This window comes from Coregonus clupeaformis, unplaced genomic scaffold, assembly GCF_020615455.1.
Source record: "Coregonus clupeaformis isolate EN_2021a unplaced genomic scaffold, ASM2061545v1 scaf2127, whole genome shotgun sequence".
Classification (NCBI taxonomy): Eukaryota; Metazoa; Chordata; class Actinopteri; order Salmoniformes; family Salmonidae; genus Coregonus; species Coregonus clupeaformis.
Genome location: NW_025535581.1, coordinates 24,611 through 91,468, shown reverse-complemented (window position 1 = coordinate 91,468; position 66,858 = coordinate 24,611). Strand labels below are relative to the sequence as shown.

Genomic DNA, 66,858 nt, shown 5'->3' with positions numbered 1-66,858 from the left:
GAGAGTCTATTCTAATCAAAAAAATATTATCCCTCAGAACACACACAGAGAAATTGCACAACACTCCATTCTTCACACACCCTCCCAGTGTCTCTCCCTCCTCCCCTGTAATATCATCTATAGTCTACAGAAGCAGGAAAAAAACGAGAGGAACAGCACAAACATCCAACATTTATAACCCATCAGAGAGAGAACAGTGAGAGAGTCGGAGAGAGAAGAGACATGAGCAATGGAAGGGTGGGAGAGAGTGTGAGAAGGAAACAGAAGGGGCGGGGCAGCAAGAAAAGAAAAGAGGGGGGGGGGGAGAGTGAAGGGCCCGAGAGAAAAAGAGAACAAGAGAGAGAGAGAAAAGAGCTACAGAGAAAAAAAAGCGAGAGAAAGAGAGAGAGAGGACAGAGGAACACACCAGAGAGGAAAAGAAGCGAGAGCACAGAGAGAGAAAGAGGCGAGAGAGAGAAAGAAGCGAAAGACCGAACAGAGCCAGCAGAGAGGAGAGAGAGAAAGAGAGAGAGAGAAAGAGAGAGACAGAGAGAGACACACACAGAGAGAGAGAGAGAGAAAGAGAGAAAGAGAGCGAGAGAGAAAGAGAGACAGAGAGCAAGTGAGAGGAGAAGGCGAGAGACACAGAAAAAATCAAACAATAACAACCCGAAAAGACGGGTGGGGGTGAGAGGATGGTAGAAGGAGAGACAGAGAGAGCGAGACAGAGAGCAGAGAGAAAGAGGGGGGAAAAGAGAGAGAGAGAGAGACAAAAGAGAGAGAGACACAGAGGGACAAGAAGAGCACACAGAGACAGGGGAAGAGAGAGAGAAGAGAGGGACCAGAGAGAGACACAGAGAGAGCAAGAGAGAAAGATGAGGGGTAGAGAGAGAATGGGGAGGTAGAGAGAGAGAGAGAGCGGACGAGGGAGAAAAAGCGAACAAAGAGCGACAAAGAGCGACCCGAGGGAGACAGAAAACACGAGAGAGAGACAGAAAAGAGAGACGAGAGAGAGATACAGAGAGATACAGAGAGATACAAAGAGACCGGAGACGGACGAAGAGGGAGAAGAACGCAAGAGAGAAAGGGGAGACAGCCAGCAAGTGAGAAAAAGAGAGAAACAAAGGACGGAGAGTCGAAGACACGAGAGAAGAGCGAGAGCTCAGAAAGAGAGAACGAGGAAAAACGAAAGAGCACAAGAGAGGAAGACAGAGGGGGAGAGGATGGGTGGGTGGGGGGGGTGAGAGAGAGAGAAATCAGACAGAGAGAGGAAGAAAGCAGAGAGAAAGAGAGAGGGGGGGGGGGGGAAAGAGGGGGGGGGGACAAAGAGAGAACCCAGAGAGAGACGGGGGGGACCCGAGACGAGGGGAGAAAGGGGGGGGGAAGAGGGACCCGGGGGGGCCAAGAGAAAGATCGGGGGGGGTAGATGGTGAGGGAGTAGAGAGAAGCAAGGGGACAGAGAGAAAAAAAACGAACGAGAGAGAAAGACAACAGAAAAAGAGCCGGGACAAACAGGAGAGGAAGAAAGAGGACAGAGAGAGTCTACAGAGATACAGAACCGGGGCAGAAAAAGAAAGGGAGAGAGAGGAAAAAGAAGGAGGAAGAAAAGACAGCAAGTAGAAAGGCGAGAAGAAGACAAAGAGAGACCACAGAGTAAAAAGGAGGGAGTCTAAGACCCGAGAGAGAGGGGAGACAGAGGAGGGAAGAGAGCGAAAGAGCGCGAGACAGAGAAAGGAAGAAGAAAAAAGAAAGAACGAGAGAAGAGCAGAGAGCAACTGAGAAAGAAGGCGAGAGACACAGAAAGAGGGCAAGAGACAGATAGACAGAAAGAAAAGATGGAGGTAGGGAGGGACACCGAGAGGAATAGAAGCAATCACAAGAGAAACGCAGAGAGAGACGGCAAAATGACTGTTGACAAGAGAAACAAAGAGAAAAAGAGAGAAAAAGAAAGAACGAAATGAAACGGAAGACACAGGGATACTAGACAACACAGAAACACACAGAAGAGACACGACCCAGAGAGATACAGAGGAACCACACAGAGAGACAGTGAAGAGAGAGAAGGGAGAAAGAGCGAGAGAAAAAAGAGATGGAGGGGGAGACAGAGACGAGGACAAGACAGAGACAGAGAGACAGGGAGGCGAGAAAGAAGAGAGACAAGCCGAGAACACAAGAAAAAGGGAGGGGGATATAACACAGACAAGACAGAGAGAGAGAGAACAGATCAGTACAACACAAAAGAAGAGAGAGAGAACCAACACAGAGAGAAGAAAAAACAGAAAAAGACAGAGGAAACAACAAGAGAGAAGACAGACAAGGGAGGAAAGCGAGGGAGAAGGCCGGAGAACAGGAGACAGAGACAGAGAGGAGGCAGAGAACCCAGTGAGAGAGGACACCGAAGAAACAAAAAACGACCCGAGAGAGAGACACACAGAAAGACAGAAGACGAGAGACAGGAAAAAACAGACCCCAGGACACACACCAGAAAGACACACCAGACACACAGGAGAAAAAAGACGATGCCCCAGAGAGAACACCACACAGAGAGAACACAGACACCCACAGAGAGGAGAGAGAGAGCGAGAGAGAGAGAGACATGGAGGGACAGAGAGAAGACACAGAGAGAGAGACAGAAAGACAGAGAAGAGAAAGACAGACATAGAGAGAGACAGACAAGAACCACCCGAGAAAGAGGCGACCCGAGACGGGCCCCCGGGGAGGAGCCCCGGAGAACCTGGAGAGAGAGACCAGGACAGCATTAGAGAGAAGTTAGAGGGAGAGAGACGATCTAGAGAGAGGACTTGAAGAGGAGAGACAGAGAGAGAGAGAGAACGGGGGGGGAGAGAGAGAGAGGGGGGGGGGGGGACGCCAGGACTGAACACAGACAGAACGGACGGGGGAGGGAGACGCGGGACAAACACAGAGAGGAGCCACAGGGGAGCCCAGAGAAACAGAGAGAGAACAGAGGAGAGAGAAAGACAGGACACCCAGAGAGAAAAGGGGGACAGGGGTAGAGGCAGACACACAGGGGACACACACAGAGAGACACCGACACACACAGAGAGAGAGAGGCAGAGAGAGACACAGAGAGAGAGACAGAAAAGACAGAGAGGAAACGGAGAACAGACAAGAGAGGCGGTCGAAGAGAACCACAGCAGACGGGGGCGCGAAAGAAAGCGAGAGAGACAGGACGAGGCAGGGGAGCGAGGCGAAGAGGGACAGTGAGAGAGAGACACAGAAGAGACAACACTGAGAGAGAGACAGGCACAGAGAAGAGACACAGAGAGAGAGAGGCAGAAAGACAGAGGAGAAAGACAGACACAGAGAGAGCGAGAGAGACACACCGAGACACAGAGAGGGAAGACACAGACAGACACAGAGGGACAGACAGAGAGAGACACCAGAGAGAAGAGAGAGACAGAGATGAGCCAACACACAGAGAGAGAACACACAGGGAGGCACAGACACACACAGAGAGCGAGGAGGGCCAGACAGAGAAGGGGGACGGAGGGCGAAAGACGAGAGAGAAAAGACAGACCTCGAGAGGGACAGACAGAGAGCCACACAGAGAGAAAAGAGGGGGACAGAGATAGAGGCAGACCCAGAGAGAGAGGACACACACAGAGAGAGACACACTGCGAGAGAGACAGTAGAGAGACCTACAGAAGGGAGGGGGGAGACGGGGGGCTGGGCGGGGGGAGCCCGAGAAGACAAACACGGAGAAGAAAACAGCACGGGAGGAGACCGAGCAGGGACCCAGACAGACCCAGAGAGGACAGACAGAGAGAGACCCACAGAGAAAGAGGGGGGGCAGAGATAAGCAGACACACCGAGAGAAGACACACACACAGAGAGACACAACACACACCGAGAGAGGAACCAGACACAACAAACGAGACAGACACAGAGAGAAACAGACCCAGAGAGAGGACAACACAGAGAGGAAGACAACACAGGAGGACGACCCAGGGGGCAGACACACGAGGAGGCACAGAGAGAGAGAGGAGAGAGGGAGAAAGAACAGGCGAGAAGGGCGGAGACAGAGGGAGGAGGCGGGAGGCGAAAGAGCGCCGGAGACTGAATGAGAGGAGGGAGAAGGCACAAACAGGAAGACATCGAGAGAGAAGTACATAGAGAGTGAACACTGGAGGGAGAGCACAGGAGAGAGAGGAGAGAGAGAGATCAAGCGATAAGAAACCTATAGAGCGAGTGAGAAGCAACCCAGAAGCGAGAGCGAGCGAGAGCGAAAAAACGAGAGAGACGAGACAGAGACAAGACGAGGGGGGCGGCGAGAGAGGGCCCAGAGAGGGAGACAACACAAGAGAGAGACAGACACAGGGGGGGAGACACAGGGGAGAGGGGCAGAAACGAGAGAGGGGGGGGGAGAAGACAGACCCAGAGAGGAGGCGAGAGAGACACACAGAGACACAGAGAGACACAGACAACACAAGAGAGCGACCCAAAAACAACAGACACACACAAAGAGAACGAGATGAGGCAGACCCCAGAGAGAGAGACCACACACAGAGACCCCGAGGGGGGGGGCGAGGGGGAGAGGAGGGACATCCGAGGGAGGAGAACACAGAGGGGGAGACGAGAGAGGGACAGAAAGACAGAGAGAGGGAAGACAGACACAGAGAGAGGTGAGAGAGCACACGGACACGAGGGACACAGACAGACCCAGAGAGACAGACACAAGACACCCAGAGAGAAAGAGAGGACGATAGGCAACAGAGAGAGAGGCCACACACAGAGGGCGACAGCAGACACAGAGAGGAGGGGAGACCTACGAGAGAAGGGGGGACAGATATCTCTCTCTTATAGAGAAGGAGGAGAGAGGAGGAGCGGGGGACTCAGAGGAGACCTGAGAGAGGAGCGAGGAGAGGGACCGGGGAGTCTGAGAGCACAGGGAGAGGAGAGGAACAAGGGAGGGGAACACAAGCCAGACCGACCAGACCCGGCGAGAGAGACACACAGCGAGAGCCGAAAGACGACCAGAGAGACAGACACAGGGGCAGACACAGAGAGAGACAACACAACCAACCAAAGGACAGACCCAGAGAGAGAGCACACAGAAACCACAGAGAGAACAGACACAGAGGGGGGAGACAGACACAGAGAGAAGAGACACAGGGAGAGGGAGAAAAAAAACCGACACAGGAGGCGGACAGAGAGGGACAGAGACAGAGACAGAGGGGGGGCAAGCGAGCGAAGGAGAGAGAGCAGGAAGCAGAGACCTCGAGAGAGGGGGACATAGAGAGAGAGAGGAGAGAGAGAGAGAGAGAGAGAGGGCGAGACAGACAGGGAGACGGGGACATCCAGGTGAAAGTACATAAACCCAAGAGGGAACGGGAGGGAGGCAGATAGAGAAACACAGAGAACACAGAGAGAAAGAGACACAGAGAGACACCGAGAGAGAGAGAACACCGAGAGGGAGAGCAAGAACACAGAAGAGACGGGACACAGAGGGGGGGAGACAGCGGGAACAGCCCTGAAGAGACAACACAAAAGAACAGACCCAGAGGAGAACGACCCGAGAGCCCCAGAAGAGACACCCGAGGAGAAAGAGCCACAAGGAAGACCGGAGAGAAAAAACCGGGAGCAGAACAGAGCAAAGCGAGGAAGCGAGACAGGCGAAGAGAGCGAGAAGGAGAGACGAGACGAGAACACGAGAGGGAGGAGGGAGAGGGGCAGAGAGTCGGAGAGCACAGAGGGACACAGACCCTGAGAGAGAGAGACACACACACAGTGAGAGACACACAGAGAGAGAGACAGAGAGAGGGACAGACAGAGAGGAGAAGCAGGAGAGACAGAGGACAGACCCAGACCCCAGAGCAGACACCCAAGAGAGAGCACCCAGAGAGAAACACACAGACCCAGAGAGACCCAACACAAGAAGGACAGACCCGAGAAGACAACCGGGACACACAAAGACAGACACAGAGCGAACAAGAGGCGGACGGGCGGCCACAAACCGGCGAGGGGCAGGGGCCCAGGGAGGGGGAGAGAGACGGAGACCGAGGCCGCACCGGGGGAGAGAACAGACGCGAGAGCCAGACCGGGGGACAGAGAGAGAGAGCCCGAGAAAAGAAAAAAAGACACAGAGAGGACACACAGAGAGAGAGGAGGACCGGGGGAGGGGGGCACACGGGGGGGGACAAGGGGGGAGACGCAGAGAGAGGGAGGGGGGGGGAGAGGGGGCGGCGACAAAAAAACAAGAGAGAGACCCACAGAGAGAAACACACAGAGGAGCCCGGGGAGGGCAGGGGGGGACACAGAGAGAGAAAAGACCGAAAGAAGACCAGGAGACCGAAGACCGGGGAGGGCCACCGAGGGGACACAGAGGGGCGAGAGAGGGCGAGACGGATCAACCCTCTGCTTCCAAGCCACGCCAGCAGATCCAAGAGGGTTGGATAGCAATATGTTACACTTCCACATATACTGTAACTATTTATGCCTCTAGAGTCCTAGTAGGGCGCCCGCAGCAGGAATAAGATAGAAGAGCAGACAGGAAGACAAAAAACGAGACATGCTGTAAGGTGGGGATGCGTAAGGTGGGTCAAATGTTTAAAAAAATCTATCTTTTTTCATATCTTTCCTGTAGTTTGTTGTACATCTCCAATACTGACAGACAGAGGAGACAGACAGGAGGTCAATTATTAGTTCCTGTAGTTTGTTGTACATCTCCAATACTGACAGACAGGAGGTCAATTATTAGCTCCATATCCGTGATAGCTCTGCAAATGACTACCAGCCACCAGCTATTTACCTTCTATGTGATGCTATGTAATGTAATGTGTTATAGTTATCTTATTAATTAATTGTTATATTTCCCTGCTATGTATTGTTTTTATCTGCTACTTGATGTGTTATGTTATCTGCTATTAATTAATTTTATAGTTCTCTGCTATGTATTTTATTTATCTCTATGTAATGTAATGTGTTATAGTTATCTGCTATGTAATGTAATGTGTTATAGTTATCTGCTATGTAATGTGTTATAGTTATCTGCTATGTGATGTGTTATAGTTATCTGCTATGTAATGTAATGTGTTATAGTTATCTGCTATGTAATGTAATGTGTTATAGTTATCTGCTATGTAATGTAATGTGTTATAGTTATCTGCTATGTAATGTAATGTGTTATAGTTATCTGCTATGTGATGTGTTATAGTTTCTGCTATTATTAATGTATTACAGTTATCTTATGTATTTTATTTATCTGCTATATAATATAATGTATTATATTATCTGCTATATAATTAATTATTATAATTATCTACTATGTAATGTAATTGTTATAGTTTACTATTATTTGTTTATATTATCTGCTATGTGATTTTATATTATCTGCTATTAATGTAATTTTATTTTCTTATTAATGTAATTGTTATATTATCTTATATAATGTAATTTTTTTTCTGTTTATTTTGTTATGTTATCTGCATTTTTTATATTATCTACTATATAATTAATATGTTATATTTCTACTATTATTAATTATTATATTATCTTCTATTAATGTAATATGTTATATTATCTGCTATTAATTGTTATTTATCTGCTATTAATGTAATTATTATTTTCTTATTGATTTTGTTTATTTCTGCTATTATTTGTGTTATAATTATCCTATTATTTTTTTATCTCTATATATGTTTTTTATCTTATTAATTATTGTTATAGTTTCTTTTAATGTAATGTGTTATATTATCTGTATTGATTGTTATTTATCTGCTATTAATTAATGTTTTAGTTATCTGCTATTATTAATTTTATAGATTTCTGTATGTAATATATTTTTGTTATCTACTAATGTAATGCAATTGTTATAGTTATCTGCTATGTAAATATGATATTTATAATTTATCTGCTATTAATTAATATGTTATAGTTATCTGCTATATAATGTAATTGTTATATTATCTGTATGTAATGTAATATTTTATGTTATCTCTATTAATATAATTTTATTTATCTCTATATGTCTGTGTTTTTATCTCTATATATTTTTTATTTATCCTATATATGTAATGTATTATAGTTATCTCTATTATTAATTGTTATAGTTATCTGTATGTAATTATATTTTATTATCTTTTATAATTATCTACTATTAATGTAATTGTTATAATTATCTGCTATTAATATAATTATTATATTATCTGCTATGTATTTTTTTATCTCTATTATTTTTTATATTTCTTATTATGTGTTTTTTATCTTATTAATTAATTTTATTTATTCTATTAATGTAATTTTATAGTTATCTGCTATTAATATAATTGTTATAATTCTCTACTATTAATTTTATATTACTCTACTATTAATGTAATTTTATATTATCTGTATATAATATTTATTTATCTATATATAATTTGTTTATATTATCTATATTAATGTAATGTTTATATTATCTATATAATTAATATATTTATTATCTGCTATGTAATTTTTTATGATTATCTACTTTATTTTATTTATCTACTATTATTTTTTATTTATCTGCTATGTGATGTGTTATAGTTATCTGCTATGTAATGTAATGTGTTATAGTTATCTGCTATTAATTATTATTATTTTCTGTATTAATTTTATAATTATCTACTATTAATTAATTGTTATAGATTATCTACTATGTAATTTTTTATGTTATCTGCTATGTAATATTTATTTATCTGTATTAATTAATATGTTATATTTATCTGTATTAATTATGTGTTATATTATCAGATCCTTGTCCATTGTGTGTGTGTGTTCCGTGTTGTGTGCGTGCGTGTGCGTGTGTGTGCGTGTGCGTGTGTGTGTGTGTGTGTGTGTGTGTGTGTGTGCGTGTGTGTGCGTGTGTGTGTGTACCTGGTAGACAGTGTGTGAACTTGTCGATGGATGTGGCGATGTTTCTCTGTTGCAGGCGACACAGTCTCAACTCATCCATACAGGTCAGATGGGGGGAGGGGGTGAGGAGGAGGAGGAGGAGGGGGGGGGGGGGGGGGGAGGGGGGGGGGGGGGGGGGGGGGGGGGGGGGGGGGGGGGGGGGGGGGGGGGGGGGGGGGGGGGGGGGGGAGGGGGGGGGGAGGGTGAGGGGGGGGGGGGGGGAGGGGGGGAGGGGGAGGGGGAAGGGAGAGGGGGGGGTGGGGGATGGGCGAGGGGGCGGGTGAGGGGGGGAAGGGGTGAGGGGGGGGGGAGGAGAAGGAGGGGGGGGAGAGATAGAAAGGAGAGGGAGAGGAGAGGGGAGGCGGGGGGGGAGAGGAGATAGGGGGGGGTGAGGGGGGGGAGGGGATGGGGTGGGGGGGGGAGGGGGAGGAGAGGGTGAGGGAGGGGGGAAAGGAGGCGGGAGGGGGGAGATAGGGGGGGGGGTGGGGGGGGGGGAGGGGGGGGGGGGGCGGGAGGAGGGTGGAGGGGTGAGGGGAGGGGGAGGGGTGGGGGTGGGGGGGAGAAGGAGAGCGGGAGGAGAGGGCGATGGAGGGGAGAGGGTGAGGGGAGGAGAGGCGAAGGAGAGCGGGAAGAGGGGGAGATGGAGGAAGAGGAGAGGAGAGGAGAAGGGAGAAGCGGGAGGAGGAGAGTGAGAGGGAGGGTGAGGGGAGGAGAGGAGAAGGAGAGCGGGAGGAGAGGGAGATGGAGAGGAGAGGGTGAGGGGAGGAGAGGAGAAGGAGAGCGGGAGGAGAGAGAGATAGAGAGGAGAGGGTGAGGGGAGGAGAGGAGAAGGAGAGCAGGAGGACAGAGAGATAGAGAGGAGAGGGTGAGGGGAGGAGAGGAGAAGGAGAGCGGGAAGAGGGGGAGATGGAGGAAGAGGGGAGGAGAGGAGAAGGAGAGCGGGAGGAGGGGGAGATGGAGGAAGAGGATGAGGATTGGAGAAGCGAGGTGGAGAAAGAAGAGAGTTCTCATTTAATTCATCTTGAAATTATATTAATCAAGTGTCAAATGATCTGTTTTGACAAGGATGTTGGTTATGATGTCATAGGATGATGTCATACCCCTTTCCCGTCGTCCTGGAGACGTTGATTGGTCTCGGTCACCTGACTCTGAAACAGAGGAAAACAACCAATTAGAGAGAATCCCACTCCCGTTCTCTCCTCTCCTCTCCTCTCCTCTCCTCTCTGCAACTTGCTCCTTTCTCCCGGTCTTCCTCCTCTCCTCCTATCCTCCTGGAGTCAACAAAGTCTCGGAAGTATCGCACTCCTCCTCTTCCCTCATCCCCCTCTCCTCTCCTCCTCTTCCCTCATCCTCCTCTTCCCTCATCCCCCTCTTCCCTCATCCTCCTCTTCCCTCATCCCCTCTCTCCTCTCCTCCTCTTCCCTCATCCCCCTCTCCTCTCCTCCTCTTCCCTCATCCCCTCTCCTCTCTCCTCCTCTTCCCTCATCCCCCTCTCCTCTCCTCCTCTTCCCTCATCCCCCCTCTCCTCCTCTTCCCTCATCCCCCCTCTCCTCTCCTCCTCTTCCCTCATCCCCCCTCTCCTCTCCTCCTCTTCCCTCATCCTCCTCTTCCCTCATCCCCCTCTCTCTCCTCATCCCCCTCTCCTCTCCCCCTCTCCCCTCCCCATCCTCCTCTCTCCCCTCATCCCCTCTCCTCTCCTCTTCCCCTCCATCCCCCTCTCCTCTCCTCCTCTTCCCTCATCCCCCTCTCCTCTCCTCCTCTTCCCTCATCCCCCCTCTCCCCTCTCCTCCTCTTCCCTCATCCCCTCTCTCTCTCCTCCTCTTCCCTCATCCCCCTCTTCCCCTCACTCCTCCTCTTCCCTCATCCTCCTCTTCCCTCATCCCCCTCTTCCCCTCATCCCTCTCCTCTCCCTCCTCTTCCCTCATCCCCCTCTCCTCTCCTCCTTCCCTCATCCCCCTCATCCCCCCTCTCCTCCTCTTCCCTCATCCTCCTCTTCCCTCATCCCCCTCTCCTCTCCTCCTCTTCCCTCATCCCCCTCTCCTCTCCTCCTCTTCCCTCATCCCCCCTCTCCTCTCCTCCTCTTCCCTCATCCTCCTCTTCCCTCATCCCTCTTCCCTCATCCTCCTCTTCCCTCATCCCCCTCCTCTCCTCCTCTTCCTCATCCCCCTCTCCTTCTCCTCCTTCCCTCATCCCCCTCTCCTCTCCTCCTCTTCCCTCATCCCCCTCTCCTCTCCTCCTCTTCCCTCATCCCCCTCTCCTCTCCTCCTCTTCCCTCATCCCCCTCTCCTCTCCTCCTCTTCCCTCATCCCCCTCTCCTCTCCTCCTCTTCCCTCATCCCCCTCTTCCCTCATCCTCCTCTTCCCTCATCCTCCTCTTCCCTCATCCCCTCTCTTCCCTCATCCCCTCTCCCTCTCCTCCTCTTCCCTCATCCCCCCTCTCCTCTCCTCCTCTTCCCTCATCCCCCTCTCCTCTCCTCCTCTTCCCTCATCCCCCTCTTCCCTCTCCCTCTCCTCTCCTCCTCTTCCCTCATCCTCCTCTTCCCTCATCCCCCTCTCCTCTCCTCCTCTTCCCTCATCCCCCTCTCCTCCTCTTCCCTCATCCCCCTCTCCCTCTCCTCCTCTTCCCTCATCCCCCTCTCCTCTCCTCTTCCCTCATCCCCCTCTCCTCTCCTCCTCTTCCCTCATCCCCTCTCTCCTCTCCTCCTCATCCCCTCTCTCCTCTCCTCCTCTTCCCTCATCCCCCTCTCCTCTCCTCCTCTTCCCTCATCCCCCCTCTCCTCTCCTCCTCTTCCCTCATCCCCCTCTCCTCTCCTCCTCTTCCCTCATCCTCCTCTTCCCTCATCCCCCTCTCCTCTCCTCCTCTTCCCTCATCCCCCTCTCCTCTCCTCCTCTTCCCTCATCCCCCTCTCCTCTCCTCCTCTTCCCTCATCCCCCTCTCCTCTCCCTCCTCTTCCCTCATCCCCCTCTCCCTCTCCTCCTCTTCCCTCATCCCCCTCTCCTCTCCTCCTCTTCCCTCATCCTCCTCTTCCCTCATCCCCCTTCTCTCCTCCTCTTCCCTCATCCCCCTCTCCTCTCCTCCTCTTCCCTCATCCCCCTCTCCTCTCCTCCTCTTCCCTCATCCCCCTCTCCTCTCCTCCTCTTCCCTCATCCCCCTCTCCTCTCCTCCTCTTCCCTCATCCCCCTCTCCTCTCCTCCTCTTCCCTCATCCTCCTCTTCCCTCATCCCCCTCTCCTCTCCTCCTCTTCCCTCATCCCCCTCTCCTCTCCTCCTCTTCCCTCATCCCCTCTCCTCTCCTCTTCCCTCATCCCCCCTCTCCTCTCCTCCTCTTCCCTCTTCCCTCATCCCCTCTCCTCTCCTCCTCTTCCCTCATCCTCCTCTTCCCTCATCCCCCTCTCCTCTCCTCCTCTTCCCTCATCCCCCTCTCCTCTCCTCCTCTTCCCTCATCCCCTCTCCTCTCCTCCTCTTCCCTCATCCCTCTCCTCTCCTCCTCTTCCCTCATCCCCCTTCTTCCTCATCCCCCTCTCCTCTCCTCCTCTTCCCTCATCCCCTCTCCTCTCCTCCTCTTCCCTCATCCCCCTCTCCTCTCCTCCTCTTCCCTCATCTCCTCTTCCCTCATCCCCTCTCTCTCCTCCTCTTCCCTCATCCCCTCTCCTCTCCTCCTCTTCCCTCATCCCCCTCTCCTCTCCTCCTTTTCCTCATCCCCCCTCCTCTCTCCTCCTCTTCCCTCATCCCCCTCTCCTCCTCCTCTTTCCCTCATCCCCCTCTCCCTCTCCTCTTCTCCTCCCCCTCTCTCTCCTCCTCTTCCCTCATCCCCCTCTCCTCTCCTCCTCTTCCCTCATCCCCCTCTCCTCTCCTCCTCTTCCCTCATCCCCTCTCCTCTCCTCCTCTTCCCTCATCCTCCTCTTCCCCTCATCCCCCTCTCTCTCCTCCTCTTCCCTCATCCCCCTCTCCTCTCCTCCTCTTCCCTCATCCCCCTCTACTCTCCTCCTCTTCCCTCATCCCCCTCTCTCTCCTCCTCTTCCCTCATCCCCTCTCCCTCTCCTCCTCTTCCCTCATCCCCCTCTCCTCTCCTCCTCTTCCCTCATCCCCCTCTCCTCTCCTCCTCTTCCCTCATCCCCTCTCCTCATCCCCCTCTCCTCTCCTCCTCTTCCCTCATCCCCTCTCCTCTCCTCCTCTTCCCCTCATCCCCCTCTTCCCTCATCCCCTTCTCCTCTCTCCTCTTCCTCATCCCCCTCTCCTCTCCTCCTCTTCCCTCATCCCCTCTCCCTCTCCTCCTCTTCCCTCTCCTCTCCTCTTCCCTCATCCCCCTCTCCTCTCCTCCTCTTCCCTCATCCCCCCTCTCCTCCTCCTCTTCCTCATCCCCTCTCTCTCTCCTCCTCTTCCCTCATCCCCCTCTCTCTCCTCCTCTTCCCTCATCCCCCTCTCCTCTCCTCCTCTTCCCTCATCCTCCTCTTCCCTCATCCCCTCTCCCTCTCCTCCTCTTCCCTCATCCCCTCTCCTCTCCTCCTCTTCCCTCATCCCCCTCTCCTCTCCTCCTCTTCCCTCATCCCCCTCTCCTCTCCTCCTCTTCCCTCATCCCCCTCTCCTCTCCTCCTCTTCCCTCATCCCCTCTCCTCCTCCTCTTCCCTCATCCCCCCTCTCCTCTCCTCCTCTTCCCTCATCCCCCTCTCCTCTTCCCTCATCCCCTCTCTCTCTCCTCCTCTTCCCTCATCCCCTCTCTCCTCTCCTCCTCTTCCCTCATCCCCCTCTCCTCTCCTCCTCTTCCCTCATCCTCCTCTTCCCTCATCCCCCCTCTCCTCTCCTCCTCTTCCCTCATCCCCCTCTCCTCTCCTCCTCTTCCCTCCTCCTCCTCTTCCCTCATCCCCCTCTCCTCTCCTCCTCTTCCCTCATCCCCTCTCCTCTCCTCCTCTTCCCTCATCCCCCCTCTCCTCTCCTCTTCCCTCATCCCCCTCTCCTCTCCTCCTCTTCCCTCATCCCCCTCTCCTCTCCTCCTCTTCCCTCATCCCCCTCTCCTCTCCTCCTCTTCCCTCATCCTCCTCTTCCTCATCCCCCCTCTCCTCTCCTCCTCTTCCCTCATCCCCCCTCTCCTCTCCTCCTCTTCCCTCATCCCCCTCTCCTCTCCTCCTCTTCCCTCATCCCCCTCTCCTCTCCTCCTCTTCCCTCATCCCCTCTCTCCTCCCTCTTCCCTCATCCCCCTCTCCTCCTCCTCCCCCTCTCCTCTCCTCCTCTTCCCTCATCCCCCTCTCCTCTCCCCCTCTCCTCTCCTCCTCTTCCCTCATCCCCCTCTCCTCTCTCCCTCTCCTCTCCCTCCTCCTCCTCTTCCCTCATCCCCTCTCCTCCTCCCCCTCTCCTCCTCCTCTTCCCTCATCCCCTCTCCTCCTCTTCCCTCATCCCCCTCTCCTCTCCTCCTCTTCCCTCATCCCCCTCTCCTCTCCTCCTCTTCCCTCATCCCCCTCTCCTCTCCTCCTCTTCCCTCATCCCCCTCTCCTCTCCTCCTCTTCCCTCATCCCCCTCCCTCTCCTCCTCTTCCCTCATCCTCCTCTCCCCCATCCCCCTCTCCTCTCCCTCCTCTTCCCTCATCCCCCTCTCCTCTCCTCCTCTTCCCTCATCCCCTCTCCTCTCCTCCTCTTCTCATCCCCTCTCCTCTCCTCCTCTTCCCTCATCCCCCTCTCCTCTCCTCCCCTCATCCCCCTCTCCTCTCCTCCTCTTCCCTCATCCCCCTCTCCTCTCCTCCTCTTCCCTCATCCCCCTCTCCTCTCCTCCTCTTCCCTCATCCCCCTCTCTCTCCTCCTCTTCCCTCATCCTCCTCTCTCTCTCCTCCTCTTCCCTCATCCTCCTCTTCCCTCATCCCCCTCTCCTCTCCCCCCTCTTCCCTCATCCCCCTCTCCTCTCCTCCTCTTCCCTCATCCCCTCTCCTCTCCTCCTCTTCCCTCATCCCCTCTCCTCTCCTCCTCTTCCCTCATCCCCCTCTCCTCTCCTCCTCTTCCCTCATCCCCCTCTCCTCTCCTCCTCTTCCTCATCCCCCTCTCCTCTCCTCCTCTTCCCTCATCCCCTCTCTCCTCTCCTCCTCTTCCCTCATCCCCCTCTCCTCTCCTCTTCCCTCATCCCCCTCTCCTCTCCTCCTCTTCCCTCATCCCCCTCTCCTCTCCTCCTCTTCCCTCATCCCCCTCTCCTCTCCTCCTTACCTTGAGTTTCTGTGCCTCTCCCCTGACTTTGAGTAGTTCAGTGATGGAGTCAACGAAACCTTGGAAGTGGTGGTTACACATCTTCTCAATGTCTCTGTCATGGTTACGGATCCTCCCGTCCAGCTTGGCCATAAACAACCCCTGTTCCTGGCCGTCATACACAGACCTGGAGAGAGGTCAAACAAGAAAACAAGAAAAACACAATTTAGCAGACGCTTTTATCCAAAGAGATGTACAGTCTCAGGGAGACATTTTTTGTACCGGGTGTCCCCAAAGGGAATCAAAACACAAAACACCTGGCATTGCACCGGACTCTACAAACTGAGGCACGGAGGGAGGGAACACTTTTAGCAATGATGAAAAATATATCTTGATGAAAAACATACAGTATCTTGACCCACTCCCATGGCTTCTAATATGCACCATCTTTCCATCAGGTGGCACCATTACAACATCTATCCAGTAGACAGCACCAATACAACATCTATCCAGTAGATGGCACCATTACACCATCTACCATCTATCCAACAGGTGGCACCATTACACCATCTACCATCTATCCAGAAGATAGCACCATTACAACATCTACCATCTATCCAGAAGACAGCACCATCTACCATCTATCCAGAAGACAGCACCATCTACCATCTATCCAGGAGACAGCACCATTACACCATCTATCCAGTAGATAGCACCATTACACCATCTACCATCTATCCAGTAGATAGCACCATTACAACATCTACCATCTATCCAGTAGATGGCACCATTACAACATCTACCATCTATCCAGTAGATGGCACCATTACACCATCTACCATCTATCCAGTAGATAGCACCATTACAACATCTACCATCTATCCAGAAGACAGCACCATCTACCATGTATGCAGAAGACAGCACCATCTACCATCTATCCAGGAGACAGCACCATTACACCATCTATCCAGTAGATAGCACCATTACACCATCTACCATCTATCCAGTAGACAGCACCATTACACCATCTATCCAGTAGATAGCACCATTACACCATCTACCATCTATCCAGTAGATAGCACCATTACACCATCTACCATCTATCCAGTAGATAGCACCATTACACCATCTACCATCTATCCAGTAGATAGCACCATTACAACATCTACCATCTATCCAGTAGATGGCACCATTACACCATCTACCATCTATCCAGGAGACAGCACCATTACACCATCTACCATCTATCCAGGAGACAGCACCATTACACCATCTATCCAGTAGATAGCACCATTACACCATCTACCATATATCCAGTAGATAGCACCATTACAACATCTACCATCTATCCAGTAGATAGCACCATTACACCATCTACCATCTATCCAGAAGACAGCACCATTACAACATCTATCCAGGAGACAGCACCATTACACCATCTATCCAGAAGACAGCACCATTACACCATCTATCCAGGAGACAGCACCATTACACCATCTATCCAGGAGACAGCACCATTACACCATCTATCCAGTAGATAGCACCATTACACCATCTACCATCTATCCAGTAGATAGCACCATTACAACATCTACCATCTATCCAGTAGATAGCACCATTACACCATCTACCATCTATCCAGTAGACAGCACCATTACACCATCTATCCAGGAGACAGCACCATTACACCATCTATCCAGGAGACAGCACCATCTACCATCTATCCAGAAGACAGCACCATTACACCATCTATCCAGAAGACAGCACCATTACACCATCTATCCAGGAGACAGCACCATTACACCATCTATCCAGGAGACAGCACCATTACACCATCTACCATCTATCCAGTAGACAGCACCATTACACCATCTATCCAGGAGACAGCACCATTACACCATCTACCATCTATCCAGTAGACAGCACCATTACACCATCTATCCAGGAGACAGCACCATTACACCATCTATCCATCAGGTGGCACCATTACACCATCTATCCAGAAGACAGCACCATTACACCATCTATCCAGGAGACAGCACCATCTACCATCTATCCAGTAGACAGCACCATTACACCATCTATCCAGTAGACAGCACCATTACACCATCTACCATCTATCCAGTAGACAGCACCATTACAACATCTATCCAGTAGACAGCACCATTACACCATCTACCATCTATCCAGTAGACAGCACCATTACACCATCTATCCAGGAGACAGCACCATTACACCATCTATCCAGTAGACAGCACCATTACACCATCTACCATCTATCCAGTAGACAGCACCATTACACCATCTATCCAGGAGACAGCACCATTACACCATCTATCCAGTAGACAGCACCATTACACCATCTATCCAGAAGACAGCACCATTACACCATCTATCCAGTAGACAGCACCATTACACCATCTATCCAGTAGACAGCACCATTACACCATCTATCCAGTAGACAGCACCATTACACCATCTACCATCTATCCAGTAGACAGCACCATTACACCATCTATCCAGGAGACAGCACCATTACACCATCTATCCAGTAGACAGCACCATTACACCATCTACCATCTATCCAGTAGACAGCACCATTACACCATCTACCATCTATCCAGTAGATAGCACCATTACACCATCTACCATCTATCCAGTAGACAGCACCATTACACCATCTATCCAGGAGACAGCACCATTACACCATCTATCCAGTAGACAGCACCATTACACCATCTATCCAGTAGACAGCACCATTACACCATCTACCATCTATCCAGTAGATAGCACCATTACACCATCTACCATCTATCCAGGAGACAGCACCATTACACCATCTATCCAGGAGACAGCACCATTACACCATCTATCCAGTAGACAGCACCATTACACCATCTATCCAGTAGACAGCACCATTACACCATCTATCCATCAGGTGGCACCATAACACTACAGCGGGTCCCAAAACACTCTCTATATCCCGGTCTTCGTCCTAAGCCCTTGATGTTTGCAGTGGTGGATCTGTAGGGTCTGGATGGGTATAAACAGTGTAGTGGTGGATCTGTAGGGTCTGGATAGGTATAATCAGTGTAGTGGTGGATCTGTAGGGTCTGGATAGGTATAATCAGTGTAGTGGTGGATCTGTAGGGTCTGGATAGGTATAATCAGTGTAGTGGTGGATCTGTAGGGTCTGGATAGGTATAATCAGTGTAGTGGTGGATCTGTATGGTCTGGATGGGTATAATCAGTGTAGTGGTGGATCTGTAGGGTCTGGATAGGTATAATCAGTGTAGTGGTGGATCTGTAGGGTCTGGATAGGTATAATCAGTGTAGTGGTGGATCTGTAGGGTCTGGATAGGTATAAACAGTGTAGTGGTGGATCTGTAGGGTCTGGATAGGTATAATCAGTGTAGTGGTGGATCTGTAGGGTCTGGATAGGTATAATCAGTGTAGTGGTGGATCTGTAGGGTCTGGATAGGTATAAACAGTGTAGTGGTGGATCTGTAGGGTCTGGATAGGTATAATCAGTGTAGTGGTGGATCTGTAAGGTCTGGATAGGTATAATCAGTGTAGTGGTGGATCTGTAGGGTCTGGATAGGTATAATCAGTGTAGTGGTGGATCTGTAGGGTCTGGATAGGTATAATCAGTGTAGTGGTGGATCTGTAGGGTCTGGATAGGTATAATCAGTGTAGTGGTGGATCTGTAGGGTCTGGATAGGTATAATCAGTGTAGTGGTGGATCTGTAGGGTCTGGATAGGTATAATCAGTGTAGTGGTGGAGCTTCCACTATATAGATTCCACCTTACAGAGCTGCAAACATTGAAGTGTTAAGGCCAAGGGAAGGTATCATATTGGGACACTGAGGGGGGAATCACTTCACAAAAACACACGTGTATACAAATCAATCACACGTGTTCACACACACACACACACACACACACACACCAGTGGCGGTCGGTGCCGTTTAAGATGAGGGAGGACAATTACATTATTCTATGAGCATGGCCTTACTTCTATTACAGCGTATTGGATGACTGTCATTCATATTCCATTCACCCAGTTCAATGTAACATCGATAGGTTTAGGCTACTACATGATAGTGGCGCAGTGGTCTAAGGCACTGCATCGCAGTGCTAACTGTGCCACTAGAGATCCTGGTTCGAATCCAGGCTCTGTCGCAGCCGGCCGGACCGGGAGACTCATGGGCGGCGCACAATTGGCCCAGCGTCGTCCAGGGCAGGGGAGGGAATGGCCGGCAGGGATGTAGCTCAGTTGATAGAGCATGGCGTTTGCAACGCCAGGGTTGTGGGTTCGATTCCCACGGGGGGCCAGTATAAAAAAAAATATATATATATATAATAAATAAATAAATAAATAAATAAACCTATGTATTCACTAACTGTAAGTCGCTCTGGATAAGAGCGTCAGCTAAATGACTAAAATGTAAATGTAAATGATACTCAAATTTGCCCCTATACCCATCATGAGGTTGCTACAACCTAGTCTACAAATTAAAGTTTACAACGCAGGTGCACAGGCCGAGAGAGAAATTGGAGTAATCCGTTTGACAGACAGTGACCCCGTTTAGTTCCGTTTAGCAACAGAATTGGCGGAATAAATACACCCCAAATCACCTGCACACACAGTTTACTGTCATAGCAGCCAAAACAAAAGGCATCATCACGTCTACAGAGCCGTCTATGACCAGGCGAAAACGTCATACCATAACCGCTACACACAGCCAACGTCGTTGTCACCATATTAGTTAACGTCACAGTCAACATAGCCACAAGAACTAACGCATTAGTAAACCCACAATCCAATCCCATGTGTACAATCACGCAGTAGTGTACAGCAAGCAGTTTAGTAGTTACACAGGCGGGAACCAGAGGCAATACATTTATAAAACCGAAAGCTTACCTTGAGTTGGGAGTGTTGGATATCCTTAGCCGGCTAGCTAACATAAACATAATTTCTACTCTGAGTCAGGTTGTCGAGTAGGCTAAATTAGCTGCATTAGCTAGCGTGAAACTGAAGGGAAAAAAATGAAAACTCTTCCGCTTTAAAACAGCAAAATGATCTGTGGCCAAGAGGGCCTCTAATATTTTCCGCTAAATGTTTTATTCATTTTGGAGTAGAATTTTTCCTTTAAAAAAAAAAGACACCATAAGTAACATTTTCACAGTCGTTGTACAACAACAACAACAACAAAAAAATCACGGGGGTGCATGCCCCCGGAACCCCATGGCAAAAGTAAACACTGGTTGTAACACACCACCTTCCTGTGGTTGAGGAAATGCCCGGCGAGTACAATGGAGAGGGTCTGACGCAATTACAACTTCCTCCTACACACACACACAAAGGCAGTTCTAAATGCAGTACCTTTTGTATAATATCAGAAGGTGTGTATGTGTACAGTGAGGGAAAAAAAGTATTTGATCCCCTGCTGATTTTGTACGTTTGCCCACTGACAAAGACATTAATCAGTCTATAATTTTTATGGTAGGTTTATTTGAACAGTGAGAGACAGAATAACAACAACAAAATCCAGAAATACTAATGTCAAAAATGTTATAAATTGATTTGCATTTTAAATGAGGGAAATAAGTATTTGACCCCTCTGCAAAAGATGACTTAGTACTTGGTGGCAAAACCCTTGTTGGCAATCACAGAGGTCAGACGTTTCTTGTAGTTGGCCACCAGGTTTGCACACATCTCAGGAGGGATTTTGTCCCACTCCTCTTTGCAGATCTTCTCCAAGTCATTAAGGTTTCAAGCCTGACGTTTGGCAACTCGAACCTTCAGCTCCCTCCACAGATTTTCTATGGGATTAAGGTCTGGAGACTGGCTAGGCCACTCCAGGACCTTAATGTGCTTTTTCTTGAGCCACTCCTTTGTTGCCTTGGCTGTGTGTTTTGGGTCATTGTCATGCTGGAATACCCATCCACAACCCTTTTTCAATGTCCTGGCTGAGGGAAGGAGGTTCTCACCCAAGATTTGACGGTACATGGCCCCGTCCATTGTCCCTTTGATGTGGTGAAGTTGTCCTGACCCCTTAGCAGAAAAACACCCCCAAAGCATAATGTTTCCACCTCCATGTTTGACGGTGGGGATGGTGTTCTTGGGGTCATAGGCAGCATTCCTCCTCCTCCAAACACAGCGAGTTGAGTTGATGCCAAAGAGCTTGATTTTGGTCTCATCTGACCACAACACGTTCTCCTCTGAATCATTCAGATGTTCATTGGCAAACTTCAGACGGGCATGTATATGTGCTTTCTTGAGCAGGGGGACCTTGCGGGAGCTGCAGGATTTCAGTCCTTCACGGCGTAGTGCGTTACCAATTATTTTCTTGGTGACTATGGTCCCAGCTGCCTTGAGATCATTGACAAGATCCTCCCGTGTAGTTCTGGACTGATTCCTCACCGTTCTCATGATCATTGCAACTCCACGAGGTGAGATCTTGCATGGAGCCCAAGGCCGAGGGAGATTGACAGTTCTTTTGTGTTTCTTCCATTTGCAAATAATCGCACCAACTGTTGTCACCTTCTCACCAAGCTGCTTGACGATGGTCTTGTAGCCCATTCCAGCCTTGTGTAGGTCTACAATCTTGTCCCTGACATCCTTGGAGAGCTCTTTGGTCTTGGCCATGGTGGAGAGTTTGGAATCTGATTGATTGATTGCTTCTGTGGACAGGTGTATTTTATACAGGTAACAAACTGATATTAGGAGCACTCCATTTAAGAGTGTGCTCCTAATCTCAGCTCGTTACCTGTATAAAAGACACCTGGGAGCCAGAAATCTTTCTGATTGAAAGGGGGTAAAATACTTATTTCCCTCATTAAAATGCAAATCAATTTGTAACATTTTTGACATGCCTTTTTCTGGATTTTGTTGTTGTTATTCTGTCTCTCACTGTTCAAATAAACCTACCATTAAAATTATAGACTGATCATTTCTTTGTCAGTGGGCAAACGTACAAAATGAGCAGGGGGTCAAATACTTTTTCCCCCTCACTGTATATGTGTTCCCCACTAGCGTTCAGAATCAAATAGCACCTGAGCAAGGCAAAGGAGAAAACCTGGCCTACTCTAAGTGCTAGGGAAAACACAGCACTCTAGTTAAACTACTACTACTACTGTTACTACTACTACTACTGTTACTACTGTTACTACTACTACTGTTACTACTACTACTGTTACTACTACTACTGTTACTACTACTAGGTCTCCTGCTGCAGACCTAGCCTAAATGAGTTAATTATCCCTGTAGAAAAGACAAGAGAGGCAGAGATGAGACGGACCACAGTCAGCATTCCATTCATCTCCTACTAGACCCACACCATGACATCATCACCGCTCCACTCCAGTCCGGACTTTACATTGAACTTAGGTCGAGACCTAAGGCAAGGCACTGTGCGGATTAGCTCATCTTGACCACAGAGTAGGAGTGCTGGCCTAGGATCAAGTTGCCCTCCTGTCCAAGTAATCTTACCTATTGTGATCTGTAAAGCAAAACTGAACCTAGACCAGCACTCCTACTCAGACGAGATACATATTGCCCCTGTTCTCCACAGCTCCTTCTAGCTGTTCTCTGAATCCTACTGAGATACATATTGCCCCTGTTCTCCACAGCTCCTTCTAGCTGTTCTCTGAATCCTACTGAGATACATATTGCCCCTGTTCTCCACAGCTCCTTCTAGCTGTTCTCTGAATCCTACTGAGATACATATTGCCCCTGTTCTCCACAGCTCCTTCTAGCTGTTCTCTGAATCCTACTGAGATACATATTGCCCCTGTTCTCCACAGCTCCTTCTAGCTGTTCTCTGAATCCTACTGAGATACATATTGCCCCTGTTCTCCACAGCTCCTTCTAGCTGTTCTCTGAATCCTACTGAGATACATATTGCCCCTGTTCTCCACAGCTCCTTCTAGCTGTTCTCTGAATCCTACTGAGATACATATTGCCCCTGTTCTCCACAGCTCCTTCTAGCTGTTCTCTGAATCCTACTGAGATACATATTGCCCCTGTTCTCCACAGCTCCTTCTAGCTGTTCTCTGAATCCTACTGAGATACATATTGCCCCTGTTCTCCACAGCTCCTTCTAGCTGTTCTCTGAATCCTACTGAGATACATATTGCCCCTGTTCTCCACAGCTCCTTCTAGCTGTTCTCTGAATCCTACTGAGATACATATTGCCCCTGTTCTCCACAGCTCCTTCTAGCTGTTCTCTGAATCCTACTGAGATACATATTGCCCCTGTTCTCCACAGCTCCTTCTAGCTGTTCTCTGAATCCTACTGAGATACATATTGCCCCTGTTCTCCACAGCTCCTTCTAGCTGTTCTCTGAATCCTACTGAGATACATATTGCCCCTGTTCTCCACAGCTCCTTCTAGCTGTTCTCTGAATCCTACTGAGATACATATTGCCCCTGTTCTCCACAGCTCCTTCTAGCTGTTCTCTGAATCCTACTGAGATACATATTGCCCCTGTTCTCCACAGCTCCTTCTAGCTGTTCTCTGAATCCTACTGAGATACATATTGCCCTGTTCTCCACAGCTCCTTCTAGCTGTTCTCTGAATCCTACTGAGATACATATTGCCCCTGTTCTCCACAGCTCCTTCTAGCTGTTCTCTGAATCCTACTGAGATACATATTGCCCCTGTTCTCCACAGCTCCTTCTAGCTGTTCTCTGAATCCTACTGAGATACATATTGCCCCTGTTCTCCACAGCTCCTTCTAGCTGTTCTCTGAATCCTACTGAGATACATATTGCCCCTGTTCTCCACAGCTCCTTCTAGCTGTTCTCTGAATCCTACTGAGATACATATTGCCCCTGTTCTCCACAGCTCCTTCTAGCTGTTCTCTGAATCCTACTGAGATACATATTGCCCCTGTTCTCCACAGCTCCTTCTAGCTGTTCTCTGAATCCTACTGAGATACATATTGCCCCTGTTCTCCACAGCTCCTTCTAGCTGTTCTCTGAATCCTACTGAGATACATATTGCCCCTGTTCTCCACAGCTCCTTCTAGCTGTTCTCTGAATCCTACTGAGATACATATTGCCCCTGTTCTCCACAGCTCCTTCTAGCTGTTCTCTGAATCCTACTGAGATACATGTTGCCCCTGTTCTCCACAGCTCCTTCTAGCTGTTCTCTGAATCCTACTGAGATACATATTGCCCCTGTTCTCCACAGCTCCTTCTAGCTGTTCTCTGAATCCTACTGAGATACATATTGCCCCTGTTCTCCACAGCTCCTTCTAGCTGTTCTCTGAATCCTACTGAGATACATATTGCCCCTGTTCTCCACAGCTCCTTCTAGCTGTTCTCTGAATCCTACTGAGATACATATTGCCCCTGTTCTCCACAGCTCCTTCTAGCTGTTCTCTGAATCCTACTGAGATACATATTGCCCCTGTTCTCCACAGCTCCTTCTAGCTGTTCTCTGAATCCTACTGAGATACATATTGCCCCTGTTCTCCACAGCTCCTTCTAGCTGTTCTCTGAATCCTACTGAGATACATATTGCCCCTGTTCTCCACAGCTCCTTCTAGCTGTTCTCTGAATCCTACTGAGATACATATTGCCCCTGTTCTCCACAGCTCCTTCTAGCTGTTCTCTGAATCCTACTGAGATACATATTGCCCCTGTTCTCCACAGCTCCTTCTAGCTGTTCTCTGAATCCTACTGAGATACATATTGCCCCTGTTCTCCACAGCTCCTTCTAGCTGTTCTCTGAATCCTACTGAGATACATATTGCCCCTGTTCTCCACAGCTCCTTCTAGCTGTTCTCTGAATCCTACTGAGATACATATTGCCCCTGTTCTCCACAGCTCCTTCTAGCTGTTCTCTGAATCCTACTGAGATACATATTGCCCCTGTTCTCCACAGCTCCTTCTAGCTGTTCTCTGAATCCTACTGAGATACATATTGCCCCTGTTCTCCACAGCTCCTTCTAGCTGTTCTCTGAATCCTACTGAGATACATATTGCCCCTGTTCTCCACAGCTCCTTCTAGCTGTTCTCTGAATCCTACTGAGATACATATTGCCCCTGTTCTCCACAGCTCCTTCTAGCTGTTCTCTGAATCCTACTGAGATACATATTGCCCCTGTTCTCCACAGCTCCTTCTAGCTGTTCTCTGAATCCTACTGAGATACATATTGCCCCTGTTCTCCACAGCTCCTTCTAGCTGTTCTCTGAATCCTACTGAGATACATATTGCCCCTGTTCTCCACAGCTCCTTCTAGCTGTTCTCTGAATCCTACTGAGATACATATTGCCCCTGTTCTCCACAGCTCCTTCTAGCTGTTCTCTGAATCCTACTGAGATACATATTGCCCCTGTTCTCCACAGCTCCTTCTAGCTGTTCTCTGAATCCTACTGAGATACATATTGCCCCTGTTCTCCACAGCTCCTTCTAGCTGTTCTCTGAATCCTACTGAGATACATATTGCCCCTGTTCTCCACAGCTCCTTCTAGCTGTTCTCTGAATCCTACTGAGATACATATTGCCCTGTTCTCCACAGCTCCTTCTAGCTGTTCTCTGAATCCTACTGAGATACATATTGCCCCTGTTCTCCACAGCTCCTTCTAGCTGTTCTCTGAATCCTACTGAGATACATATTGCCCCTGTTCTCCACAGCTCCTTCTAGCTGTTCTCTGAATCCTACTGAGATACATATTGCCCCTGTTCTCCACAGCTCCTTCTAGCTGTTCTCTGAATCCTACTGAGATACATATTGCCCCTGTTCTCCACAGCTCCTTCTAGCTGTTCTCTGAATCCTACTGAGATACATATTGCCCCTGTTCTCCACAGCTCCTTCTAGCTGTTCTCTGAATCCTACTGAGATACATATTGCCCCTGTTCTCCACAGCTCCTTCTAGCTGTTCTCTGAATCCTACTGAGATACATATTGCCCCTGTTCTCCACAGCTCCTTCTAGCTGTTCTCTGAATCCTACTGAGATACATATTGCCCCTGTTCTCCACAGCTCCTTCTAGCTGTTCTCTGAATCCTACTGAGATACATATTGCCCCTGTTCTCCACAGCTCCTTCTAGCTGTTCTCTGAATCCTACTGAGATACATATTGCCCCTGTTCTCCACAGCTCCTTCTAGCTGTTCTCTGAATCCTACTGAGATACATATTGCCCCTGTTCTCCACAGCTCCTTCTAGCTGTTCTCTGAATCCTACTGAGATACATATTGCCCCTGTTCTCCACAGCTCCTTCTAGCTGTTCTCTGAATCCTACTGAGATACATATTGCCCCTGTTCTCCACAGCTCCTTCTAGCTGTTCTCTGAATCCTACTGAGATACATATTGCCCCTGTTCTCCACAGCTCCTTCTAGCTGTTCTCTGAATCCTACTGAGATACATATTGCCCTGTTCTCCACAGCTCCTTCTAGCTGTTCTCTGAATCCTACTGAGATACATATTGCCCCTGTTCTCCACAGCTCCTTCTAGCTGTTCTCTGAATCCTACTGAGATACATATTGCCCCTGTTCTCCACAGCTCCTTCTAGCTGTTCTCTGAATCCTACTGAGATACATATTGCCCCTGTTCTCCACAGCTCCTTCTAGCTGTTCTCTGAATCCTACTGAGATACATATTGCCCCCTGTTCTCCACAGCTCCTTCTAGCTGTTCTCTGAATCCTACTGAGATACATATTGCCCCTGTTCTCCACAGCTCCTTCTAGCTGTTCTCTGAATCCTACTGAGATACATATTGCCCCTGTTCTCCACAGCTCCTTCTAGCTGTTCTCTGAATCCTACTGAGATACATATTGCCCCTGTTCTCCACAGCTCCTTCTAGCTGTTCTCTGAATCCTACTGAGATACATATTGCCCCTGTTCTCCACAGCTCCTTCTAGCTGTTCTCTGAATCCTACTGAGATACATATTGCCCCTGTTCTCCACAGCTCCTTCTAGCTGTTCTCTGAATCCTACTGAGATACATATTGCCCCCTGTTCTCCACAGCTCCTTCTAGCTGTTCTCTGAATCCTACTGAGATACATATTGCCCCTGTTCTCCACAGCTCCTTCTAGCTGTTCTCTGAATCCTACTGAGATACATATTGCCCCTGTTCTCCACAGCTCCTTCTAGCTGTTCTCTGAATCCTACTGAGATACATATTGCCCCTGTTCTCCACAGCTCCTTCTAGCTGTTCTCTGAATCCTACTGAGATACATATTGCCCCTGTTCTCCACAGCTCCTTCTAGCTGTTCTCTGAATCCTACTGAGATACATATTGCCCCTGTTCTCCACAGCTCCTTCTAGCTGTTCTCTGAATCCTACTGAGATACATATTGCCCCTGTTCTCCACAGCTCCTTCTAGCTGTTCTCTGAATCCTACTGAGATACATATTGCCCCTGTTCTCCACAGCTCCTTCTAGCTGTTCTCTGAATCCTACTGAGATACATATTGCCCCTGTTCTCCACAGCTCCTTCTAGCTGTTCTCTGAATCCTACTGAGATACATATTGCCCTCTGTTCTCCACAGCTCCTTCTAGCTGTTCTCTGAATCCTACTGAGATACATATTGCCCCTGTTCTCCACAGCTCCTTCTAGCTGTTCTCTGAATCCTACTGAGATACATATTGCCCCTGTTCTCCACAGCTCCTTCTAGCTGTTCTCTGAATCCTACTGAGATACATATTGCCCCTGTTCTCCACAGCTCCTTCTAGCTGTTCTCTGAATCCTACTGAGATACATATTGCCCCTGTTCTCCACAGCTCCTTCTAGCTGTTCTCTGAATCCTACTGAGATACATATTGCCCTGTTCTCCACAGCTCCTTCTAGCTGTTCTCTGAATCCTACTGAGATACATATTGCCCCTGTTCTCCACAGCTCCTTCTAGCTGTTCTCTGAATCCTACTGAGATACATATTGCCCCTGTTCTCCACAGCTCCTTCTAGCTGTTCTCTGAATCCTACTGAGATACATATTGCCCCTGTTCTCCACAGCTCCTTCTAGCTGTTCTCTGAATCCTACTGAGATACATATTGCCCCTGTTCTCCACAGCTCCTTCTAGCTGTTCTCTGAATCCTACTGAGATACATATTGCCCCTGTTCTCCACAGCTCCTTCTAGCTGTTCTCTGAATCCTACTGAGATACATATTGCCCCCTGTTCTCCACAGCTCCTTCTAGCTGTTCTCTGAATCCTACTGAGATACATATTGCCCCCTGTTCTCCACAGCTCCTTCTAGCTGTTCTCTGAATCCTACTGAGATACATATTGCCCCTGTTCTCCACAGCTCCTTCTAGCTGTTCTCTGAATCCTACTGAGATACATATTGCCCCTGTTCTCCACAGCTCCTTCTAGCTGTTCTCTGAATCCTACTGAGATACATATTGCCCCTGTTCTCCACAGCTCCTTCTAGCTGTTCTCTGAATCCTACTGAGATACATATTGCCCCTGTTCTCCACAGCTCCTTCTAGCTGTTCTCTGAATCCTACTGAGATACATATTGCCCCTGTTCTCCACAGCTCCTTCTAGCTGTTCTCTGAATCCTACTGAGATACATATTGCCCCTGTTCTCCACAGCTCCTTCTAGCTGTTCTCTGAATCCTACTGAGATACATATTGCCCCTGTTCTCCACAGCTCCTTCTAGCTGTTCTCTGAATCCTACTGAGATACATATTGCCCCTGTTCTCCACAGCTCCTTCTAGCTGTTCTCTGAATCCTACTGAGATACATATTGCCCCTGTTCTCCACAGCTCCTTCTAGCTGTTCTCTGAATCCTACTGAGATACATATTGCCCCTGTTCTCCACAGCTCCTTCTAGCTGTTCTCTGAATCCTACTGAGATACATATTGCCCCTGTTCTCCACAGCTCCTTCTAGCTGTTCTCTGAATCCTACTGAGATACATATTGCCCCTGTTCTCCACAGCTCCTTCTAGCTGTTCTCTGAATCCTACTGAGATACATATTGCCCCTGTTCTCCACAGCTCCTTCTAGCTGTTCTCTGAATCCTACTGAGATACATATTGCCCCTGTTCTCCACAGCTCCTTCTAGCTGTTCTCTGAATCCTACTGAGATACATATTGCCCCTGTTCTCCACAGCTCCTTCTAGCTGTTCTCTGAATCCTACTGAGATACATATTGCCCCTGTTCTCCACAGCTCCTTCTAGCTGTTCTCTGAATCCTACTGAGATACATATTGCCCCTGTTCTCCACAGCTCCTTCTAGCTGTTCTCTGAATCCTACTGAGATACATATTGCCCCTGTTCTCCACAGCTCCTTCTAGCTGTTCTCTGAATCCTACTGAGATACATATTGCCCCTGTTCTCCACAGCTCCTTCTAGCTGTTCTCTGAATCCTACTGAGATACATATTGCCCCTGTTCTCCACAGCTCCTTCTAGCTGTTCTCTGAATCCTACTGAGATACATATTGCCCCTGTTCTCCACAGCTCCTTCTAGCTGTTCTCTGAATCCTACTGAGATACATATTGCCCCTGTTCTCCACAGCTCCTTCTAGCTGTTCTCTGAATCCTACTGAGATACATATTGCCCCTGTTCTCCACAGCTCCTTCTAGCTGTTCTCTGAATCCTACTGAGCTGCTTTTAGCAACCTGGGTGTATTTACATACGCTACCGTTGCTTTCTATTGTATTGGGTTGCACAAAAACAGTCAGTGGGAAGCCAGAAGTTAAATACAATTCCATTTCAACTTATTGTAACGGTGGGTAGGACGGTTGGTCATTACGACAGGGGGAATTTGAGACAAAATATCTAAAGGATCGTATTATTAAACAGTCTATTGCAGATCCACTTCCTCTCTGCTAACCTCGTCAAACTAAAAGTCCCCCACAAATTATTCCTATCATGTCCACATATGGCGCACGTGCAATACTTTTATTTCTCCATTCAACACATACACACACGTTGTATCTCATATTTCATGACACTTCCCATGCTAGTGAAACACACACACACACAGAGCGAGAGAGAGCGAGAGAGCACGTACACACACAAACATAAGCATGCATTCGCTCATAGATAGCTTGGTGCCTGGCACAGCATAGTACAGTGTTAGATGGGAGTAGCTATGTTGACATGAACTAGAAGGCAGAAACAAGCAGGCGCTCACAATGACAAGAACATGTATCCCTTCGTCACCTTACCACTGCGGCTGTGAGAAACATGCGGCGCTAAATGACAATAATAACAATCATGTGGTTTAAATGGAGTACATCGGAGAACAGCCCCACAGCTGGGTCCAACCTATACTGAACAAAAATATAAACGCAATGTAATTGTGTTAGTTGTCCTTAGCTTACACCTGCCCATACCATAACCCCACAGCCACCATGGGACACTCTGTCCACAACGTTGACATCAGCAAACCGCTCGCCCCCACACGACGCCATACACACGTGGTCTGCGGTTGTGAGTCCAGGTTGGACGTACTGCCAAATTCTCTAAAATGATGTTCAGGCGGCTTATGGTAGAGAAATTAACATTCAATTCTCCGGCAATAGCTCTGGTGGACATTGCTGCAGTCAGCATGCCAATTGCACGCTCCCTTAAAAACTTAAGACATCTGTGGCATTGTGTTGTGTGACAAAACTGCACATTTTAGAGCACCTGTGTAATGATCATGCTGTTTAATCAGCTTCTTGATATGCCACACCTGTCAGGTGGATGGATTATCTTGGCAAAGGAGAAATGCTCACTAACAGGGATGTAAACAAATTAGTGCACAACATTTTGAGAGAAATAAGCTTTTTTGTGCGTATGGAACATTTCTGGGATCTTTTATTTCAGCTCATGAAACATAGGGACCAACACTTTACAGTTTATATTGTTGTTCAGTAATAATACACCAGCTGGACAAACAAGCTATCAGTACGGAGAGAGGAGGGAGAGACAACACACTCCGTAGCTGTAGAACCTGTTGGTCCCTTGAGCCGCATCGAGTCGGAGTTCCAATTCAACTGAGTGATGGGTAGTACCCTTTTCAGCCCTCTAAGTTGGCCCTCCAAACGAAGTGAATCGACGTGCAGACTTCCTATCACAACTCCCATAATGCACTGCGACCCCAGGCTCTAAAAGCTGCTCCAGGCAGATGGCTGACAGAAATACTAGAACGGAAACAGATGTAAGTAATTATAACTTCACAACGATACATGCAAAACAACATACAGTTAAAAGAGGAATATGTCAGTTAATGTAGAGACAAATGATTATGCATTTTTTGGAGTTGTACAGTTAATTTACAAAAATCGCTATTTAGCAAGCTAGCTGACTAGACAACATTGGTCAACTAGCTGTACAGAAAACCAGGCTGTCATCTTGTGAAACGTTAGCTAGCTAAAGCATGTATTGCAAATTGAATGTACAATTTTGTAACATTATAAACTATTTTCTTGCTTATTGTGTAGTGGAGGATATAGTGATATAAACATTTAAATCAGTTGTCATTGTTCTTTATGGGGTGGGATCCTTAAAGTTAAGAAAAATCTAACCGAAAAAGTGTATTTGTTTTAGATTCTCCCCCCCTCCCCTCCACAAAATTTAAAATCCCCCCCCCCCCCCATAAAAATAATAATACTACTACTAGGCAGCTAGCCCAGATTGGGAACCTACCTTCCATCCTCATAACGAGCTACCAAGAAGCCATTACAGTGCAGTTATCACAAAACATATTATTTTCCTTGTTATGACTAGACTATAGGTGTTTTAACTAGATTATAACTAGACTATAGGTGTTATAACTAGACTATAGGCGTTATAACTAGACTATAGGTGTTATAACTAGACTATAACTAGACTATAGGTGTTTTAACTAGACTATAACTAGACTATAGGCGTTATAACTAGACTATAGGTGTTTTAACTAGATTATAACTAGACTATAGGCATTATAACTAGACTATTGGCGTTATAACTAGACTATAGGCGTTATAACTAGACTATAGGTGTTTTAACTAGACTATAACTAGACTATAGGCGTTATAACTAGACTATAGGTGTTTTAACTAGATTATAACTAGACTATAGGCGTTATAACTAGACTATTGGCGTTATAACTAGACTATAGGCGTTATAACTAGACTATAACTAGACTATAGGTGTTATAACTAGACTATAGGTGTTATAACTAGACTATAGGTGTTATAACTAGACTATAGGTGTTATAACTAGACTATAGGCGTTATAACTAGACTATAGGCATTATAACTAGACTATAGGCGTTATAACTAGACTATAGGTGTTATAACTAGACTATAACTAGACTATAGGCGTTATAACTAGACTATGTGTTATAACTAAACTATAGGTGTTAAAACTAGACTATAGGTGTTATAACTAGACTATAACTAGACTATAGGCGTTATAACTAGACTATAGGCGTTATAACTAGACTATAGGTGTTATAACTAGACTATAGGTGTTATAACTAGACTATAGGTGTTATAACTAGACTATAACTAGACTATAGGTGTTATAACTAGATTATAGGTGTTATAACTAGACTATAGGTGTTATAACTAGACTATAGGTGTTATAACTAGACTATAGGTGTTATAACTAGACTATAACTAGACTATAGGTGTTATAACTAGACTATAACTAGAATATAGGTGTTATAACTAGACTATAGGTGTTATAACTAGACTATAGGTGTTATAACTAGACTATAACTAGACTATAGGTGTTATAACTAGACTATAGGTGTTATAACTAGACTATAGGCGTTATAACTAGACTATAGGCATTATAACTAGACTATAGGCGTTATAACTAGACTATAGGTGTTATAACTAGACTATAGGCGTTATAACTAGACTATAGGCGTTATAACTAGACTATAGGTGTTATAACTAGACTACAGGTGTTATAACTAGACTATAACTAGACTATAGGCGTTATAACTAGACTATGTGTTATAACTAAACTATAGGTGTTAAAACTAGACTATAGGTGTTATAACTAGACTATAACTAGACTATAGGCGTTATAACTAGACTATAGGCGTTATAACTAGACTATGTGTTATAACTAGACTATAGGTGTTATAACTAGACTATAGGCGTTATAACTAGACTATAACTAGACTATAGGCGTTATAACTAGACTATAGGCGTTATAACTAGACTATAGGCGTTATAACTAGACTATAGGCGTTATAACTAGACTATAGGCGTTATAACTAGACTATAGGCGTTATAACTAGACTATAGGTGTTATAACTAGACTATAGGCGTTATAACTAGACTATAGGTGTTATAACTAGACTATAGGTGTTATAACTAGACTATAGGTGTTATAACTAGACTATAGGTGTTATAACTAGACTATAACTAGACTATAGGTGTTATAACTAGACTATAGGTGTTATAACTAGACTATAACTAGACTATAGGTGTTATAACTAGACTATAGGTGTTATAACTAGACTATAGGTGTTATAACTAGACTATAGGTGTTATAACTAGACTATAGGTGTTATAACTAGACTATAGGCTATAAAAGGCCTCAATCAGCGATATGAAACAGACGCAGAACGTAAACAGCATAGAGTCTATTTCTGTCTATTTCTGCAGCTGCTAAGTGCTTTGAAGAGCGAGGCTCAACTTCTCTGCTGCTTTTTGTTGCCCCCGTCTACCATGGCTGTGAACAGCGTGATGCGTGACCAGATACTGTGTGTTACTGTGTGAGAGCGAAGTGTTGCATCTCGCTCATCTCAATATCCTGGCCTATTCATTGATGATAACCCTGTTTTACTGAAGTTGTAAGACATTCCAAGCCAAGAAATTGCACGGTTCTGACTGTCTGTCTGGTGGCTGACCTGCCTATACTGATAGATAGGCCTAGTGCACGGTTTTGACTGTCTGGTGACCGACCTGCCTATACTGATCGATAGACCTAGTGCACGGTTCTGACTGTCTGGTGATCGACCTGCCTATACTGATAGATAGGCCTAGTGCACGGTTCTGACTGTCTGGTGGCTGACCTGCCTATACTGATAGATAGGCCTAGTGCACGGTTCTGACTGTCTGGTGACTGACCTGCCTATACTGATAGATAGACCTAGTGCACGGTTCTGACTGTCTGGTGGCTGACCTGCCTATACTGATAGATAGGCCTAGTGCACGGTTCTGACTGTCTGGTGGCTGACCTGCCTATACTGATAGATAGGCCTAGTGCACGGTTCTGACTGTCTGGTGACTGACCTGCCTATACTGATAGATAGGCCTAGTGCACGGTTCTGACTGTCTGGTGGCTGACCTGCCTATACTGATAGATGGGCCTAGTGCAGGGTTCTGACTGTCTGGTGGCTGACCTGCCTATACTGATAGATAGACCTAGTGCACGGTTCTGACTGTCTGTCTGGTGGCTGACCTGCCTATACTGATAGATAGGCCTAGTGCACGGTTCTGACTGTCTGGTGGCTGACCTGCCTATACTGATAGATAGACCTAGTGCACGGTTCTGACTGTCTGGTGGCTGACCTGCCTATACTGATAGATAGGCCTAGTGCACGGTTCTGACTGTCTGGTGGCTGACCTGCCTATACTGATAGATAGACCTAGTGCACGGTTCTGACTGTCTGTCTGGTGGCTGACCTGCCTATACTGATAGATAGGCCTAGTGCACGGTTCTGACTGTCTGGTGGCTGACCTGCCTATACTGATAGATAGGCCTAGTGCACGGTTCTGACTGTCTGGTGGCTGACCTGCCTATACTGATAGATAGACCTAGTGCAGGGTTCTGACTGTCTGGTGGCTGACCTGCCTATACTGATAGATAGACCTAGTGCAGGGTTCTGTCTGTCTGGTGGCTGACCTGCCTATACTGATAGATAGACCTAGTGCAGGGTTCTGTCTGTCTGGTGGCTGACCTGCCTATACTGATAGATAGACCTAGTGCAGGGTTCTGACTGTCTGGTGGCTGACCTGCCTATACTGATAGATAGGCCTAGTGCACGGTTCTGACTGTCTGGTGACCGACCTGCCTATACTGATAGATAGACCTAGTGCAGGGTTCTGTCTGTCTGGTGGCTGACCTGCCTATACTGATAGATAGGCCTAGTGCACGGTTCTGACTGTCTGTCTGGTGGCTGACCTGCCTATACTGATAGATAGGCCTAGTGCACGGTTCTGACTGTCTGGTGACCGACCTGCCTATACTGATAGATAGGCCTAGTGCACGGTTCTGACTGTGGCTGACCTGCCTATACTGATAGATAGGCCTAGTGCACGGTTCTGACTGTGGCTGACCTGACCGTCTGTCTGGTTGCTGACCTGCCCCCTAAGGGGGCTATTGGGATTGAGCCTTAGCGTTTAGAGTGGGTTAAAACAAAATAGCTAGCAGACTAAGTGTTTGTTTATATACATAATGATGCACCCAAAACACATTCCTGCAGATAGAGATAACAGACAAACAGAGAGGGAGGGAGGGAGTGATAGGAGCCGGCGGAGGAGGCCGAGTCCAGGAGACACGGATCAGAGAGCATCTTGGGACACCCCATGGTGCCGTGCCCTAGAATCTAGAGGATTCACTGTCTAGGAACAACTATTTGTAAAAGTACTAGAGGCCACAACACAATATCATATCCATCGTGGGACTGTCACTGTACCATCGTGACACAGTAGGGGATATTGGTCAAGAGTTTACATTTTTAGTCATTTTAGCAGACGCTCTTATCCAGAGGGGGCCTCTACTGTCTCTTCTTAGGCCCTAGAGCAAGGCACTTGCAATGCCAAGGGTCGAGGGTTTGATTGCCGCTCAGGCACCCCACAGGAAGCTGCTGAGGGGGGAGGACGGCTCATAATAATGACCGGAACGGAGCAAATGGAATGGAATGGAATGGAACACCTGGAAACCATGGAAACCAATGTCTTTGGTACATTTTAGTCATTTAGCAGACGCTCTTATCCAGAGTGACTTACAGTTAGTGAGTGCAAACATTTTCATACTGGCCCCCCGTGGGAATGGAACCCACAATCCTGGCGTTGCGAACGCCATGCTCTACCAACTGAGCTACATCCCTGCCGGCCATTCCTTCCCCTACCCTGGACGACGTTTAACTATAGATTAATCTATAAGGATAATGAATATTTGTTATAAAGAAAATCGGGGGCACCAGTCCATTACTGGACAATGATACGGTATTGTACGAAGGCCTGACATATGCGTTATCTTAACAATAACACAAAAATAGTAATAATTGATTCATCTGAAGATATATCTGATGAGCCTAATATCAGATTTGTGAATTGGTAGCGTTTTCTAGAGCTTGTCTTGTATCAGAGAAACACAACAGGTCAAATACAAAAGCTGAATAATTTTTTAAAAATAGTCAAATGAATCAATGGTTGCAGGATGAATGATAATTGCATATGACCAATACAGGAGAAAAATATGATTTCAATAGGTTGTTTACCAGCAAATTGTTAGAGGGCGATATTCTTAATTTGGATGGAGCAACATTTACACACTCAATACTATTCCTTAACAGGTCACACAGGGGCACACCACGAAAGAATGGAGGAAACATTGTGAATGTGAAAAGCGTTGTGGAAATCTGTTGCAGCTCAAGTTGACAACAAAACCCACAATGCAATGCTCTCTATGGGCTTGCTGCCTAGCTAGCTAGCTAGTAGGTAGCTTTGACAATAATGTCAAAGTCAATATCAGCATGTGAAGCAGCTACAGCAGTTAGCTGTAAAAATCGCCTAAACAAACTGCACTATCAATGTAGGAGTCTACACTCTCACCATGTTCAACCTGCAGATCCATGTGCCTCGCAGAGTGGAGTCTGACATTCACAACGGCACCATGCAACGCACCCTGGACTGAAGAGGCAGACAAACAGGAGGAATGTGTTGGACCCTCTGTTAAAATTACACATTTCTCAAGGTAGGAATAACGCTAAAAATATGATCAATGGCTCATTCGAGAGAAAACAACCACCTGCGTTATGACAATCGGCCAGTATTGAAATCTGACATGTATGATAGACGTTTTCACGATCTAAAAGTCGTATTCCTATTAACTTCCAGTGTAGTGGGAGCAGCGTTATCGCAGTGCCTACTTGAACGGCAATAGCTCAGGAGATACACATGAAAACATGTAATGACCCCGGAAACCGATAGATTTGATGCACAAAAACAATATAAAACATTCAAAATGGGTGAATCTTTACTTTAAGTTTCGTTTTTTTTTGCATCTTTTGCTTTCAGTTTTGTACACCAGCTTCAAAAACAGCTGAAAACACAATATTATTTGGTCATGGAAAATATATTTCACAGCGGTTTAGATGGTACAACGATTCTCTACACTGCACTTGCTTGTTTTGTCACAAATTGAAATGAGGCGAACTATTAAGAATTTTTAGCAACCACAAAATGGCGGAGCGATTTCTGCATAGTGCATCTTCAGTGTTAAAGTTATGCAGTTCCTTAACCTAAAAGAGCGACAACATTACACATCATGCCAGTGCAAGAGAGAAAAGGCAATTAGCTGTATAGTTACAGAAGTCAATAGATGGAATGGGGGTCTCTGGTCAGATGACAGCACTATCTGACGGTGAGTCGGCTTCACGCAAGGAGACTCAGAAAGGCGCGCCGACGCCGGGTAGTCCAAGGCTGCGCAAGGCGGAACAGGGTCCAACGTCGGTTTGGCGAGGAATGATAGCGATCTAGACGGGATCAGTCGGATGCGAGCTGATGATCCGGATTCCTTAGCTCGGCTTCAAATGGAAAAACTCGCAAGAGTAAGTCTTTGGGTGGTTTGTCCAGAAGTCGTTTCGACAGTCACGTCTGTCAGACAGAACATTCACTGGAACTGAGGTGCGAAACATTCCATTTGAGGGAGGTGCTCAAAATGTCCCGCCAAACCATCTAACCCTGCTGATTGGTTCAAGCGCCAAAAGGGGAAGAGAGTCATCCAAGCTGACCTCTGACCTCTTCTAGCACTGGCATGTTTGTGCCAATTGGAGAAATTAGGGATTTGTCAATAAGTGTCCATAGCATGTTCTTCATGTACCATACACATATTAAATGTAAATACACTCACAGAAACAGTCCAATAGTGATTGTAGGCCTTGGTTAGGTTACACATTGCATGGTTACTTGTAATAAGTATATTTTACCTTGTAATAACATAGGAAAAACTCAATATCACACAGCATACTTTACACATTTGATGAGTCCTTCAGGTTTGATATGCTGTGTTTTAGACGACATATTGGTCCATTGTTGAATGAGTAGGCCTATTTTCTTAGAAAAAGGCTTGCCACCATCTGTGGTCAAGAGGTGGTATGTGGATCTGGACTTTTATGGTCCTGTCATATACTGGGGCAAAAAGCATTCCAGCTTGGGCTCTTCCGGTCTGTATAGAATACGTGATATAGCCCTGGATTAGGATAGCAGGCTGATTGGTGCTATATCCTGGCCCTGCTGGTCTTCAAAAGGGGACTTCTTCTGGCCAACGGAGACAACCTGGGTTCCTGGTCTGAACGGGGATTGATAGGCCCCTGTCAAGAAGAACGTCACAAACTTCTAAACACTAGTCTACAACCCAATGATGTCCAAAACAGGTGACCTGTAATTGTGACATCATTAACATCTATCATGGTGACATCACGAACTGCCGAGCCATCTTTGTGACAAACTGCCAAGCCAAACTGCAGAGCCATCTTCGTGACATCAGAAACTGCAGAGCCATCTTTCTGACATCAAACTGCCAAGGCAAACTGCAGAGCCATCTTTGTGACATCACAAACTGAAGAGCCATCTTTGTGATCATCAAACTGCCGAGCTATCATTATGACATCATCACAAACTGCTGAGTGATGATTGTGACATCACTAACAACAGCAGGGTTGAGTGTGTCAGTGTGACTTCATTAGAAAAAGGTTTAACGGTGGGATTTGGACATCAGGACAGCTATCTAACTGGGGTCTATAAGGCTTTACCCCCACTACGCACCTCTCAACAGCTGTGTGTGTGTGTGTATGTGTGTCTCTCAACAGGGTTGTGCTAGTGGGAGCGGATCATCACAGCGGTGCTACACTCTCCTGAGTCATCCCTCTGTACTTAGACAAACACCATTTATAGCCTTTATTCACGCTCACAACTTGGAAGCTCAGCGCTATAAAAAAAAAGTGCTGAGGGCTTTAACAGTGTTAGAGCAGTCCGCACGTGTGTGTATGGGAGGCAGTGGTTAGGCGGCTCGGAGGGAGACACTAGCGTAGCTAGACAACATAATGATAATGTATCCTCACTGCTCTGTAATCACTATGCATATTACAGACTACCGTTCAACCACATACAGGCCAATACACCCATACTGATGCACGCGTGTTGGGTGGGGAAAACAAATGGTTGGGGACGTAGTGGGAAACAAGTATTTCCTCAACAGTATTGTATGCAGGTTAATTGCTGTTGACTGTGAAGAGCTAAGAATTTCCTCTACGACCATGAGAGAGAGAGGGTCGAGAGAGAGAGCGAGAGAGAGAGGGGGTCGAGAGAGAGAGAGACCCAGGGGCCCCCGGAAAGCAACACAATTAGACCCAACCAAATCATGAGAAAACAAAACGATAATTACTTGACACATTGGAAAGAATCAACAACAAAAAAACAGAGCAAACTAGAATGCTATTTGGCCCTCAACAGACCGTACACAGTGGCAGAATACCTGACCGCTGTGACTGACCCAAAATTAAGGACATATTTGACTATGTACAGACTCAGTGATCATAGCCTTGCTATTGAGAAAGGCCGCCGTAGGCAGACCTGGCTCTCAAGAGAAGACAGGCTATGTGCACACTGCCCACAAAATGAGGTGGAAACTGAGCTGCACTTCCTAACCTCCTGCCAAATCTATGACCAAATGTATGAGACATTAACTTCCCTCAGATTACACATACCCACAAAGAATTTGAAAACAACTCCCTTTTCTATTGGGTGAAATACCACAGTGTGCCATCACAGCAGCAAGATTTGTGACCTGTTGCCACAAGAAAAGGACAACCAGTGAAGAACAAACACCATTGTAAATACAACCCATATTTATGTTTATTTATTTTCCTTTTTGTAACTACTTGCACATCATTATAACACTGGTTGAGAGTGTGGAAAGCGGTCATCAAGGCCAAGGGTGGCTATTTGAAGAATCTCAAATATATTTTGATTTGTTTAACACTTTCTTTGGTTACTACATGATTCCATATGTGTTATTTCATAGTTTTGATGTCTTCACTATTATTCCACAATGTAAAAAATTGTAAAAATAAACTTTTGACTGGTAGTGTATGTATATATATATATATATATATATATATATATATATACACACACACACCCACACAGTATCTCACAAAAGTGAGTACACCCCTCACATTTTTGTAAATATTTGAGTATATCTTTTCATGTGACAACACTGAAGAAATGACACTTTGCTACAATGTAATGTAGTGAGTGTACAGCTTGTATAACAGTGTACATTTGCTGTCCCCTCAAAATAACTCAACACACAGCCATTCATGTCTAAACCGCTGGCAACCGCTGTCCAAATTGGGCCCAATTAGCCATTTTCCCTCCCCGGTGTCATGTGACTCATTAGTGTTACAAGGTCTCAGGTGTGAATGGGGAGCAGGTGTGTTCAATTTGGTGTCATCGCTCTCACACTCCCTCATACTGGTCACTGGAAGTTCAACATGGCACCTCATGGCAAAGAACTCTGAGGATCTGAAAAAAAATTGTTGCTCTACATAAAGATGGCCTGGGCTAAAAGAAGATTGCCAAGAACCATGAACGCCAACATGTACGGTGACATACTGAAGCACAGCATGATCCCCTCCCTTCGGAGACTGGGCCGCAGGGCAGTATTCCAACATGATAACGACCCCAAACACACCTCCAAGACGACCACTGCCTTGCTAAAGAAGCTGAGGGTAAAGGTGATGGACTGGCCAAGCATGTCTCCAGACCTAAACCCTATTGAGTATCTGTGGGGCATCCTCAAACGGAAGGTGGAGGAGTGCAAGGTTTCTAACATCCACCAGCTCCGTGATGTCGTCATGGCGAGTGGAAGAGGACTCCAGTGGCAACCTGTGAAGCTCTGGTGAACTCCATGCCCAAGAGGGTTAAGGCAGTGCTGGGAAATGATGGTGGCCACACAAAATAGTCTATTTGGGCCCAATTTGGACAGCGGTTGCCAGCGGTTTAGACATGAATGGCTGTGTGTTGTGTTATTTTGAGGGGACAGCAAATGTACACTGTTATACAAGCTGTACACTCACTACTTTACATTGTAGCAAAGTGTCATTTCTTCAGTGTTGTCACATGAAAAGATATACTCAAATATTTACAAAAATGTGAGGGGTGTACTCACTTTTGTGAGATACTGTATATATATATAAATGCTCGACTAAAACAATCTCGACCAACAGCCTAACGACCATACAATCGACCAGTCTACTAATTGGGGTCAGCCCTAGACCAGACACACACACACACAGACCAGACACACACACACACCAAGATCACCATGAGCAATGCCAAGCGTCGGCTGTAGTGGTGTAAAGCTTGCGGCATATTGGACTCTGGAGCAGTGGAAACGCGTTCTCTGGAGTGATGAATCAAGCTTCACCATTTGGCAGTCTGACAGACAAATCTGGGTTTGGCGGATGCCAAGAGAACGCTACCTGCCCCAATGCATAGTGCCAACTGTAAAGTTTGGTGGAGGAGGAAAAATGGTCTGGGGCTGTTTTTCATGGTTCTGGCTAGGCCCCTTAGTTCCAGTGAAGGGAAATCTTAACGCTACAGCATACAATGACATTCTATACGATTCTGGGCTTCCAACTTCGTACCAACATTTTGGGGAAGGCCCTTTCCTGTTTCAGCATGACAATGCCCCCACGCACAAAGCGAGATCCATACAGAAATGGTTTGTCGAGATCGGTGTGGAAGAACTTGACTGGCCTGCACAGAGCCCTGACTTCAACTCCATCGAACACCTTTGGGATGAATTGGAACGCCGACTGGGAGCCAGGCCAAATCGCCCAACATCAGTACTCAACCTCACTAATGCTTTTGTGGCTGAATGGAAGCAAGTCCCCGCAGCAATGTTCCAACATCTAATAGAAAGCATTCCCAGAAGAGTGGAGGCTGTTATAGCAGCAAAGAAGGGGGGGGGACCAACTCCATATGAATGCCCATGATTTTCTGAATGAGGTGTTCGACGAGCAGGTGTCCACATACTTTTGGTAATGTAGTGTATGAGCATTAGCTCAGCTATGGACACACACACACACCTCCTTCAAAATGACATGATATGATCCTGATAAAGGAATGTACGACGACCAAAGCCTTCAGGAAACGACCAATTGCCAAGACGACTATACTTCCCCTGGAGAAAAAACAAGGAAGTGCAATGACTGAGGATCATATGTAACAACAACCTTAGGCTGCATCTAAAATGGCCTCAGCCCAGGCCCTATGTAACCTCATTCACAAAACATGGGGATGTGAAACTGGCATTACAGATCCATTCCCACCACTCCCTGTTGGATCGAGGATCCAAAATGACCTCACAGTTTCCCCAGAGCAAGCACATAGTCAATACAGCATTGTGCAACTGTAGCTATGTAGCCAGGTGACTCACACAGGGAGTGGCACTCCTAGTTTATTATATGTAAAGGAATTATAGCTTTGAGTAGAGTTAGTAAACACTGGATTGTAGTTCAGTGGTACATGACACTGCCTGAAAGCTGTGTTTTTGGATAGTTGTGTTCTGTTGTTGTTGCTGTTGTGTTTTGAGTGTAGCTAGCTAGGGAGCTTGGTCCGTGGATCAACTGGGATTCATACCAAGACCTGGGGAAATGGATTGGAAAGCAAAGTGTGCACATACAGCCCTTTACAGAGCTCAAGATTCTCTCGACATCATAGCTATGATGAGCCAGCAATTACAATACAATGACACACAAGTTGACTAGTAGGGATGTAACGATTCACATCGCTCCCCAATTCAAATGTTCAAAAGCTCAGACACACCGGTAGGATTGTCAAACGTTTGCCTGCAGACAATACTCAGCACCTCTGAACAGGGTCGACAGTCAATCTCCTTTGTGTTCACACAGCAAAGACCTTGAAAGTCGTCAGCCACTCATCCTTGTTAAAAATACTCCGAACCAGAAGGTGGCAGTAGCGTTGTTTGGCAATGCATGGTTGTGCGTATTGCTTATGATCTAGATTCCAAGCTATCTGCGTTAATGTTGCCATTTTCTAGAAAGGCCTTGTTGATACTAGCCAGATGGCCACAGCTAGATAACTACCTAGCTTAGAAAGTTCAATTCTGTGGGACATCCTTTTTTATGAAACCCGCAAATTCGGTTTGTTCATACATAGCAGGTTACAAAGTAGAGCTTCGTAGCTACATTTTGGTGTATGGGTTGTCAGGGACTGGTCTAAATTCACGTGTCGCCACCCATTTTTCACGACGAGATGCTAGCTAGCTGTGTGAGGGAGTGTTTGTTGGCAGCGCTCCGGGAGAGAGGCAGCGCTCCGGGAGAGAGGCAGCGCTCCGGGAGAGAGGCAGCGCTCCGGGAGAGAGGCAGCGCTCCGGGAGAGAGGCAGCGCCGCTCTGAAGTGGCTGTAATGGTGCTGCAGCGAATTTCGTGAACGATCGTTTTTATTATTTGAAGTGTAAAACTACCAGAATTCAGCGGCTACAGTCCTATAAAAATAGAGCTAAATAGCAGTGAATTGAAAATGTGTCCCATCCATCTTGCTGTGCAGCTGGCAGCTTACCACTACCTTAGAAGTAAGCTATGTTATTAGACTAGTAGTGTAGCCTTCTGTGTTACAGTTTAGATTTAGTGAGAAGTGTGTGTGTGTGTGTCTGTGTTAGGCTATGTGATGTGGGTGTATGCTGTGTGATGTGTGTATGCAGGTGGCACGGGCACAGGTTTGGGCAGGTTATTTGGCACTCTAGGCCTAATCAGTTAGGCTACTGAATACAACATAACTGTGATATATAGCCTAACTGTTACTAACATGTAAATAGTTAACCTGCTTTATGTTACGTAATCCCAATTATATATATATATATATATATATATATATATATACACACGCTGTTATAACCCCTGGTGTGTGTGCATGGATGGCACCTTACTCCGTAGTGTAAACATTCTTCATTGTTAAAGCATACAGCACTTTACACTTTATCTATTCTATTTTCTTATTTACTTATGTATATAACATGTTACCAATTCTGCTACTGCTCCTCATGTTTAATGTACACTTATGACCATATATGTCGCTCTTGCTGCACTGAGTACAATATTAATGCACCTACATATGAGAGAGAGAGAGAGAGAGAGAGAGAGAGACATGTTGCTGTGTGTATGGGGAAGGGGCTCTATTTTTTAGACATATAGTGTGTATGTGTGCCATTCAGAGGGTGAATGGGCAAGACAGAAGATTTAAGTGCCTTTGAACAGGGTATGGTAGTAGGTGACAGGCGCACCTGTTTGTGTCAAGAACTGCAACGCTGCTGGGTTTTTCACACTGAACAGTTTCCCGAAGTGATTGGAACGTTGCAATTCACTAACTAATTTGCGTAAAGTAGTTTCATTCTAATTTAATAAATGGTTTCAAACGCTCAGTATTGCATAAACCATAAATATGTGTTAATAATATGGCCACCCTACCTTCAGATATTGGACAAAACGTGCTGAATTGAAGAATCCAGACAGGTGATTTGGTGTCATTATTGACTAGGGATTAAGGTTGACCTGTCCGCGACCTTTTTTGATCACTTGAAAATAAAATACTGTATCTCAGCAATGGTAAATCCTCCTATCCTCGTGAAATAAAGTGTTCTGTGTTCCTCAGAAGCTTTTCCATAACATGAATACAAAATATAACACCAGAACCACATTTTCATTTTGACCCCAAACACCCTAATAATAAATTGTGACGTGTTAGAAGTTGTTTTGGCAGTTCGTCAGTTTTGTCGTCACTTTGGCTAACTAACGTTAGCTAGCTGCTAACTAGTTAACACAGCTAATCGGATGTCAATGTTACTCCCTATTTTGAAAATATTAACTGAAAACATATGTTCATTATCCCTGTAATTTAGGCTTTGGCCAGAATAACAATTGTGTTTGTGATTAAGCTAGTCAACACAACTAGCTAACGTTAGCTAGCTACAGTGCTAGCTTCTTCAACAAGTTTGAACCGGCTAGCAACACTGGTCCCGAAGGAGTTGCTAGCTAACTTCACCAACTGCAATGCTAACTTCACGTTAGCTAGCCGAAGAGAGGGAGAGATCGACTCTAGTCGCTGTCAACTGTTCCCCAGTAACGGGAAAATACCTTTACACAAAGCGGCGGAAATGTAATAATACGTCCCGATTACCGGACTCTTTCTTACCGGAGTGTCGGCCCGATACAGTTCGTGTCTGTGCTCTCTATCTCCCGTAGGATGCGTTCGTGTTCCGCTGCTATTTCAACGCTCGCCATGTTTCCATATCCCACCGTAGAACACACACACTACAGGGGCGTATTCATTACGGAAACCGTTCACCGAAGCCAACAGCAAAACGAGATTTTCTATTGGACAAATTCAGGTAGGTCCCCTCCCCGTTTCGTTCCGTTTTCTTCTGTTTAAGAAACGTTTTGCGGCGGAATGAATATACGCACCCCAGGACAGAGAAGAAACGCCGTTCCTTGTGTCACCTAAAAAAATAAAATAAACACAGATAGATACTCCTTTGATATATCTCTGTATACACCCCAATATGTTTTAATCATTATTTTGTTCCACCTTGGTCTGATAAGGTGTTTGTTAAATTGAGGGAGAAAGGGCTGGACACAATTGAAGACTCATACATAGACAAGCAATTTGCATACTTTAACCAGTTAAAGAGCACATTTGAACTGTCTAATAATTATTATTTTTTTATCCATGTTTTACAAGTCGGACACTATATATATACGCACCCCAGTTCAGAGAAGAAACGCCGTTCCTTGTGTCACCTAAAAAAATTTATAAACGCAGATAGTTACTCCTTTGATACTCCCAATTTCCCTTGATAAAGCTAGTTGCCTTCTCCTTCTTACAAGAGAGCAAAATATACAATTTATAATAACGGATTTAGGCAAAAATATTATTTGCTATACATTTATATGATAATCACAATGGTAAAGGGACTTCACATTTCCATATTCTGACCATAAACTTGTCTTTGGTGGCAGTAGCACTCCTCCTATCGTCCATTATGCATGGTGTATTGGATTTAAGTGAGGTAACGGCAATGTTCCGTTCCCTACCCTTTGCAAATTCATTGATAATGAATGCTGCCAATCAATAAAGTTGGAGTTTGGAAAGTGACACTTCCACTTCGCGTTTTTTAAACCACGGCCGGTGGCAGGTGGGCGTGCGTGAGAGGAAGAAGCGAAGCGAGAGGGATAACTGGGCCCAAAACCTGTCTTCTCCAGCAGGTGTCATTTTTTTCGCTCACTAAACGAGGAGTTTATGTAGGAGGTGAATGTCTGATTTGGTAAACACAAAATGTAATGGCTTATTTGCTACTTGTGGCTTATTTGATCAAATATACGTTTTGTAACGATTTGGTTGTTATGAGTGTACTGATATAGATCCCTTTCTGGGTATACAAACAAATAAATAAAAAATACAAACATTGCAGCAAGTTGGTGGCAGAACTAGAGTTCTTATAGAATGCCAGCAAAAAAAAGCCTCTTTTGACATGTTGCTTATGAGTGCATTTCACACTACTTTTGGATTATAATAGGATTTTAAGGCTCGTATGAATGTCCTGCTTAATATAATGTTTGTGTCATCATCGCAAATTAACTGCATTATACTTTAGAAACACTTAAACTTCAACCAGTAAAATGGCTCATTGGCTAGCTTTTGCTACAGCCGATATCAATGTGCGTTAGCATTCTAGCTAACAACTGCTGCATCCAAAATAGTTATTTTGCAAAGATCACAACCAAATACAATACCGGTCAAAAGTTTTAGAACACCTACTCATTCAAGGATTTTTCTTTATTTTTACTATTTTCTACATTGTATAATAATAGTGAAGACATCAAAACTATGAAATAACACATATGGAATCATGTAGTAACCAAAAAGGTGTTAAACAAATTGAGATTCTTCAAATAGCCACCCTTTGCCTTGATGACAGCTTTGCACACTCTTGCCTCAACATACGACACCTTCTGCACTAATCTGACTCTGGCCACCCCAACCTGCCTCTCTCGCACCGGACACTTCCGATCCCCAGCAACATGGGCACCCCTAGAGTTGACACACACAACTTTATCCACCGAAACTAAACAATCCTCTGTCCCATGGCCTCCTGCACACTTCCCACATCTTGGAATCTCCCTCCTACACACTGCTGCAACATGACCGTAAGCGTGGCACCCAGGGGCGGCCTGTTCAATAGGGCGATATGGGCGACGCACTGCCAAACGGGAAAAGGAAGGGATTTTTTTTCTAATCAATTATATCACAGCAACAGTAGTTATCAGTGTTGTAATCTATACGTCTGATCTGCCACAGTGCCACACTGCCACTAAATGTCGAATCCGGCTAAAGTCGTGCTTCAAATGGCTCCCCCCCCTTTTGGGGCGATTTCAGTCAGGTTGAAAATCGCCCAGAAGTCTGTCATAGACTCCCATGTAAAATCTATTTTTTTCAAATTTCAGAGCCTTCAATACAATCTCAATGGGTGTCTGTGGGCTTGCACTTACGCGCTTCGTCATGCGTTACGTAACCATGAACGTAACTGAGAAAAGAGCGGATTGTTTGAAAGAAGTTCCTTTTTGTCGGCGAACAAATGAAGATAAATTGGCAACGAAACAATTAGGACCTCCCAGACCAAATTTAATAATTCAACAGGTTTCTACTAAAGGCGGAAAGTCCTACACCCGAGGATTTTCCAAAAATTGGTACGAACGAAAAAGACATTGCCACTCACTCAACTGGATGAGGGATACAGGCTAGCTGTCCGCCGCCACAACGATGAGGTTAGTGTTGATAATCACAAGTTTACTGGAGAACTGAGACCAAGTAGAGACTTTGGACAGGGTGGATATGGTATAATAAAGGCAGTTTATTCAGAGGTAAAGATATCTGGAATCGCGTTCACGGACCCGTTCAGTCAAACTCTTAGGGAGCTATAAATTAAGCCCCATTACTTACCATATCAGATAAGAGAAATTGCTGCAGCTACATATATTTTACATCCTGGCCCTACATAGTTCACTATTTGCATCACTTACCAAAATATTACATGTGGTCATATATGCTTGGAAAGTGGAGATGCCATAGAACGTCAAAAAAGTAAACATTGCTGGAGACACATTGCCGTTTTGGAGAAGACATCGCGTTTGCTAGCGAAGAGATTTGTTGTGGCAAATGAACTTGGGCTGGGAATTGCCAGGAACCTCACGATAAGATATATGCATCAGCATTGCGAGTCTCATGATTCTATACGTATTGCGATTCGATACTGTGATTTTATTGCGCACCATATGTCTGTTGCAGAGGGATCAGAAAGCCATGAGAACGAGTTTTGATCAGTCATGGAAATAAAAGTGCTGAAAACAAATTGGCTCCCAATGTGAAAAGATTGAGAACAAGCTATGAAGGAACAATAATGGTGTTTTGGTGCAGGTACAGCCAACTAGCGCTAAAATATTGCGATATTGTCAATACAGTATATCGTAAAGTATCACTATGTAACTCGATTTCTTTCACCCCAATCCCTCAAATTAACGGTAAATAACTGAATTGTTTGCCCCACATTTAGCTAAGATGATTAGCTAGCCAGCTAAAATGTTTTATTTAGTTAGCAGTCGCATCTACAATAGTTTACTGTCAATAACATGTCTCCAAAAATGACGTGGTGTCTCCAATTGTGTTGACATTTTACAATTGCGATGCGCATCCATGAGTATCCACTTTCTGTAGCTCAGCTGGTAGAGCATGGTGCTTGTTTTACATTACATTTACATTTTAGTCATTTAGCAGACGCTCTTATCCAGAGCGACTTACAGGAGCAATTAGGGTTAAGTGCCTTGCTCAAGGGCACATCGACAGATTTTTTCACCTAGTCGGCTCGGGGATTAGAACCAGCAACCTTTCGGTTACTGGCACAACGCTTTTACCCACTAAGCTACCTGCCACCTGTAACGCCAAGGTAGTGGGTTCGATCCCCGGGACCACCCATACACAAAAATGTATGCACGCATGACTGTAAGTCGCTTTGGATAAAAGCGTCTGCTAAATGGCATATTATTATTATTATTATTATTATCTGAAGAGAGCCCCGAAACATTGTGTGCAGACATTTTATGCAATAAATGAAGTAGGTTGAATCTAGTAGTTCTGATCTTCTGATTGGTCCTGATGAGTTGGGCGAGGTCCCCTCCAGGCTACTGTCACTGTTGCATTGGCTCTGAGTCGGGTTCTCTGTCTTCAAATGTTCAGCCTAAGAGAGGGGATTTTTGTGTGTGTGTGTGTGTTTAACAGTGATGATGTGTGTGTGTGTGTGTGTGTTTAACAGTGATGATGTGTGTGTGTGTGTTTTGTGTGTGTGTGTGTCCTCAGAGCAAGAACTCGTGAGTTGGAAGAACTGAGAGGCCTATGGCGTGGGTGTTGTCCTTGGCCACCTGCTGACAAGGCTGACAAGATAGGACCCTTTTGTCCATTGTTATTGGATAGGAACAGAACTTATAACCAGCTCCTGACCTAAATAGATCTTAGCACAACATTTTACTCAACATATCATATTCCATATTCACTATAACAAATATATTTACTACGACATTAGCAAGAACCGCCACATCCTCAGCCGGCTAATCCAGTGTGTGAAGTTTTGCGGAGTGTTTGAGTTAGCTTTGCGAGGCAAAGATGAAACTGAGGGCTCCACCAACCCTGGTAAGCCAACACTTTTGAGATCAGTCAATAAATGCTTCTGGTATTGACTTATATGCTGCCCCTGTCTTCATGTTGTTGCTGGACATATCTTTTTTAAAATGTGTGTAGGTCACCTAAATCATCAGAAAAATTGCCCCTCCTGAGAATTTTTTCAGGAGCCGCCACTGGTGGCACCTGAAACACCGCAGTGGATTCGGCACAAAAGCTCTGACAGGATAACTGATATATCCTAACATGACTTTGTCAGGTAAAGACTCTGATTCAAAACTATAAAAAAAGGACAGACTGTGACACCTCTGTTTCACCACGCTCCCCACCGGGTCTGAATCGCGCCAAATCGACAGGCGTTACTTCCCCTTCAATGGCTCCACCTCTACACTTAACGCTACCCCAGAAATCACCTCCTTCCAATGGTGCCCTGTTCCTAAGAGTAAATCAAGAAAAAGATCTTGACCCGAGTTGCGTGGCACAGAGCGCCCTCTCCCTCTGGGCGGAAGAAACACAAACAAGTCCACTTCGGGTTACGTTCACCCATTTAACGGTACCCAACACATTTTCCACCCAACCTGATATCACATATGGACCAGCCAAAAGGCCTGGATCCACTTTCTCCAAGAATCTCACTCCCACCGGGCCAAACTCATCTTTATCATAACCATGTCCATCGATGCAAGGCTCGGGTTCCACGCTTCTCACTACACCGTCCACCTCAATTAAATCTTCCTCATTCCCTTCTTGTTGAACTTGTTCTGGCGGACATCTCACTCTGTTTGTACTTGACCCCAGTCTTCTTCGACACACCATCTCCCTTTTTATCGGCATCTTCATCAAATTCAATCTCTGCTTTCCACTTCGACCTCTTCTTCTTCTTATTTTTCCTCCTCCATTCCTCCTCCTCCTCCACCCTGTCCCAATATTCCTCTTCTCCCGGCTTTGCTAGCGGCCCAGTAGCATTCCAACGTAACTCCATCTCATAATTGTCCTGCTCACCTCGGGAAACATGTCTTCTCTGGGAGCGGACATTTTGAGAGGGTGAGCAGTGGCACAACTCCCAACCTTTTTTTATTATTTTATTTTGCCTCCTCCCCGACTACCTTCCATTTTTTGAAGACATTTATTTTATTGTTAGAGTGGCTACTAGAATATCTGGTCAATATAATGGATAATCTGTGGTGAGGTTCAACGTGCAAAGCGTTGGAAGAAAACAACAGCAGAAGCATGGAGGTAAAACAACTGTCTAAAGAATCTCTAAACCCACTTCAAAAATGTACACATTAACTACCTGTTTCAATAGAAAGTCACGAAATGCTGCAAATACATTGTCTTGGGATGCTTTTGACCTCAGTAGCCTGCGGAACTGTTGGCCATTCATGTGTGCATGTAAGACGCCTGTTCTTTTGTCATTAGTGGAAATGGACAAATTTAGCTAACGAGAGGCTCAGGCCTTCAATCTTTGGTGACTTGTTTTGGACAGTTTTAAATTATATTGTTTTATACAGTATTACATTATCTTGTTTTGTACAGAATTGTATTATATTGTGACTGTGATTTTCTGACTATTAGAACGGTCTTGTTTTTTACAGTATTAAATGCAGTGGAGGCTGAAATGAAAAAAAATGAAAAAAATATATGCAAACATTTTCCTTAAAGTATTTGTCTTGAGACTGGAATTTTGTCCATGAAATACTGTAGAATTCCATTCATTCCTATGGAGGACTGCTCCTACTGGGGAGTGGCAATATGGCCGACTGGTGGCTCCAAAGCCTCTGAATGGCTACAGCTCTCCTATGGTGAACTAATATTTATTATGATTAACTAGTATTTATTCTGCAATTTTTTTCATAGCCTTTCGTACAGCTAGGCTACTACTACTCCTACCATGGATGACATCTGAGGTAAACAGTTTTTCTATTTTTTTTTTACTTAACACTTTTTTTTTTTTTGCAGAAAAGCAGGTTGATTTTGTTTAGTTAATTTATTTTCGATAGTTTGGATGATATTTTATTTATTTTTACCCACATTATTTCATTTTTTTGGCATCTTCTTATCCAACCGCACAGTAGGTGGCGGAACGCACATCCGATTGTTGCGAACGCCATTATACCATAGAAGAAGAAGTATTAAAGGTGATCGTCAATCAGTATTGCAAGCCATGAGGCTGCTGGTTTTGTTTGGTGTTTTCACTTTGAACCTTTAGTTTAGGCGTGCCTGTTTGTACTTTCCTTTCTTGTATTTATAGTTATTTTATTACCATCTGAACAAATAATAATCAGCTTGAGCTCGCCAACCCAAAGGAGTCAAGACTGAGCTGGCCCTGGACCAAGGTAAGGTTGCTGTCTCCCTGGACCAAGGTAAGGTTGCTGTCTCCCTGGACCAAGGTAAGGTTGCTGTCTCCCTGGACCAAGGTAAGGTTGCTGTCTCCCTGGACCAAGGTAAGGTTGCCGTCTCCCTGGACCAAGTTAAGGTTGCTGTCTCCCTGGACCAAGTTAAGGTTGCTGTCTCCCTGGACCAAGGTAAGGTTGCCGTCTCCCTGGACCAAGGTAAAAAATAAATAAAAAATGTGGAGTGGAGCTTATAGTTATGTTTTTAGCAAGTATTTATGAAACTAGCTATAAAAAAAAGCCTTTTACACACAAAATAATATTGGTGAATATAAAAATAGTGGTTAGATTAATCCTGAAAGCTGCCATATTCAGTTGTTCAATCCAGGAAATATTGGAAAAGGGGTAAAAGTAAACGATTAGTGGTTGAACAATAGTCCTGTAAATCTACTCTGATCCTCATTGATCATGGAACTGTGATGACATCATGGAACTGTGATGACATCATGGAACTGTGATGACAACGGGTCCAGTCCTCGTGAACCGCGCGCGCCAGGCGCCAGGTTTAAACTGCTGTGTTCGGTCTGTGTTCCACCATAATTTGCAAAAAAATTCATAAAAAATCCTACAATGTGATATTCTGGATTATTTTTTCTCATTTTGTCTGTCGTAGTTGACGTGTACCTATGATGAAAATTACAGGCCTCTCTCATCTTTTTAAGTGGGAGAACTTGCACAATTGGTGGCTGACTAAATACTTTTTTTTCCCCCACTGTAAACTATCTGGACTTGTGGATCATTAAAGATCCTAAAACTCAAAGATGGTGGATAAATGCAGATAGTTCACTCAGATGCCAACCGCCGATAAACCCCACTGAAGAAGAAGAAGAAGAAGAAGAAGAAGAAGAAGAAGAAGAAGAAGAAGAAGAAGAAGAAGAAGAAGAAGAAGAAGAAGAAGAAGAAGAAGAAGAAGAAGAAGAAGAAGAAGAAGAAGAAGAAGAAGAAGAAGAAGAATTGAAAATAAAATAGTCAGTTCCGGTCTACTTAACAAGGTGGGTCTCCCATAGACACCAATGCAATAGAGTACCACTGTATGAGTAATAATACCCATAAAACCTAGCGGTCAAACAAGGAAATGGTTCCTGGCAGCTGCTTTACAAGTGGGATGCACTGTTGAGCGCTACATCCCGAGGGGTTTGTGCTGATTGTACGGAGATTGTGACAGCCGGTTAAATGGCGTCCCTTGACAAGGCAAGAACTAGATGTATGTCAGGAGAAGTGTAGTATTATCATAAGGAGACGTATACTTGGAACAGGGAGGAGGAATGGAGGGGAAAAGAGAGGCAGAGGAGGTCTAAGAGAGAGGAGGGAGGAAGATTGTGAGCTTGAGTCTGGAAAAAATGGCGGGAAAAAGGGAGAAGGTTTGTTAAAGAAGAACGGTAGAAAATGTAAGCAGAGTGAGCTGAAGACAGGAGGAGAAATGGAAGAGAATGAGGGTGAAGTATCGGAGGTGGTAGGTGTGGTGAAGTATCGGAGGTGGTAGGTGTGGTGAAGTATCGGAGGTGGTAGGTGTGGTGAAGTATCGGAGGTGGTAGGTGTGGTGAAGTATCGGAGGTGGTAGGTGTGGTGAAGTATCGGAGGTGGTAGGTGTGGTGAAGTATCAGAGGTGGTAGGTGTGGTGAAGTATCGGAGGTGGTAGGTGTGGTGAAGTTATCGGAGCCAGAGGCTTGCACAGAGGGTCAGGATGAAGATGAGTCGGTGACAGTAAGAGTGAAGTTTCTGGAAAAAGTGGACCCTTGCCTTTTGGCGGATCCATTTGTGGTTTCAAGATGGGTGAAAAGAGCGTTGGGTATAGTGGAATCGGTGAGGGTAACCAGAAGTGGTCTAGTGATAATCGTTTGTGTTTCTGTTGGGCAGAGGGAGAAGGCGTTCAAAGTTAAACAAATGGGGGAAAGAATTGTGAATTGTTTCGCTCTCAAGAAAAGGGCGCCATTGAAAGGAGTGATTACTGGGGTAGCGGTAAATGTGAAAGCTGACCAACTGAAGGGGAAGATTCCCGGTGTTTGTGATGCTCGTCGTTTGGTGCGACGCAGACAGGGTGGCGAGAGTGGGGAAACAGAAGAGTCATTGTCTGTTCTTTTGAGTTTTGATGATGAGTCTTTGCCCGACAAAGTGATGTTAGGATATATAAGTTATCCTGTAAGAGCTTATGTGCCGAATACATTACGTTGTTACAGGTGTCAAACTTATGGGCATGTGGCAGCAGTGTGTAGGAGGGAGATTCCAAGGTGTGAGAAGTATGCTGAAGGGCATGAGACAAAGGAATGTGTAGCATTGGGGAAAGTAGTGGTGTGTGTTAATTGTAGGGGTGCCCATAGGGCGGGGCATTAGAAATGTCCTGTGCGAGAGAAGCAGGTTGAGGTTTCCAGGGTTAGAGCAGTGCAGAAGTTGTCATATGCTGAGGCAGTGAAGAAAGTAGAGGAAGATGGGGTCAAGGGGGAGGGGAGTGGTGTGAGTAGTAGATCTGTACCAGCACAGAGGGATAAACAGAGGGATAGGACAACAAGGGATATATGTTTCAGTAAGATTGGATTTGTGGCATTTATAGCAAATGGTTATCAACTGTACTGCAGGGATGGAACGTAAGTCGCAGAAAATAGAGGTTGTGGTGGCAGCTGCAGAGAGGTAATTGGGTGTGCGAGACTTGACGTCAGAAGAGTTACAGGGTTTGTTAAGTGGTGGTGTCCCATCCTTTCAGGCTGAAGTAGGAATACATAGATTTAAAATAGTGGAGTAGGTATTTTTCTTATTTTTTCTTGTGAGTGTTAGATGGTATTTGTTGTATTTATTTCTGATTTATTTTATTTTTTTATTTTTTTCAAGCAAAGTAGAAGGGAGTTATTCTCCAGTCCAGTAGGTGGCAGTAATGCAAACATTTATTGGATGCCAACCGCCGTTAAACCTCATCGAAGAAGAAGAAGGAAATGGTTCCAATCATTTTTCTACCATTCATTTTTCCCATAGGGGACACTTTAAATAAGGGCTTTGTTTCGTGTAGGCTTACCCTAGCAGCTAATTAATTAGCTGCTAATGTGGCTATCATAAAGAACCAAATGCCATGATGAGCTGGACAAGATTGCCGAATCAAGGCAAAGGTGAGAATCTCTGGATAAACTATCTATTGTTAGCTATATTTAGTAATAAATACATTGGCTAAATTCATTTAAATTGACAATTCTGTGAATGTTTGTAAGTTTTTTTAAATTGACACAATACCTGTTAGCAAAGGTGTCCGCTAGAGAGCTTGCAGGGATTTTTGTCTTGCATGATGTTTACTTTTATGCTAATTAGCATTTTCAAATCTGAGAGTAAATAGAACCGAATACATTGATAAAAGTCACCTTGTCTGAGAGAGATTTACATGGTTATCAAAACATCAGTATATATAGTAATACTACAGTATTTAGACCATAGTATACTACAGCATTTAAACCATAGTATACTACAGTATTTAAACCATAGTATACTACAGTATTTAGACCATAGTATACTACAGTATTTAAACCATTGTATACTATAGTATTTGGACCATAGTATACTACAGTATTTAGACCATCGTATACTATAGTATTTAGACCATAGTATACTACAGTATTTAGACCATAGTATACTACAGTATTTAGACCATAGTATACTATAGTATTTAGACCATAGTAATACTATAGTATTTAGACCATAGTATACTACAGTATTTAGACCATAGTAATACTACAGTATTTAGACCATAGTATACTACAGTATTTAGACCATAGTAATACTACAGTATTTAGACTATAGTAATACTACAGTATTTAGACCATAGTAATACTATAGTATTTAGACCATAGTAATACTACAGTATTTAGACCATAGTAATACTACAGTATTTAGACCATAGTAATACTATAGTATTTAGACCATAGTATACTATAGTATTTAGACCATCGTATACTATAGTATTTAGACCATAGTAATACTACAGTATTTAGACCATAGTAATACTACAGTATTTAGACCATAGTATACTACAGTATTTAGACCATAGTATACTACAGTATTTAGACCATAGTAATACTACAGTATTTAGACTATTGTAATACTATAGTGTTTAGACCATAGTAATACTACAGTATTTAGACTATAGTAATACTACAGTATTTAGACCATAGTAATACTATAGTATTTAGACCATAGTAATACTACAGTATTTAGACCATAGTATACTACAGTATTTAGACCATAGTAATACTACAGTATTTAGACTATAGTAAGCACTACAGGATTGACGGGGAACCTCAGGAAATCCCCAGCATGAGCTCCCCAAGGAAAGCAAGTTCAAATCAAAACAGCTAGCAGCTGGCAGTAAAGCTAGCTAGCAGCTGGCAGTAAAGCTAGCTAGCAGCTGGCAGTAAAGCTAGCTAGCAGCTGGCAGTAAAGCTAGCTAGCAGCTGGCAGTAAAGCTAGCTAGCAGCAGGCAGTAAAGCTAGCTAGCAGCTGGCAGTAAAGCTAGCTAGCAGCTGGCAGTAAAGCTAGCTAGCAGCAGGCAGTAAAGCTAGCTAGCAGCTGGCAGTAAAGCTAGCTAGCAGCTGGCAGTAAAGCTAGCTAGCAGCAGGCAGTAAAGCTAGCTAGCAGCTGGCAGTAAAGCTAGCTAGCAGCTGGCAGTAAAGCTAGCTAGCAGTCCAATCGATCTAAAAGCAAGCACTACACCATCAAGGGGGATACTGCAGAGTGTAGTGTAGTATTCTACAGTATAGTACAACATTCTAAAGTACTGTATTTTACAGATAGAAAGATGAAAAAAGTATTTATCCACAATCTGGTCTGAGTAAATCCGGTCCTGGAGTGTCATAACAAAAGGAAACCAAAATATTTAGGCTGACTCCATCTGGTGTCCAGGCAGAAATGGATTTGGGGTTCATGCAAACTTAATGACATCAAATCATTTGCATATTTTATACAACATTTCAGAAATATTGTGTGGTGTCGAGACAACGATGCTGATACGCTGTGATGACAAGAAATCCGCTGACACTGTCCTTGATTATAATGGTTTATTACATCAAAGATTACAGTATCAATTTACAGACTCCTGCAGAAATCCGGAGAACAACTGACCCAATCTCTAATATGTTATTCTCTCCGTCCTTTGTTCAAAACATGGTATTTATATCCTATGTAACATAAGATGGGTGGTTTTTGATAGACTAATCCCTGGCCTCTACATATCCCCAAATGTCCTCTATTCCAAGAAGCCTATGTAGTAATGCTTTCCAGATGTTTCAGCAGAGTAAAGTTAATCTATCACACCATTTGCAAACATCAGCAAAATCATAGACTTTCAGATACTACAATTGCAATACAAAAAAGTATTGTATTTGTGTCTATATTCAACTGGTAAAAGTTGATTGCGATATGACTAAGATCCCTGTTAGGCTGTAGTGCCTGGTCTCAAGAAAGATCCCAGCCTTGTTTACAAGTTCAAACACTGGAATGTCAGATGAGATCCTCATTTTCAATATGAGCGTCATTATTTATATATAGCCTACACTTTCTCGTTCTTAACTTCTAAACACGAGTGGGACGGGTGTGGCTTCATGACAGTAGGCAGGTTTCCATTGACCCAGGTTTATTTGACAAAAGCAATGTCGCAAATAAAATCATTGCGACATGTGTAATGGAAATAGCAGATATAGTAGGGAATTTCAAAAGACAAAAAATGTATTTGTTCGACAGGTGGATTGTTATTTTGCCTAACTTTCCTTATTGCGACAAATGATGATGGAATCTTTAAAAAATAATACTTTAAAAAAAATCAAATGGCCTATAAAAAGAATGTTTCTTTGCAGGACAAGGATTGCCCTTGACATCCAAGAATGCCTAAATTGCTTCGCATTGCTCTTTTGGTTGGCTGGCAAGTTTCACCATGCAATTATTTTAGATCTACAAGAGTGCAGATTTCACCATGGCACAGAACGTGGCGATATGTTGGCGCATGAGAATTAGGCTATTAGAATATGGCAAATATTAATCAATGCTTGCATTCTATCCATGCTGGCTTTGCTAGGCCTACCTGAAACATGAAACTGATAGTTGGGAGGGCATACAGGCTGTTGGCAATTTATTAATGCGCAATTTGCCTAAATGGGTAATGGAAACATCAACCACTTCATTTTTCTTCAACACTAGGTTGTTGCGATTTCTTTCTTCATTTAGGTGTGATGTCATTTCGTGAAGCTGTTTTTTTTATTTATCCACACAAGATAGTAAAATGGAAAACGCACCGCAGTAGTCAATTGTCACACCTATTTTCTATGCCAATGCAGTTACACCTCCGACACCTCCCAAAACATCAGCTGTGCGGGTGTCGGCTATTGCCGGTTAACCCTTAATCTGATAGAACCTTGGCCTGAGTGTTGGATGAAGATGGTATACTTCAATGAGTCGGCGGCGCAGGACATACTGCTCACCTCGGACCAGTCCCCGACACCGGGAAAAGAAAGAGATGGTGTAAGAGAGGCGGAAGTGACGAAACCATGTCTGAGAAAAAAAAAAAACTCTACAAGATCTACGAGACCGCACTCAACGAGCTGTATATGTAGAGTGCATTCGGAAAGTATTCAGACCCCTTCACTTTTTCCACATTTTGTTACTTTACAGCCTTATTCTAAAATGGATTAAATGAAATTGTTTCCTCATGAATCTATGCTACACACAATACCCTATAATGACAAAGCGAAAACAGGTTTTTATAATTTTTTTTGCAAATGTATTAAAAAACAGAAATACTTTATTTACATAAGTATTCAGACCCTTCGCTATGAGACTCGAAATTGAGCTCAGGTGCATCCTGTTTCCATTGATCATCCTTGAGATGTTTCTACAAGTTGATTGGAGTCCACTTGTGGTAAATTCAATTGATTGGACATGATTTGGAACATTACACAGCTGTCTATATAAGGTCCCACAGTTGACAGTGCATGTCAGAGCAAAAACCAAGTCATGAGGTCGAAGGAATTGTCCATAGAGCTCCAAGACAGGATTGTGTCGAGGCACAGATCTGGGGAAGGGTACCAAAAAACTTCTGCAGCATTGAAGGTCCCCAAGAACACAGTGGCCTCCATCATTCTTAAATGGAAGAAGTTTGGAACCACCAAGACTCTTCCTAGATCTGGCTGCCATGCCAAACTGAGCGATCGGGGGAGAAGGGTCTTGGTCAGGGAGGTGACCAAGAACCTGATGGTCACTCTGACAGAGCTCCAGAGTTGAACTCTTTGGTCTGAATGCCAAGCGTCACATCTGTAGAAAATGTGGCACCATTCCTACGGTGAAGCATGGTGGTGGCAGCATCATACTGTGGGGATGTTTTCCAGCGGCAGGGATTGGGAGACAAGTCAGGACCGAGGCAAAAGATGAACGGAGCATAGTACAGCGAGATCCTTGATGAAAACCTGCTCCAGAGTGCTCAGGACCTCAGACTGGGGCGAAGTTTTCACCTTTCAACAGGACAACGACCATAAGCACACAGCCAAGACAACGCAGGAGTGGCTTCGGGACAAGTCTCTGAATGTCCTTGAGTGGCCCAGCCAGAGCCCTTCAACCCGATCTAATATCTCTGAAAATAGCTGTGCAGCGACGCGCCCCATCCAACCTGACAGAGCTTGAGAGGATCTGCGGAGAAGAATGGGAGAAACTCCCCAAATACAGGTGTGCCAAGCTTGTAGTGTCATACCCAAGAACACTCAAGGCTGTAATCGCTGCCAAAGGTGCTTCAACAAAGTACTGAGTAAAGGGTCTGAATCCTTATGCAAATGTGATATTTCAGTGTTCAAAGCTCTCCCTCCTCACCATTCCTGCTTACAAGCAAAAACTCAAACATGAAATACCAGCTCAATACGGAAGTGGTCCGATGAATCGGATGCTAAGCTACAGGACTGTTTTGCGAGCACATGACATTTTAGTCATTTAGCAGATGCTCTTATCCAGAGACACACGTTAGTTAATTCATCTTAAGATAGCTAGGTGAGACAACCACATATCACAGTCATAGTAAGTACACTTTTCCTTAATGAAGTAGCTATCAGCAAAGTCAGAGCTAGTAAGGGGGGGGGGGGAAAGTGTGTAAGCTCGCAATGAGTCACTCAGCCACGGAGCAGGAGGGGAAGGCCGAGCCGGACAGGAAGAAAGAGGACAGTGCGAGTCATAGGATGCGGAAAAGGAGGAGAGTAGGGTCGAAGAGGCAGAATCGGGAGACAGGAGGGAGAATGATTTAGCAGTAGGGAGAAATGATAAGATAGAAGAGGACAGAGTAGTGGGAGAAAAGAGCAAAGATTGCGACGGTGCATGACCATCTGGGTAGAGTGGTTAGGGTTGGAGGAGAGGGAGACAGAAAAAGGAAACAAAGTAGTGATCAGAGACCTGGAGGGGGGTTGCAGTGAGATTAGTAGGAGAGCAGCCTCCAGTAAAGATGAGGTCAAGAGTATTGCCTGCCTTGTGAGTGGGAAAGGGTGAGGCCAAAAGAGGCAAGGAGGGGAAAGAAATTAATCAAAGACAGACGTCGGGAGGTTGAAGTCGCCCAGTACAAAGAGCAGGATGCCATCGTCAGGAAATTAGCTTATGAAGGTGTCAAGCTCATTGAGAAATTTCTCTAAGGGCACCTGGTGGGCGATAGATGATGACAATGTTAAGCTTGAGTGGACAAGTGACAGTGACTGCATGGAAAATCAAATGAGGAGACGGAGAGGTGAGTGAGGGAGGGAAAAATAGAAAAGTGGAGAAATGAGTAGCCCCGTGCCGCCTCCGCGACGACCAGATGCTCTCAGGCTACGAGTCAGATGCAGAGAGTGCAGCTGGAGTAGTATCTGGGGGGATCCATGTCTCCGTCAGGGCCAAAAAAGTCTAGGGACTGAAGGGCAGCACAACAGGCTTAGAAGGGTTGCAGCCAAGCTTCTGGGATTCATCCAATGGCACTGGGGAGTTTACCACATCAGTCACCGGCTTCATTATATTAAGTGCATCGACGATGTTGTCCCCACAAACCGTACGTACATATCAATACAGGACTAAGATCGAATCCTACTACACCGGCTCTGACGCTCGTCTGCACTGATACGGTCAATTGTGCAATATTTCAGAATGGGAAAGCAGGTTGGGATGGGTTTCTATTAGCACGTTAAAAGGGAAAATCTGCATTTGGTAGATCCATTTTATTGTTTTATTTTTTAAATTAATGATATACTCATTGCTTCTTGAAGAATATAACTTTTATAAATGCCTCACGAGCTCAGTTCAACGGTCATACCCCATCAGAACACAAAATATCATAAATCTGTCTGAATTTGAGTGTTTACATTTCTCCAACCCTATCCCTCAGCTGTTTAGCAAAACAGTGGCAGGGTACCCAATTTGTTGTTGTTTGAACTGCAAAGGAGTTTACTACAAAGCAGGATCCATGGGTTAGCCAGCTAACTTTGATAAGCAAACCAGAAATAACTATTGATTTTCTGATTCATTAAGAAACCTACACTTAGATATTCGTTTTTGGTTGTTGAGTCAATTAGGCCATGACCCTTTCATGCTTATCTTTCTAAAACATTATTTCAGAATATTTTGGCCACTTAACTGGCTTACTTGCCAAATACTGCATTGTAGTACACCCCTCTAATTGCCCCTTTAATTAACAAAGCAGCTACAGGCAAATTAGATCCATTAGATCCATAGTTTGACATCTTGCAACCATCTATCGGTCTATGAATTTGAGTGCTTTACAATTCTCCAACCCCATCCCTCAGTTGTTTACCTGTTGTCTGAACTGCAGATTGCCCCTTTTCATGAACAAAGTAGCAACAGGGACATAGATAGATTAGATCATTTGCGTGACATTGGACTGAGCAGGATAAGGAGGACCAGTTAGAGTCCACAGGTGATCTTGGGTGTATCTCAATACTCCCTTAGTCCACTCTCTGTGTGTATCTCAATACTCTTAGTCTCTCGTGTCCTAATTTTCTTTCTTAATTCCTTTTTTGACCTGTTTTATTTCTTTGTGGTTATTTTTGACATGCCTCAGCAGATTTGTTTTCTGAGTGTATATTTTACCACAGACTGAGCAGCCATGACGTTTCTCTCCCGTGTGAGTCAGTTTGTGCTTGGTTAGGTTCCTCTTGACACTAAATATTTTCCCACAGTCACCACAGCTATATTGTTTCTCTCCAGTGTGAGTCAGTTTGTGCCTCCTTAGGACCCCCTTTTGACTGAAGCTTTTCCCACAGTCACCACAGCTAAATGGTTTCTCTCCTGTGTGAGTCAGAATATGCCTCCCTAGGACCCCCTTCTGACTGAAGCTTTTCCCACAGTCACCACAGCTAAATGGTTTCTCTCCTGTGTGAGTCAGTATATGCTTATTTAGGTGGTCCTTCAGACTGAACCTTTTCCCACAGTCACCACAGCTAAATGATTTCTCTCCTGTGTGAGTCAGTATGTGCCTCCCTAGGACCCCCTTCTGACTAAAGCTTTTCCCACAGTCAAAGCAGATAAATGGTTTCTCTCCTGTGTGAGTACGTATATGATTATTTAGGTGGGCCTTCTGACTGAAGCTTTTCCCACAGTCACCACAGCTAAATGGTTTCTCTCCTGTGTGAGTCATTATATGCACGGTTAAGTGCTTCTTCAGACTGAAGCTTTTCCCACAGTCACCACAGATAAATAGTTTCTCTCCTGTGTGAATCAGTATATGTGCCTTAAGGGACCCCTTCTGATTAAAGCTTTTACCACAGTCACCACAGATAAATGGTTTCTCTCCTGTGTGAGTCAGTATATGCACGGTTAAGTGTTCCTTGCGATAAAAGTTTTTCCCACAGTCACCACAGCTAAATGGTTTCTCTCCTGTGTGAGTCCATATATGTTTGGTTAGGGACCCCTTGTGTCTGAAGCTTTTATCACAGTCATCACAGCTAAATGGTTTCTCTCCTGTGTGAATCAATATATGCCTCCCTAGGTCCCCCTTCTGATTGAAGCTTTTCCCACAGTAACCACAGCTAAATGGTTTCTCTCCAGTGTGAATCAGTTTATGCATTGTTAGGTTCGTCTTGATACTGAAGCTTTTCCCGCAGTCACCACAGCTGAATAATTTCTCCCCTGTGTGAGTCCGTATATGCATGGTTAGGTTCTCCTTGCGATTGAAGCTCTTCCCACAGTCACCACAGATAAATGATTTCTCTCCTGTGTGCATCCTGATGTGTCTGGACAGATATTTTTTTAGTTTGAAGGTCTTGCCACAAACAGGGCAGGTGAAGGGTTTCACACCGTGACAGAGTCTGACATGAGTCTTCAGTTTACAGGTGGAGTTGTAGCGTTTTTTGCAGAAGCAGCATTCAATGGGTCTCTTCTTGGGGAGAGTCACATGCCTCTGCAGGCCAGCTTTCAGAGCAAACGTTTCACCACAGTCACAGCAGTAGTGAGTTTTTATCGATGTGAGGCTGAGTTTGGAACACTGTTCCCCCATTGACGTGTTTGGATCCAATGGTGGACTGCTGTCAAGTCCTACTGGGTCTCTGCTTACGGCTGAGCTGTGGCTGGAGGCATTGTTCTGATTATCTGGAGGGTCACAGGGAATGTCCAGACCCTTTAGGTGGGTCACAGTGCCAAAAGGTTTGACATCCACTGGTTTAGAGTCACTCTCTCTGTTCTCCACAGTCTGGGTTTGGGGAAGAGTCCAGGACTGAAGTGGGTCCTCCTGATCACATTCACTTTTCACACAGGGAGGCGTGAACATGGAGTCTTTGGTATCAAAGGGCCCTTGAAGCTGCTCTTCCTCCTGACTGGTCCTGAGTTCCTCCTGTTCCTCTTTAATCTGTGTGGGCTCTGGGTCCTCCTGCCCCAGACTGGGGCTCCACTCCTGCTCACAGTGCTGCTGCTCAGGGGGAACCTCCTCTTCAGAAACAGAGAGAGAGAGCTGCAGGGAGTCTGGAGGGAAGGAGAGCAGAGTAGAGGTTATCTATATAGCACATCATTAAATAGAACACTTGAATCATACACGTGAATTATGTGCAGATAGCTAGGTATTTACTCTCCTTCACTTGGGTTCTCATGCCTACAATGGAAGACACCACGGCCAACGTGTACAAAAGCCCAGCTGACTTTCTGTCTAACCGCTCTTTAATCCTTGCTTGCACAATGGTTTTGGAAACCTTAGAAACGTTACTTTCATATTTCCCCAAATAACTTTACAGACAAAAAAGAAACACTTACTGTACACAAATTTAAAGGTATTTTGCGTTGCACATTTACCTGAACTATGACACTTCCTGAGCTAACGTTAACAAGGGAGGGAACAACATATAGTCTTGTAGCTGTTACATCAAAACACCTCTGTGGAAATCGGTGGTAAAACAGCTAACAGTAAGTGTATCTTTTGTTTTTGTAAAGTTATTTAGGGAAAACTATGAAGTTGTGTGTCCGAGGTTTCCAAAACCTTATTGCAAACAAGGATCGATTGTTTCTAGAAAAAGCGTTTTCACACTTGACCAAATCATCGTCCTCAGCTAATCAAAATGGACGTTGAATAACTCCAATGGAGCACTGGAGTCTGAAGGGCAACAGAAGGACCAACTTTCTGGAAAATAGTTCAAATAGAATTTTATTCAACATTCGTCAATGGACAAATATGTGACACTGCTGTCCAAATAAGGGAATGCACGTCAGTGCTACTTTGATCCATTCACGGTAAAAGTATTTTAAAAAAGCTACTACTTAAAATTGTCTGAAAGCCTAAAAAGTGTAATCATTGGGTAGAACTCTAGCTAACTATCAGTAGATCTAATAACATACAAACCTATTCTACATAATTTTATCTCCGGTGTGATCCGCAGCAGTCTCCGTAGCCGATCATTCTCCTCCTGGTACTCCACTACCGTTTTCTCAACTGCCCCGAAAATCTCCACAGCAGCAGATGCCGTTAAACATTCATTTAAATACACACCTAACGACTGTAGTTTAGACGTTTTCAGTGGACTGAGAGTTGGGTATTCAGCTAGTATGGCTTCTTGACATGGGTCCTCCTGATCACATTCACTTTTCACACAGGAAGGAGTGAATATGGAGTCTTTGGTATCAAAGAGCCCTTGAAGCTGCTCTTCCTCCTGACTGGTCCTGAGTTCCTCCTGTTCCTCTTTAATCTGTGTGGGCTCTGGGTCCTCCTGCCCCAGACTGGGGCTCCACTCCTGCTCACAGTGCTGCTGCTCAGGGGGAACCTCCTCTTCAGAGACAGAGAGCTGCAGGGAGTCTGGAGGGAAGGAGAGGAGGAGCAGAGGTTATCTATATAGCACAGCATTAAATAGAACACTTGAATCATACACATGAATTATAGAACTCTATGATCTATATAGCCAAGTGGACTCAAACCTCCAATGCCATAGATAAAGCTTGTGCCTGAGGTCGAGCAGAGGGTCCATTGAAAATACGACTATCACTATCACTATCGCTACCACTATCACTATCACCACCACTATCACTACCGCTATCACTACCACTATCGCTACCACTACCACTATCGCTACCACTACCACTACCACTATCGCTACCACTATCGCTATCACTACCGCTACCACTATCGCTACCACTACCACTATCGCTATCACTACCACTACCACTATCACTACCACTACTACTACCACTATCACTATCACTACCGCTATCACTACCGCTATCACTACCACTACCGCTACCACTATCGCTACCACTACCACTATCACTACCGCTACCACTATCACTATCACTACCACTACCACTACCCCTCTATCACTACCACTACCACTATCACTACCACTATCATCACTACCACTACCACTATCACTCACCACTACCGCCACCACCACCACTATCACTACCACTACACCACCACTACCACCACTATCACTACCACTACCGCTATCACTACCACCATCACTACCGCCACCACTATCGCCACCACTCCACTATCGCTACCACTATCACTACCACTACCACTATCACTACCACTACCACTATCACTACCGCTACCACTATCACTATCACTACCACTACCACTACCCCTCTATCACTACCACTACCACTATCACTACCACTATCACTACCACTACCACTATCACTACCACTACCGCTACCACTATCACTACCACTATCACTACCGCTATCACTACCACTATCACTATCACTATCACTACCACTACCGCTATCACTACCACCATCACTACCGCTACCACTATCGCTACCACTATCGCTACCACTACCACTACCACTATCACTACCACTACCACTATCGCTACCACTATCACTACCACTACCGCTATCACTACCGCTATCACTACCACTATCACTACCGCTACCACTATCGCTACCACTATCACTACCACTACCACTATCGCTACCACTATCACTACCACTATCACTACCGCTACCACTATCGCTACCACTATCACTACCACTACCACTACTACTACCAACCACCACTACCACTATCGCTACCACTATCACTACCACTACCACTATCGCTACCACTA

At 45.3% G+C, this 66,858-nt stretch overlaps 1 protein-coding gene across 1 annotated transcript; it reads right to left on the bottom strand.

The window, feature by feature from the left end:
• Positions 1-6,608: 6,608 nt before the first annotated feature.
• LOC123488283 (exocyst complex component 6B-like) lies at positions 6,609-45,544 on the bottom strand (the record flags this gene model as incomplete). Its single annotated transcript, XM_045219180.1, has 5 exons — positions 45,423-45,544; positions 15,038-15,203; positions 9,952-10,001; positions 8,836-8,924; positions 6,609-6,671 (listed from the first exon to the last, which is right to left on the bottom strand). Coding segments are annotated over exons 1-5 (457 nt in total), but the record flags the coding sequence as incomplete, so codon positions are not given.
• Between the last annotated feature and the right edge of the window lie 21,314 nt (positions 45,545-66,858).